General features: G+C 37.2%; 1 protein-coding gene and 4 non-coding genes across 5 annotated transcripts; 3 read left to right on the forward strand and 2 right to left on the reverse strand.

Moving 5' to 3' along the window:
• Positions 1-8,388: 8,388 nt before the first annotated feature.
• Positions 8,389-8,496, reverse strand: LOC148571094 (small nucleolar RNA R71). The gene has a single exon (XR_015908941.1). It is a non-coding gene; the product is annotated as a small nucleolar RNA R71 (small nucleolar RNA).
• A 9,253-nt stretch (positions 8,497-17,749) lies between these two features.
• On the forward strand, positions 17,750-17,857 carry LOC148571095 (small nucleolar RNA R71). The gene has a single exon (XR_015908202.1). It is a non-coding gene; the product is annotated as a small nucleolar RNA R71 (small nucleolar RNA).
• Positions 17,858-26,548: 8,691 nt separating this feature from the next.
• Positions 26,549-26,656, forward strand: LOC148571096 (small nucleolar RNA R71). Its single transcript, XR_015907849.1, has one exon. It is a non-coding gene; the product is annotated as a small nucleolar RNA R71 (small nucleolar RNA).
• An 8,196-nt stretch (positions 26,657-34,852) lies between these two features.
• LOC107633156 (uncharacterized) lies at positions 34,853-38,204 on the reverse strand. The gene is made up of 4 exons (XM_016336792.3): positions 37,972-38,204; positions 36,321-36,899; positions 35,392-35,431; positions 34,853-35,264 (listed from the first exon to the last, which is right to left on the reverse strand). Exons 1-4 carry the CDS (start codon positions 38,027-38,029, stop codon positions 35,006-35,008), a joined length of 936 nt encoding a protein of 311 aa, XP_016192278.1. The 5' UTR covers positions 38,030-38,204; the 3' UTR covers positions 34,853-35,005.
• A 15,001-nt stretch (positions 38,205-53,205) lies between these two features.
• Positions 53,206-53,313, forward strand: LOC148571097 (small nucleolar RNA R71). Its single transcript, XR_015908698.1, has one exon. It is a non-coding gene; the product is annotated as a small nucleolar RNA R71 (small nucleolar RNA).
• The last annotated feature ends 18,776 nt before the right edge of the window (positions 53,314-72,089 follow it).

The following is a 72,089-nucleotide window of genomic DNA, read 5'->3' on the forward strand; positions in this document are numbered from 1 at the left end:
TAATTGTTTTGAAGAGCTTATTTACTTTTGATCAAGTGGACAAGAATCATATAGTTGCATTTACATATATAGGTTGCATTGCATTGCATGAGTTTCACATGTTCCTACTCATTTATTTTATCTCCTTCAACTAAGTATGAGGACATGCTAATGTTTAAGTGTGGGGAGGTTGACGAACCACTATTTTATGGTTTATAATGTGTTTAATTGTGTGGTTTTATCATGATCTTTACCCACTTATTCATATAATTAGCATGCATTTATATTTCCTTCCTAAAATTATTACATGATTGAAAACTTGCTTCCTAGAGACTTTTAATTACGTATTTTAATTCTCCTTTATTCCATTCGATGCCGTGATCTGTGTGTTAAGTGTTTCAGGCTTTATAGGGCACGAATGAGTTGGAGATTGGAAAGGAAGCTTGCAAAAAATGGAAGGAACATAAAAAATTAAGGAGATGACCAGCGAGAAGTGACGCGGCCGCATGGCTCACGTGACCGCGCGGATTGGAATAGCATAAGTGACGCGGAGGCGTGGACGACGCGTCCGCGTGGAGAAGCAAAACGCCAAATGACGCGTCCGCATGAATGACGCGATCGCGTGACATGCGCGATCTGCATAATCTGCAGAATCGCTGGGGACGATTTCGGGCCCTATTTTGACCCAGTTTTTGGCCTAGAAAAGCAGACTAGAGCCAGAGAACATGCAGAGACCAACAACGACATTCATTCCGCATAGTTTTAGTTTTTTTAGATCTAGTTTTCCTCTCCGCTAGGTTTTTCTCTCTACACATTCATAGTTCTTAAGATTCTTATTTTCTATTGCTTTTTGCATTGGGATTTTGAGAAGAGTTATTACCTCATCAAGACTTTGTCATTCTAGTTCGTTTTCTTTACTTGTCTTTACTCTTCCATGTCCTTTAATTTACTTCAATTTTACTATTGGATTATTTTAGAATTTATTAATACAAGAGTTATTTTTATTTTTAATTGATTCCTTTGAGTTTTATTTATCATGTCTTTCTTTAATTCCCTTTCCTATGTTATGAATTCCACATTCACAATGAGTGAGTAGTTCCCTAACTTGATGGGGAGTTGATTGAAAGGAACCCTTGAGTTAGAATGCTCAAAGGAGAAATTATAATTGGGTTTATTGTTGGATTGCTCTCTAGTCACTAACGCCAGTCCTTCCAAGTAAGCGGACTAGGACTTGTGAATAGAAGCAGCATTCCAACTTGTTTGACTTTCCCTTACCTAGTAAGGGATAACTAAACAGAACAACCCCCAATTATCAATTAATCTTGAGAGTACTGCAACAAGAATAGGACTTCCAACTAATCTACTCCCAGTCAAGGCTTTTATTTAAATTACATTAATTCTCTTATTTAATTTCCTATCATTCAACTCAAATCTTTTTGAAAACTATCTGATTAATAAAATAGCATACTTTCCTGCAACTCGTTGAGAGACGACCTGGGATTCATACTCCCAGTATTTTTATTTTAATTTCTGTGACACCCTTTTTAAATTGATAAGCGGATTTCTGGTTGGTTGAGGACTATACTTGCAACGCATATCTTATAACAATTCTTAACTTGCTAATTTCCGCCACGTCACCATGACAGAATTCTGGCACTGCAGTGTCTGTCCCTGAAGGTGGCGTCATCGTCGAAGTAGTGAACTCCTGAGCGGTTGAAGGTGGAAGAGGAGTCCACTCTGGGAAAGCAGCCAGACGACTTCTTGGTGGTGGTGGTGACGCAACAAAAAGACTCACGTAGTTGGGGTTAGGGACCATGATGAACGGCTGATCTTGTGCACTGATTGCTTGTGACGTCCCAAGGGTAGTCGAGCTAGAAGACGATGACTGGGAAGTCCCAGGGGTACCAGTAGACACCCTTCCTCTATCCCAACCATGAGGCTGATTTGTGACACCTCTTCTTGTTGTCATCTTTGCAAGAGAGAAATTTTAAGAATTTATAGATAAAATAAATTAGCTCTTAAGTTTTTTTAGATATATTATTCATTTCATACCTATTAATACAATATTTTGCATTTCATGACTATTATTCATTCAATGCCAAAAAGACTTATTTTTAATTACATCATTTAATTATATTTAGATTTTCTAGAATTTTTGGCTAAATTTTATCTATAATTAGAATCCTCCTCCAAATTTAATTTTTATTTTTTTTTACAAACCAAACAAGGGCTTGAACAAAAATTGACAGAGCTTTTCCTTAATTTAGAGACCTCAACCAAAAAAATTTATCAAATTTTCACATAGGAAATAGTTGCAAGCATTAACTAAAACAAGCATGCATTCAAACAAGTATCAACTCCTAGCCGTTCTAGTGTGCAACCTTTTATAACTCCGCAGTTTTCCAGCAAATAAGGATTTCAAGAAGGCGCCACTAGGCAACCACCCCCCATTTCCGTCCTAAAACTCTATCTTATAAAAAGTAAGTCCGGCATAAAACTTAAACAATTCATTATATTCAAAGATAAAAAACTAACCTGGAATATGACTACACAAACTATGAAAGAAGCGAATTCTAATTTATCTCAGAGAAAATATTGTCCTAATAAAAAGACAACTTATTAGATTCACAAGGTGAAACTAATTCAAAAACTAATTTGGACGGAATAAGTAAAACTCAAAATTGCAATTAATTGAAACCTAATTCTAATTTCACCAAATTAACAACAGACATGACAAAAATAAACAATATAAATTCAACGCAATTAAAAGAAACTTATTCAGTAAACTCAAATAAAATCTTCCAATAGTTCGAACACTTTTGAGTGTGTATATGTGTGTGTGTGTATATATATATATATATATATATATATATAATTCTCCCACCTTATTCTAAGCCCTACATTACACCACCCTACCTAGCCTAACATTATTTAATTTACAATTATATTAAGTTAATATAACGGATACTAATCACACACTTCATTAAAAAATTTAATCAGGAATTTAATAAAATATCTAACAAAATCCTAAATAAACAAAAAAATTGACAAAATACAAAAACTATAGAAAAAATATCTCTGATGGTGGTTGTAGGATGATGGAAGCGTGGTAGTGACTAGAGGTGGAAACAGGTCAGGCTAGGCCAGGCTTTGCTCTTAATAGGCCTGGCCTATCATGTAGTTAATTGGCCTGAGCCTGGCCTGCAACCTACTATAGGCTCTTTATAAAGTACTAGGCTTGGTCTGTTAATCAGCCTGTCCTGGTCTGAAACCTATTAAAAGGCTTGATAATTTATTTTTATAAAAAAAAAACATTATTTAAAAATTATTTTTTAATAAAAATATTTATATGTAATATGTCATATTTAATATTTATAAGAATTTTTAATCTTTTATAGTATTTAAAATACACAAAAATATTTATAATAAAATATAATAAATTTAAAATATCTCATAATTTGGTTAATAATAAAAAAATTTATTTATATATTTAATTATATTTTAGGCTCAAGCAGGCTTGAGAGGCCAACAAGGCTAATTAGTGAGCTTGGGCCGGGCCTATTAACATATTAAGGCTTTTAAAAGAGTCTGAGCTTGTGCCTATTTTATAACAAGACAGGCCAAGCCAGGCTAGGTTGCAGGCCCCTAGCAGGCCGCATGGTCTTTTTCCACCCCTAGTAGGGATAGGAGGCGGCAATGACGGTGATAAAGTGACGACCTCCAACGACAAGGGACACTAATAGTAGCAGTGAAGGCTTTCCATGGAGACTCCATAAGTAATGATGACGATGTGCAGTGGCGGCGATGACAGCAGCCCCAAGTGGTGACATAGTAACCTTATTCAATAGAGCAGTGGCAGAGAGATGAAAGAGAGAGACGAGAGAGAGAAGAAGAGAAGAGATAGAGTTTGCAGAAGTGAGGGAAGGGATTTTGCATTTGAATTTTATCCCAAATTTACCGTCAATTTACCGACAGAAAAATTCAACAGTAAGGTGTTCGTCATTGCCTAAAGCTGTGTTTCACTAAATCCTGTTACTGGTGCACGAAATTGTGATCTCAGACAACGGCGCCAGAAACTCTGTACGCACGTCTTAATAAATCGTTTTTCATTCACAACTTCGATACAACTAACCAGCAAGTGCACTGGGTCGTCCAAGTAATAAACCTTACATGAGTAAGGGTCGATCCCACGGAGATTGTTGGTATGAAGCAAGCTATGGTCACCTTGTAAATCTCAGTCAGGCGGTGATGAGCGGATAATTTATACGCTTTTTGACATTGTTTTTAGTATGTTTTTAGTAGGATCTAGTTACTTTTAGGGATGTTTTTAATAGATTTTGTGTTAAATTCACAGTTCTGGACTTTACTATGAGTTTGTATGTTTTTCTGTGATTTCAGGTATTTTCTGGCTGAAATTGAGGGACTTGAGCAGAAATCAGATTCAGAGGTTGAAAAAGGACTGCTAATGCTGTTGGATTCTGACCTCCCTGCACTCAAAGTGGATTTTCTGGAGCTACAGAACTCGAAATGGCGCGCTTCCAATTGCGTTGGAAAGTAGACATCCAGGGCTTTCCAGAAATATATAATAGTCCATACTTTGGCCAAGAATTGATGACGTAAACTGGCGTTCAACGCCAGCTTTCTACCCAAATCTGGCGTCCAGCGCCAGAAAAGGATCCAAAACCAGAGTTGAACGCCCAAACTGGCACAGAAACTGGCGTTCAACTCCACAAATGGCCTCTGCACGTGCAACACTTAAGCTCAGCCCAAACACACACCAAGTGGGCCCCGAAAGTGGATTTATACATCAAATACTTACTCATGTAAACCCTAGTAGCTAGTTTATTATAAATAGGACCTCTTACTATTGTATTAGGCATCTTTGGATTACCTTATGATCCTTTGATCACGTTTTAAGGGGCTGGCCATCTCGGCCATGCCTGGACCTTCACTTATGTATTTTTAACGGTAGAGTTTCTACACTCCATAGATTAAGGTGTGGAGCTCTGCTGTTCCTCAAAGATTAATGCAAAGTACTACTGTTTTCTATTCAATTCTTCTTATTTCGCTTCTAAGATATCCATTCGCACCCAAGAACGTGATGAAGGTGATGATTATGTGTGACGCTCATCATCCTTCTCCCTTATGAACGCGTGCCTGACAAACACTTCTGTTCTACATGAAATAAGCTAGAATGAATATCTCTTAGATCTCTTAACCGGAATCTTCGTGGCGTAAGCTAGAATGATGGCGGCATTCAAGAGAATCCGGAAGGTCTAAACCTTGTCTGTGGTATTCCGAGTAGGATTCAATGATTGAATGACTGTGACGAGCTCCTAACTCGCGATTGCAGGGCGTTAGTGACAGACGCAAAAGGATAGTAAATCCTATTCCAGCATGATCGAGAACCGACAGATGAATAGCCGTGCCGTGACAGGGTGCGTGAGCATATTATTCACTGAGAGGATAAGATGAAGCCATTGACAAGGGTGATGCCTCCAGACGATTAGCCGTGCCGTGACAGGGCATTGGATCATTTTCCCGAGAGATGACCGAAAGTAGCCATTGACAGTGGTGATGTATCACATAAAGCCAGCCATGGAAAGGAGTAAGACTAACTGGATGAAGATAGCAGGAAAGCAGAGGTTCAGAGGAACGAAAATCATCTCCATTCGCTTATCTGAAATTCCTACCAATGATTTACATAAGTATCTCTATCCCTATTTTATTATATAATATTCGAAAACACCATTATCACTTTATATCTGCCTGACTGAGATTTACAAGGTGACCATAGCTTGCTTCATACCAACAATCTCCGTGGGATTCGACCCTTACTCACGTAAGGTATTACTTGGACGACCCAGTGCACTTGCTGGTTAGTTGTATCGAAGTTGTGACAAATTATGAATGTGTAATCACGATTACGCGTACCAAGTTACTCACGTGCCAGGAATAGTTTGAGCCTGGACATCACAATTTCATGCACCAAGTTTTTGGCGCCGTTGCCGGGGATTGTTCGAGTATGGACAACTGACGGTTCATCTTGTTGCTCAGATTAGGTAATTTTCTTTTTGTTTTGTTTTCAAAAATTTTTCAAAAAGCTTTCAAAAATTTTTCTTTTGTTTTCGAAAAAAAAATAAAATAAAATAAAATAATAAAAATAATGTTTTCAAAAATAAATTATTCTATGGCTTCAAGATTTTTAAGAATGAATTCTAGTGTTTCATAAAACATGTTGAATCCTATCTGGCTGTAAAGCCATACCCAAACTGCTTTGGGATTGGTATTCAACTAATCACTCCAGTCCATGTAATTATATGCTAAAGCTTGGCTGGCTATTAAGCCATGCCTGACCCTTTGATTGGAGCTTTAGAGCATAAGATTCCTGGAATTCATATTAAAAATTTTGGAATCCTTATTTTTCTTTTTCAAAATAATTTTTCAAAAAAATATAAAATAAAAATCCAAAAAAATTTAGAAAATCACAAAAATCAAAAATATTTCATGTTTCTTGTTTGAGTCTTGAGTCATATCATAAGTTTGGTGTCAATTGCATGTGCATTTTGCATTTTTCGAAAATTTCATGCATTCATGGTGTTCTTCATGATCTTCAAGTTGTTCTTGGTAAGTCTTCTTGTTTGATCTTGATGACTTTTTGTTTTGTGTCTTTTCATGTTTATCATATGCATTCTTGAATTCTTAGTGCGTAAGCATTAAAGAATTCTAAGTTTGGTGTCTTGCATGTTTTCTTTGCATTAAAATTTTTTCAAAATTGTGTCTATGATGTTCATCTTGACATTCATGGTGTTCTTGGTGTTCATCTTGACATTCATAGCATTCTTGCATGCATTCATTGTTTTGATCTAAAAATTTCATGCATTGCATAATTTTCATGATTTCATAAAAATTTCAAAAATCAAAAAAAAAATATCTTTCCCTTTTTCTCTCATCAAATTCGAAAATTTGAGTTGACTTTTTCAAAAGTTTTTAAAATCAAATTGTTTCTTATGAGTCAAATCAAATTTTCAATTTGAAAATCTTATCTTTTTCAAAATCTTTTTCAAAAATCAAATCTTTTTCAAAATTCTTAGTTATTTTCGAAAATTTCAAAAATATTTTTCAAAAATCTTTTTCTTATTTTTATATCAAATTTTCGAAAATAACATAATCAATTAATGTTTTGATTCAAAAATTTGAAGTTTGTTACTTGCTTGTTAAGAAAGATTCAAACTTTAAGTTCTAGAATCATACCTTGTGATTTCTTGTGAATCAAGTCATTAATTGAGATTTTAAAAATTAAATCTTTTTCAAAACTAATTTCTATCATATCTTTTCAAAAATATCTTCTCATCTTATCTTTTTCAAAAATTTGATTTTCAAAATATCTTTTCTAACTTCCTAACTTCTTATCTTTTCAAAATTGATTTTCAAAATTTGTTTCAACTAACTAACTAACTTTTTGTTTGTTTCTTAACTTTTTCAAAACTACCTAACTAACTCTCTCTCTCTAATTTTCGAAAATATCTTCCCTCTTTTTCAAAAATTTCTTTTTTATTAACTAATTATTTTTATTTTTTATTTAAAAAAAAATTTTGAAAAAAATACTAACCTTTTTCAAAAACTATTTTCAAAAATCACTAACTCTTTTTCAAAAATTATTTTCTAAAATTCACTTCCCCCTCTCATCTTCTTCTATTTGTTTATTGATATACTAACATCTTTCCTTCAACTCTCCAAAAATCCGAACCCCCTCTCTCTCTGAGTTCAGATTTTCTTCCCTTCTTTTCTTCTACTAACACAAGGATCCCTATACTGTGGAATAAAGGATCCATATTATTATTACTATTTTTTCTGTGCCATCTTCTTTGTCATATGAGCAGGAGCAAGGACAAGAACATTCTTGTTAAAGCCGATCCAGAACCTGAAAGGACTCTGAAGAGAAAATTAAGAGAAGCTAAAATACAACAATCCAGAGATAACCTTTCAGAAATTTTCGAACAGGCAGAGGAGATGGCAGCCGAAAATAATAATAAAGTAAGGAAGATGCTTGGTGACTTTACTGCACCTAATTCCAATTTACATGGAAGAAGCATCTCCATTCCTACCATTGGAGCAAACAACTTTGAGCTGAAACCTCAATTAGTTTCTCTGATGCAGCAGAACTGCAAGTTTCATGGACTTCCATCTGAAGATCCCTTTCAGTTCTTAACTGAATTCTTGCAGATATGTGATACTGTTAAGACTAATGGAGTAGATCTTGAAGTCTACAGGCTCATGCTTTTCCCTTTTGCTGTAAGAGACAGAGCTAGATTATGGTTGGATTCTCAACCCAAAGACAGCCTGAACTCTTGGGATAAGCTAGTCACGACTTTCTTAGCCAAGTACTTTCCTCCTCAAAAGCTGAGCAAGCTTAGAGCTGATGTTCAAACCTTCAGACAGAAAGAAGGTGAATCCCTCTATAAAGCTTGGGAAAGATACAAACAGTTGATCAAAAAGTGTCCTTCTGACATGCTTTTAGAATGGACCATCCTGGATATATTCTATGATGGTTTATCTGAGCTATCAAAGATGTCACTGGACACTTCTGCAGGTGGATCCATTCACCTAAAGAAAACGCCTGCAGAAGCTCAAGAACTCATTGACATGGTTGCTAATAACCAGTTCATGTACACTTCTGAAAGGAATCCTGTGAGTAATGGGACGCCTATGAAGAAGGGAGTTCTTGAAGTTGATACTCTGAATGCCATATTGGCTCAGAATAAAATATTGACTCAGCAAGTCAATATGATTTCTCAGAGTCTGAATGGAATGCAAGCTGCATCCAACAGTACTCAAGAGGCTTCTCCTGAAGAAGAAGCTTATGATCCTGAGAACCCTGCAATAGCAGAGGTGAACTACTTAGGTGAACCTTATGGAAACACCTATAACTCATCATGGAGAAATCATCCAAATTTCTCATGGAAGGATCAAAAGCCTCAACAAGGCTTTAACAATGGTGGAAGAAACAGGTTTAACAACAGCAAGCCTTTTCCATCATCAACTCAGCAACAGACAGAGAACTCTGAACAAAATGCTTCTAATTTAGCAAATCTAGTCTCTGATCTATCTAAAGCCACTGTAAGTTTCATGAATGAAACAAGGTCTTCCATTAGAAATCTGGAAGCACAAGTGGGCCAGCTGAGTAAAAGGATCACTGAAATCCCTCCTAGTACTCTCCCAAGTAATACAGAAGAGAATCCAAAAGGAGAGTGCAAGGCCATTGACATAAGCGCCATGGCCGAACCTGTGAGGAGAGGAGAGGACGTGAATCCCAAGGAGGAAGACCTCCTGGGACGTCCAGTGGTCAATAAGGAGCTTCCCTCTGAGGAACCAAAGGACTCTGGGGCCCATCTAGAGACCATAGAGATCCCATTGAACCTCCTTATGCCCTTCATGAGCTCTGATGAGTATTCCTCTTCTGAAAAGAATGAGGATGTTACTGAAGAGCAAACTGCCAAGTTTCTTGGTGCAATCATGAAGCTAAATGCCAAATTATTTGGCATTGATACTTGGGAAGTTGAACCTCCCTTGTTCATCAATGAACTAAGTGATCTGGATCAACTGACATTGCCTCAGAAGAGACAGGATCCTGGAAAGTTCATAATACCCTGTACCATAGGCACCATGATCTTTAAGGCTCTGTGTGACCTTGGTTCAGGAATAAACCTCATGCCCCTCTCTGTAATAGAGAAACTGGGAATCTATGGGGTGCAAGCTGCTAAAATCTCATTAGAGATGGCAGACAGCTCTAGAAAACAGGCTTATGGACAAGTAGAGGACGTATTAGTAAAGGTTGAAGGCCTTTACATCCCTGCTGATTTCATAGTCCTGGATACTGGAAAGGAAGAGGATGAATCCATCATCCTAGGAAGACCTTTCCTGGCCACAGCAAGAGCTGTGATTAATGTTGACAGAGGTGAAATAATCCTTCAATGGAATGAGGACTCCCTTGTGTTTAAAACTCAAGGATCTCCCTCTGCAACCATGGAGAGGAAGCAGAAAAAGCTTCTCTCAAGGCAGAGTCAACCAGAGCCCCCACAGTCAAACTCTAAGTTTGGTGTTGGGAGGCCACAACCAAACTCTAAGTTTGGTGTTGGAGAGTCTCAACAAAGCTCTGCACATCTGTGAGGCTCTATGACAGCCCACTGTCAAGCTATTGACATTAAAGAAGCGCTTGTTGGGAGGCAACCCAATGTTTATCTAACAGCAGAAGAAAAATCACACCCTGGAGGAGCATCTGTCTGGCGTTCAAACGCCAGAACAGAGCATAGTTCTGGCGCTGAACGCCCAGAATGGGAGCATCCTGGCGCTGAACGCCCAGAACAAGCATGGTTCTGGCGTTCAACGCCAGAAATGGCAGCAAAGGGGCGTTGAACGCCCAAAATGGGCACCAACCTGGCGCTGAACGCCCAGAGTTGTGTGCAAGGGCATTTTGCATGCCTAAATTGGTGCAGGGATGTAAATGCCTTGACACCTCAAGATCTGGGACCTCACAGGATCACCTCAGGATCTGTGGACCCCACAGGATCCCCACCTACCTCCACTCACTCTCTTCTCTCTTCTCAATCATCCTCTATTCCCAATAAACACTCTTCCTTATTAACCCTTTACCACTCACATCCAAACACCACTACCTTCAAAATTCAACATCTCTTTCCCACCCAATCCCACCCATATGGCCGAATACGCACCTCCATCCATCTCCTCCATATCCTCTTCTTCTTCTTCTATTCTTTCTTCTTTTGCTCGAGGGCGAGCAACATTCTAAGTTTGGTGTGGTAAAAGCATAGCTTTTTTGTTTTTTCCATAACCATTGATGGCACCTAAGGCCAGAGAAACCTCTAGAAAGAGGAAAGGGAAGACAAAAGCTTCCATCAAGGGTCTATAGCTCAGTGGTAGAACATTTGACTGCAAATCAAGAGATCCCTGAGATACCTCAGGGGATACATTTTCTTCCACACAATTATTGGAAGCAACTAAGGGTGGAACATCAAGAGCACTCCATCATCCTTCATGAAATCAGAGAAGATCTAAAAGCAATGAAGGAGGAGCAGCCAAGGCAAGGAAGAGACATAGAAGAGCTCAAGGACATCACTAAGGTGGACTCATTCCTTGTTCTTACTTTCTCTGTTTTTCGTTTTCTATGTTATGTGCTTATCTATGTTTGTGTCTTCATTACATGATCATTAGTAGTTAGTAACTTTGTCTTAAAGTTATGAATGTCCTATGAATCCATCACCTCTCTTAAAATAAAAATTGTTTTAATTCAAAAGAACAAGAAGTACATGAGTTTTGAATTTATCCTTGAACTTAGTTTAATTATATTGATGTGGTGATAATGCTTCTTGTTTTCTGAATGTATGCTTGAACAGTGCATATGTCTTTTGAAGTTGTTGTTTAAGAATGTTAAATATGTTGGCTCTTGAAAGAATGATGACTAGGAGACATGTTATTTGATAATCTGAAAAATCATAAAAAAATGATTCTTGAAGCAAGAAAAAGCAGCAAAGAACAAAGCTTGCAGAAAAAAAAAATAGGCGAAAAAAAAATAGAAAGAAAAAGCAAGCAGAAAAAGCCAAAAGCTCTTAAAACCAAGAGGCAAGAGCAAAAAGCCAATAACCCTTAAAACCAAAAGGCAAGGGCAAATAAAAAGGATCCCAAGGCTTTGAGCATCAGTGGATAGGAGGGCCTAAAGGAATAAAATCCTGGTCTAAGCGGCTAAACCAAGCTGTCCCTAACCATGTGCTTGTGGCGTGTAGGTGTCAAGTGAAAACTTGAGACTGAGCGGTTAAAGTCAAGGTCCAAAGCAAAAAAAAAAAGAGTGTGCTTAAGAACCCTGGACACCTCTAATTGGGGACTTTAGCAAAGCTGAGTCACAATCTGAAAAGGTTCACCGAATTATGTGTCTGTGGCATTTATGTATCCGGTGGTAATACTGGAAAACAAAATGCTTAGGGCCACGGCCAAGACTCATAAAGAAGCTGTGTTCAAGAATCATCATACTGAACTAAGAGAGTCAATAACACTATTCGAAATCTGAAGTTCCTATAGATGCCAATCATTCTGAACCTCAATGGATAAAGTGAGATGCCAAAACTATTCAAGAGGCAAAAAGCTATAAGTCCCGCTCATATGATTGAAGCTCTGTTTCATTGATAGTTTGGAATTTATAGTATATTCTATTCTTTTTATCCTATTTTGATTTTCAGTTGCTTGGGGACAAGCAACAATTTAAGTTTGGTGTTGTGATGAGCGGATAATTTATACGCTTTTTGACATTGTTTTTAGTATGTTTTTAGTAGGATCTAGTTACTTTTAGGGATGTTTTTAATAGATTTTGTGTTAAATTCACATTTCTGGACTTTACTATGAGTTTGTGTGTTTTTCTGTGATTTCAGGTATTTTCTGGCTGAAATTGAGGGACTTGAGCAGAAATCAGATTCAGAGGTTGAAAAAGGACTGCTGATGCTGTTGGATTCTGACCTCCCTGCACTCAAAATGGATTTAACAGCATCAGCAGTCCTTCTTCAACCTCTGAATCTGATTTTTGCTCAAGTCCCTCAATTTCAGCCAGAAAATACCTGAAATCATAGAGAAATACACAAACTCATAGTAAAGTCCAGAAATGTAAATTTAACATAAAAACTAATGAAAACAACCCTAAAAGTAACCAGATTCTACTAAAAACATACTAAAAACAGTGCCAAAAAGCATATAAATTATCCGCTCATCACAACACCAAACTTAAATTGTTGCTTGTCCCCAAGTAACTGAAAATCAAATAGGATAAAAAGATGAGAATATACTATAAATTTCAAACTATCAATGAAACATAGCTCCAATTAAATGAGCGGGACTTGTAGCTTTTTGCCTCTTGAATAGTTTTGGCATCTCATTTTATCCATTGAAGTTCAGAATGATTGGCATCTATAGGAACTCAGAGTTCAGATAGTGTTATTGATTCTCCTAGTTTAGTATGATGATTCTTGAACACAGCTATTTTATGAGTCTTGGCTGTGGCCCTAAGCACTTTGTTTTCCAGTATTACCACCGGATACATAAATGCCACAGACACATAATTGGGTGAACCTTTTCAGATTATGACTCAGCTTTGCTAAAGTCCCCAATTAGAGGTGTCCAGGGTTCTTAAGCACACTCTTCTTTTGCTTTGGACCTTGACTTTAACCGCTTAGTCTCAAGTTTTCACTTGACACCTTCACGCCACAAGCACATGGTTAGGGACAGCTTGGTTTAGCCGCTTAGGCCAGGATTTTATTCCTTTAGGCCCTCCTATCCACTGATGCTCAAAGCCTTGGGATCCTTTTTATTTACCCTTGCCTTTTGGTTTTAAGGGTTATTGGCTTTTTGCTCTTGCCTCTTGGTTTTAAGAGCTTTTGGCTTTTTCTGCTTGCTTTTTCTTTTTATTTTTTTTTTTGCCTATATTTTTTTCCTTTTTTTTCTGCAAGCTTTGTTCTTTGCTGCTTTTTCTTGCTTCAAGAATCATTTTTATGATTTTTCAGATTATCAAATAACATGTCTCCTTATCATTATTCTTTCAAGAGCCAACATATTTAACATTCTTAAACAACAACTTCAAAAGACATATGCACTGTTCAAGCATTCATTCAGAAAACAAGAAGCATTGTCACCACATCAATATAATTAAACTAAGTTCAAGGATAAATTCGAAACTCATGTACTTCTTGTTCTTTTGAATTAAAACAGTTTTCATTTAAGAGAGGTGATGGATTCATAGGACATTCATAACTTTAAGACAAAGTTACTAAATACTAATGATCATGTAATGAAGACACAAACATGGATAAGCACTTAACATAGAGAAAACGAAAAACAGAGAATGTAAGAACAAGGAATGAGTCCACCTTAGTGATGGTGGCGTTTCCTTCTTGAGGAACCAATGATGTCCTTGAGCTCTTCTATGTCTCTTCCTTGTCTTTGTTGCTCCTCCCTCATTGCTTTTTGATCTTCTCTTATTTCATGAAGGATGATGGAGTGCTCTTGATGTTCCACCCTTAATTGTCCCATGTTGGAACTTAATTCTCCTAGGGAGGTGTTGATTTGCTCCCAATAGTTTTGTGGAGGAAAATGAATTTGAGGCATCTCCGGGATCTCATGGTGATGAGCTTCATGTGTCTCTTGAGATCCATGAATGGGCTCTCTTGCTTGCTCCATCCTTTTCTTAGTGATGGGCTTCTCTTCCTCAATAGGAATGTCTCATTCTATGGAAGCTCCAGCTGAGTAACATAGATGGCAAATAAGATGAGGAAAAGCTAGCCTTGCCCCAGGAGAGGGCTTTTCGGCTATTTTGTAGAATTCAAGGGAGATGACTTCATGAACTTCTACCTCCTCTCCAATCATGATGCTATGAATCATGATGGCCCGATCCACAGTAACTTCAGATCGGTTGCTAGTGGAGATGATGGAGCGTTGGATGAACTCCAACCATCCTCTAGCCACAGGCTGGAGGTCCAGTCTTCTTAACTGAACCGGCTTGCCTTTGGAGTCAATCTTCCATTGAGCTCCTTCCACACATATGTCCATGAGGACTTGGTCCAACCTTTGATTAAAGTTGACCCTTCTAGTGTAGAGGCGTGCATCTCCTTGCATGATAGGCAAGTTAAACGCCAACCTCATATTTTCTGGACTAAAATCTAAGTATTTCCCCCGAACCATTGTAATATAATTCTTTGGGTTTGGGTTCTTACTTTGATCATGGTTCCTAGTGATCCATGCATTGGCATAGAACTCTTGAACCATTAGGATGCCGACTTGTTGGATGGGGTTTGTTAGAACTTCCCAACCTCTTCTTTGGATTTCATGTCGGATCTCTGGATAATCATTCTTCTTGAGCTTGAAAGGGACCTCAGGGATCACCTTCTTCTTGACCACAACATCATAGAAGTGGTCTTGATGAGCTTTGGAGATGAATCTTTCCATCTCCCATGACTCAGAGGTAGAAGCTTTTGTCTTCCCTTTCCCTTTTCTAGAGGATTCTCCGGTCTTAGGTTCCATCAATAGTAATGGAAAAACAAAAAGCTTATGATTTTACCACACCAAACTTAGAATTTTGCTCGCCCTCGAGCAAGAGAAGAAAGAATAGATGAAGAAGAAGAAGAAATGGAGAAGAGGGAGAGAGAGATGTGTTTCGGCCAAGGAGGGGAAGAGAGGGTTGTTTTGTGTGAAAATGAAGAAGAATGGAGGGCTTTATATAGTGAAGGGATGGGGGTAAGGTTCGGCCATAAGGGTGGGTTTTGGGTGGGAAAGTGATTTTGAATTTTGAAGGTAGGTGGAGTTTATGAGGTAGGTTTATGGGGAAGAGTGGATGGATGTGAGTGGTGAAGTGGTGATTGGGAAGAGAGATTGAGGTGATTGGAGAAGAGTTTTGGGAAAGAGTGTTTATGGGATTGTGTGAAAGAGGGGTGAGAAGAAGTGAGTGGAGGTAGGTAGGGATCCTGTGGGGTCCACAGATCCTGAGGTGATCCTGTGGGGTCCACAGATCCTGAGGTGTTCAAGGATTTACAACCTTGCACCAAATTAGGCATGCAAAATGCCCTTGCACACAATTCTGGGCGTTCAGCGCCAGATTGGTGCTTGTTCTGGGCGTTGAACACCCATTTGTTGCATATTTCTGGCGTTGAACGCCAGAACCATGCTTGTTCTGGGCGTTCAGCGCCAGCTCTTCTCCAGGGTGCAATTCTGGCGTTCAAACGCCCAGATGCTGCCCATTTTGGGCGTTCAGCGCCAGAACCATGCTCTGTTCTGGCGTTGAACGCCAGCCAGATGCTTCTTACTGGCGTTTAAACGCCAGTAAGGTCTTCCTCCAGGGTGTGATTTTTCTTCTGCTGTTTTTGATTCCGTTTTCAATTTTTATATTTATTTTGTGACTCCACATGATCATGAACCTAATAAAACATGAAAGAACAAGAAAAATAAAATTAGATAAATAAAAATTGGGTTGCCTCCTAACAAGCGCTTCTTTAATGTCAATAGCTTGACAGTGGGCTCTCATGGAGCCTCACAGATGTTCAGAGCATTGTTGAGACTTCCCAACACCAAACTTAGAGTTTGGATATGGGAGTTTAACACCAAACTTAGAGTTTGGTTGTGGCCTCCCAACACCAAACTTAGAGTTTGACTGTGGGGGCTCTGGTTGACTCTGTTTTGAGAGAAGCTTACTGTGCCTCTTTTCCATGTTTACATAAGGGTAACCTTGAGTTGTAAACACAAGGGAGTCCTCATTCAATTGAAGGACTAATTCACCTCTGTCAACATTAATCACAGCTCTTGCTGTGGCTAGGAAAGGTCTTCCAAGGATGATGGATTCATCCTCATCCTTCCCAGTATCAAGGATTATGAAATCAGCAGGGATGTAAAGGCCTTCAACCTTTACTAACACATCCTCTACTTGTCCATAAACCTGTTTTCTTGAATTGTTTGCCATCTCTAATGAGATTTTAGCAGCTTGCACCCCATAGATTCCCAGTTTCTCTATTACAGAGAGGGGCATGAGGTTTATCCCTGAACCAAGGTCACACAGAGCCTTTTCAAAGATCATGTTGCCTTTGGTACAAGGTATTACGAACTTTCCAGGATCCTGTTTCTTCTGAGGCAATGTCAGTTGATCTAGATCACTTAGTTCATTGGTGAACAAGGGAGGTTCATCTTTCCAAGTCTAAATACCAAATAGTTTGGCATTCAGCTTCATGATTGCACCAAGGTACTTGGTAACTTGCTCTTCAGTAACATCCTCATTCTCTTCAAAAGAGGAATACTCATCAGAGCTCATGAATGGCATAAGGAGGTTCAATGGAATCTCTATGTTCTCTAGATGAGTCTCAGATTCCTTTGGTTCCTCAAAGGAAAACTCCTTATTGATCACTGGATGTCCCAAGAGGTCTTCCTCACTGGGATTTACGCCCTCCCCTTCCTCTCCAGGTTCGGCCATGGTGGTTATGTCAATGGCCTTGCACTCTCCTTTTGGATTTTCTTCTGTATTGCCTGGGAGAGTACTAGGAGGGATTTCAGTGATCCTTTTACTCAGCTGGCCCACTTGTGCCTCCAAATTTCTAATGGAGGACCTTGTTTCATTCATGAAACTTACAGTGGCCTTAGATAGATCAGAGACTAAGTTTGCTAATTTAGAGGTATTTTGTTCAGAGTTCTCTGTCTGTTGCTGAGTGGATGATGGAAAAGGTTTACTATTGTTGAACCTATTTCTTCCACCATTATTAAAGCCTTGTTGAGGCTTTTGTTGATCCTTCCATGAGAGATTTGGGTGATTTCTCCATGAGGGGTTATAGGTGTTTCCATAAGGTTCACCCATGTAATTCACCTCTGCTATTGCAGGGTTTTCAGGATCATAAGCTTCTTCTTCAGAAGATGCCTCTTGAGTACTGTTGGATGCAGCTTGCATTCCATTCAGACTCTGAGAAATCATATTGACTTGCTGAGTCAATATTTTATTCTGAGCCAATATGGCATTCAGAGTATCAGTTTCGAGAACTCCCTTCTTCATAGGTGTCCCATTACTCACAGGATTCCTCTCAGAAGTGTACATGAACTGGTTATTAGCAACCATGTCAATGAGTTCTTGAGCTTCTGCAGGCGTTTTCTTTAGGTGAATGGATCCACCTGCAGAAGTATCCAATGACATTTTAGCCAATTCAGATAGACCATCATAGAATATATCCAGGATGGTCCATTCTGAAAGCATGTCAGAAGGACACTTTTTGGTCAGTTCTTTGTATCTCTCCCAAGCTTCATAGAGGGATTCACCTTCTTTCTATCTGAAGGTCTGAACATCCACTCTAAGCTTACTCAGCTTTTGAGGAGGAAAGAACTTGGCTAAGAAAGCCTTGACCAGCTTATCCCAAGAGTTCAGGCTATCTTTGGATTGAGAGTCCAACCATATTCTAGCTCTATCTCTCACAGCAAAAGGGAAAAGCATGAGCCTGTAAACTTCAGGATCTACTCCATTAGTCTTAACAGTATCACATATCTGCAAGAATTCAGTTAAGAACTGAAAAGGATCTTCATATGGAAGTCCATGAAACTTGCAGTTCTGCTGCATCAGAGAAACTAATTGAGGTTTAAGCTCAAAATTGTTTGCTCCAATGGCAGGAATGGAGATGCTTCTTCCATGTAAATTGGAATTAGGTGCAGTAAAGTCACCAAGCATCCTCCTTGCATTATTATTATTTTCGGCTGCCATCTCCTCTTCCTGTTCGAAAATTTCTGAGAGGTGCTTGCTGGATTGTTGTAATTTAGCTTCTCTTAGTTTCCTCTTCAGAGTCTTTTCAGGTTCTGGATCTGCTTCAACAAGAATGTTCTTGTCCTTGCTCCTGCTCATATGAAAAAGAGGGACAGAAAAATAATAATAATAGGGATCCTTTTTACCACAGTATAGAGGTCCCTGTGTGAGTAGAAGAAAAGAAGAAGAAAAAAAATTCGAACACAGATGGAAGAGGGGGTTCGAATTTGGGTGAGATGAAGTGTTAGTAGATGAATAAATAAATAGAAGGAGATAAGAGAGGGAGAGAATTTTCGAAAATAATTTTTGAAAAAGAGTTAGTGATTTTCGAAAATAGTTTTTGAAAAAGGTTAGTAATTTTTCGAAAATTAAAATCAAAAAATTAAAATAATTAGTTAATTAAAAAGAAATTTTGAAAAAGAGGGAAGATATTTTCGAAAATTAAAGAGAGAGAGTTAGTTAGGTAGTTTTGAAAAAGATAAGAAACAAACAAAAAGTTAGTTAGTTAGTTGAAACAAATTTGAAAATCAATTTTGAAAAGATAAGAAGATAAGAAGTTAGAAAGGATATTTTAAAATCAAATTTTGAAAAAGATAAGATAAAGAGATATTTTTGAAAAGATATGATTGAAATTAGTTTTGAAAAAGATTTGATTTTTAAAATCACAATTAATGACTTAATTCACAAAAAATCACAAGATATGATTCTAGAACTCAAAGTTTGAATCTTTCTTAACAAGTAAGTAACAAACTTGAAATTTTTGAATCAAAACATTAATTGATGATGTTATTTTCGAAAATTAGGAGATAAAGATAAGAAAAATATTTTTGAAAAATATTTTTAAAATTTTCGAAAATAACTAAGAAAAATGAAAAAAATTTGATTTTTGAAAAAGATTTTGAAAAAGATAAGATTTTTAAATTGAAAATTTGATTTGACTCATAAGAAACAACTAGATCTTAAAAATTTTTGAAAAAGTCCAATCTAATTTTCGAATTTTTAAGAGAGAAAAAGGGGAAGACATTTTTTTGATTTTTGAAATTTTAATGATGAGAGAGAAAAACATGCAAAATGATGCAATGCATGAAAGTTATGGATCAAAGCAAGGAATGCATGCAAGAATGCTATGAATGTCAAGATGAACACCAAGAACACTTTGAAGATCATGATGAACATCAAGAACATATTTTTGAAAATTTTATATGCAAAGAAAACATGCAAGACGCCAAACTTAGAAATCTTTCATGTTTAGACACTATGAATGCAAAAATGCACATGAAAAACAAGAAAAGATGCAAAACAAGAAAACATCAAGATCAAACAAGAAGACTTACCAAGAACAACTTGAAGATCATGAAAAACACCATGAATGCATGAATTTTTCGAAAAATGCAAGATGAACATGCAATTGACACCAAACTTTAAATCTGACTCAAGACTCAAACAAGAAATACAAAATATTTTTTTGTTTTTATGATTTTATGATTTTTTTTGTATTTTTTTTTAATTTTTTTCGAAAATCATTTTGAAAAAGAAAAATAAGGATTCCAAAATTTTTAATATGAATTCCAGGAATCTTATGCTCTTTAGTCTAAAGCTCCAATCAAAGGGTCAGGCATGGCTTAATAGCCAACCAAGCTTTAGTATGTAACTCAGACATGACACGCCTGACATTCCCTATCCAGAAGAATTAGACATGGCTTTACAGCCAGCCAGGCTTCAACATGCTTCATGAAACATGGTGTACGAAATTGTGATGTCCAGGCTCAAACAATCCCTGGCAACGTGAGCAACTTGGTGCGCTGATCTCATACATAATTGTCACAACTTCGATACAACTAACCAGCAAGTGCACTGGGTCGTCCAAGTAATACCTTACGTGAGTAAGGGTCGAATCCCACGGAGATTGTTGGTATGAAGCAAGCTATGGTCACCTTGTAGATCTCAGTCAGGCGGATATAAAGTGATAATGGTGTTTTCGAATATGATATAATAAAAGAGGGATAGAGATACTTATGTAATTCGTTGGAAGGAATTTCAGATAAGCGAATGGAGGTGCTTTCGTTCCTCTGGACCTCTGCTTTCCTGCTATCTTCATCCAATCAGTCTTACTCCTTTCCATGGCTGGCTTTATGCAAGGGCATCACCGTTGTCAGTGGCTACATCCCCTCCTCTCAGTGAAAGATATGCTCACATGCTCTGTCACAGCACGGCCATTCATCTGTCGGTTCTCGATCAGCTGGAATAGGATTCACCCTCCTTTTGCGTCTGTCACTAACGCCCAGCACTCGCGAGTTTGAAGCTCGTCACAGTCATTCAATCATTGAATCCTACTCGGAATACCACAGACAAGGTTTAGACTTTCCGGATTCTCTTGAATGCCGCCATCATTCTAGCTTACGCCACGAAGATTCTGGTTAGGAGATCTAAGAGATACTCATTCTAGCTTAATTCATGTAGAACAGAAGTGTTTGTCAGGCACGCGTTCATAAGGGAGAAGGATGATGAGCGTCACACATAATCATCACCTTCATCACGTTCTTGGGTACGAATGGATATCTTAGAAGCAATATAAGATGAATTGAATAGAAAACAGTAGTACTTTGCATTAATCTTTGAGGAACAGCAGAGCTCCACACCTTAATCTATGGAGTGTAGAAACTCTACCGTTGAAAATACATAAGTGAAAGGTCCAGGCATGGCCGAGATGGCCAGCCCCCTAAATGAGATCAATAGTCTCCTAAGATGAACAATGGAATAAAACTGAGACCAAAGATACCTAATACAATAGTAAGAGGTCCTATTTATAATAAACTAGCTACTAGGGTTTACATGAGTAAGTAATTGATGCATAAATCCACTTCCTGGGCCCACTTGGTGTGTGTTTGGGCTGAGCCTAAGTGTTGCACGTTCAGAGGCCATTTGTGGAGTTGAACGCCAGTTTCTGTGCCAGTTTGGGCGTTCAACTCTGGTTTTGGATCCTTTTCTGGCGCTGGATGCCAGATTTGGGCAGAAGGCTGGCGTTGAAAGCCAGTTTACGTCATCAATTCTTGGCCAAAGTATGGACTATTATATATTGCTGGAAAGCGCTGGATGTCTACTTTCCAACGCAATTGGAAGCGCGCCATTTCGAGTTATGTAGCTCCAGAAAATCCACTTTGAGTGCAGAAAGGTCAGAATCCAACAGCATCAGCAGTCCTTTTTCAACCTCTGAATCTGATTTCTGCTCAAGTCCCTCAATTTCAGCTAGAAAATACCTGAAATCACAGAAAAACACACAAACTCATAGTAAAGTCCAGAAATGTGAATTTAACACAAAATCTATTAAAAACATTCCTAAAAGTAACTAGATCCTACTAAAAACAATGTCAAAAAGCGTATAAATTATCCGCTCATCACAACACCAAACTTAAATTGTTGCTTGTCCCCAAGCAACTGAAAATCAAATAGGATAAAAAGAAGAGAATATACTATAAATTCCAAACTATCAATGAAACATAGCTCCAATCATATGAGCGGGACTTATAGCTTTTTGCCTCTTAAATAGTTTTGGCATCTCACTTTATCCATTGAGGTTCAGAATGATTGGCATCTATAGGAACTCAGAGTTCAGATAGTGTTATTGATTCTCCTAGTTCAGTATGATGATTCTTGAACACAGCTTCCTTATGAGTCTTGGCCGTGGCCCTAAGCACTTTGTTTTCCAGTATTACCACCGGATACATAAATGCCACAGACACATAATTGGGTGAACCTTTTCAGATTGTGACTCAGCTTTGCTAAAGTCCCCAATTAGAGGTGTCCAGGGTTCTTAAGCACACTCTTTTTTTTGCTTTGGACCTTGACTTTAACCGCTCAGTCTCAAGTTTTCACTTGACACCTACACGCCACAAGCACATGGTTAGGGACAGCTTGGTTTAGCCGCTTATACTAGGATTTTATTCCTTTAGGCCCTCCTATCCACTGATGCTCAAAGCCTTGGGATCCTTTTTATTTGCCCTTGCCTTTTGGTTTTAAGGGTTATTGGCTTTTTCTGCTTGCTTTTTCTTTTTCTTTCTATTTTTTTCGCCTATTTTTTTTCTCTTTTTTTTTTTTCTGCAAGCTTTGTTTTTTTGCTGCTTTTTCTTGCTTCAAGAATCATTTTTATGATTTTTCAGATTATCAAATAACATGTCTCCTAGTCATCATTCTTTCAAGAGCCAACATATTTAACATTCTTAAACAACAACTTCAAAAGACATATGCACTGTTCAAGCATACATTCAGAAAACAAGAAGCATTATCACCACATCAATATAATTAAGCTAAGTTCAAGGATAAATTCGAAACTCATGTACTTCTTGTTCTTTTGAATTAAAACATTTTTCATTTAAGAGAGGTGATGGATTCATAGGACATTCATATCTTTAAGACAAAGTTACTAACTACTAATGATCATGTAATGAAGACACAAACATAGATCAGCACATAACATAGAAAACGAAAAACAGAGGAAATAAGAACAAGGAATGAATCCACCTTAGTGATGGTGGCGTTTCCTTCTTGAGGAACCAATGATGTCCTTGAGTTCTTCTATGTCTCTTCCTTGTCTTTGTTGCTCCTCCCTCATTGCTTTTTGATCTTCTCTTATTTCATGGAGCATGATGGAGTGCTCTTGATGTTCCACCCTTAGTTGTCCCATATTGGAACTCAGTTCTTCTAGGGAGGTGTTGATGTGCTCCCAATAGTTTTGTGGAGGAAAGTGCATTTGAGGCATTTCCGGAATCTCATGGTGATGAGCTTCTTGCGCCTCTTGAGCTCCATGACTGGGCTCTCTTGCTTGCTCCATCTTTTTCTTAGTGATGGGCTTTTCCTCTTTAATGAGGATATCTCCCTCTATGTCAATCCCGGCTGAATTGCATAGGTGGCAAATGAGGTGAGGAAAGGCTAACTTTGCCATAGTGGAGGACTTGTCAGCCACCTTGTAGAGTTCTTGAGGTATAATTTCATGAACTTCCACCTCTTCTCCAATCATGATGCTATGGATCATGATGGCCCGGTCTATAGTAACTTCAGACCGGTTGCTAGTGGGAATGATTGAGCATTGAATAAACTCCAACCATCCTCTAGCTATAGGCTTGAGGTCCAATCTTCTTAGTTGAACCGGCTTGCCTTTGGAGTCAATCTTCCGTTGAGCTCCTTCTACACATATGTCCATAAGGACTTGGTCCAACCTTTGATCAAAGTTGACTCTCCTTGTGTAGGGGCGTGCGTTCTCTTCCATGTATGGCAAGTTGAACGCCAACCTCACATTCTCCGGACTAAAATCTAAGTATTTCCCCCGAACCATTGTAACATAGTTCTTTGGATCCGGGTTCATACTTTGATCATGGTTCTTGGTGATCCATGCATTGGCATAGAACTCTTGAACCATTAGGATGCCGACTTGTTGGATGGGATTTGTTAGAACTTCCCAACCTCTTCTTTGAATTTCATGTCGGATCTCCGGATACTCATTTCTTTTGAGTTTAAAAGGGACCTCAGGGATCACCTTCTTCTTGGCCATAACATCATAGAAGTGGTCTTGATGGGCTTTAGAGATGAACCTTTCCATCTCCCATGACTCGGATGTGGAAGCTTTTGTCTTCCCTTTCCCTCTTCTAGAGGATTCTCCGGTCTTAGATGCCATCAATGGTAATGGAAAAACAAAAAAGCTATGCTTTTACCATACCAAACTTAGAATATTGCTCGCCCTCGAGCAATAAACAAAAGAATAAAAGAAGAAGAAGAAGAAATATGGAGAGGGAGAGGGAGATGTGGTTTCGGCCAAGAGGAGTGTAGAGGGGTGTGTTGTGTGAATTTGGTGAAGAATGGAGGTCTTTATATAGGGAATGGAGGGGGGGATAAGGTTCGGCCATATGGGTGGGTTTGGGTGGGAAATTGGTTTTGAATTTTGAAGGTAGGTGGAGTTTATGAGGTAGGTTTATAGGGAAGAGGAGATGGATGTGAGTGGTGAAGGTTTAGTGGGGAAGAGAGATTGAGGTGATTGGTGAGGGGTTTGTAGGGAAGAGTGTTTATGGGGTTGTGTGAAAGAGAGTGGTGAGAAGAAGTGAGTAGAGGTAGGTGGGGATCCTGTGGGGTCCACAGATCCTGAGGTGTTCAAGGAATTACATCCCTGCACCCATTAGGCATGTAAAAATGCCTTTGTACCCAACTCTGGGCGTTCAGCGCCAGGTTGGTGGCCATTTTGGGCGTTCAACGCCCATTTGTATGCCATTTCTGGCGTTGAACGCCAGAACCATGCCTGTTCTGGTGTTCAGCGCCCAGAAGCTGCCCATTTTGGGCGTTCAGCGCCAGAACCATGCTCTGTTCTGGCGCTGAACGCCAGACAGATGCTCCTCCAGGGTGTGATTTTTCTTCTGCTGTTTTTGATTCCGTTTTCAATTTTTATATTTATTTTGTGACTCCACATGATCATGAACCTAAGAAAACATGAAAAATAATAAAACTAAGAATTAGATAAACATTGGGTTGCCTCCCAACAAGCGCTTCTTTAATGTCAATAGCTTGACAGTGGGCTCTCATGGAGCCTCACAGATGTGCAGAGCTTTGTTGAGACTCTCCAACACCAAACTTAGAGTTTGGATATGGGAGTTCAACACCAAACTTAGAGTTTGGTTGTGGCCTCCCAACACCAAACTTAGAGTTTGACTGTGGGGGCTCTGGTTGACTCTGCTTGGAGAGAAGCTTTTCCTGCTTCCTCTCCATGGTTGCAGAGGGAGATCCTTGAGTTTTAAACACAAGGGAGTTTTCATTCCATTGGAGGACTATTTCACCTCTGTCAACATCAATCACAGCTCTTGCTGTGGCCAGGAAAGGTCTTCCTAAGATGATGGATTCATCCTCTTCCTTTCCAGTATCCAGGACTATGAAATCAGCAGGGATGTAAAGGCCTTCAACCTTTACTAACACGTCCTGTACTTGTCCATAAGCCTGTTTTCTTGAGCTGTCTGCCATCTCTAATGAGATTTTAGCAGCTTGCACCCCATAGATTCCCAGTTTCTCTATTACAAAGAGGGGCATGAGGTTTATTCCTGAACCAAGGTCACACAGAGCCTTAAAGATCATGGTGCCTATGGTACAAGGGATTATGAACTTTCCAGGATCCTGTCTCTTCTGAGGCAATTTCAGTTGATCCAGAACACTTAGTTCATTGATGAACAAGGGAGGTTCAACTTCCCAAGCATCAATGCCAAATAATTTGGCATTCAGCTTCATGATTGCACCAAGAAACTTGGCAGTTTGCTCTTCAGTGACATCCTCATTCTCTTCAGAAGAGGAATACTCATCAGAGCTCATGAAGGGCATAAGGAGGTTCAATGGAATCTCTATGGTCTCTAGATGAGCCTCAGAGTCCTTTGGTTTCTCAGAGGGAAGCTCCTTATTGATCATTGGACGTCCCAGGAGGTCTTCCTCCTTGGGATTCACGTCCTCTCCTCTCCTTACAGGTTCGGCCATGGCGCTTATGTCAATGGCCTTGAACTCTCCTTTTGGGTTCTCTTCTGTATTGCTTGGGAGAGTACTAGGAGGGATTTCAGTGATCCTTTTACTCAGCTGGCCCACTTGTGCTTCCAAATTTCTAATGGAAGACCTTGTTTCATTCATGAAACTTACAGTGGCTTTAGATAGATCAGAGACTAGATTTGCTAAATTAGAAGCATTTTGTTCAGAGTTCTCTGTCTGTTGCTGAGTTGATGATGGAAAAGGTTTATTATTGTTAAACCTGTTTCTTCCACCATTATTAAAGCCTTGTTGGGGCTTTTGATCCTTCCATGAGAAATTTGGATGATTTCTCCATGTTGAGTTATAGGTGTTTCCATAAGGTTCACCTAAGTAATTTACCTTTGCTATTGCGGGGTTCTCAGGATCATAGGCTTCTTCTTCAGAAGATGCCTCTTGAGTACTGTTGGATGCAGCTTGCATTCCATGCAGACTCTGAGAGATCATATTGACTTGCTGAGTCAATATTTTGTTCTGAGCCAATATGGCATTCAGAGTGTCAACTTCAAGAACTCCCTTCTTCATAGGCGTCCCATTATTCACAGGATTCCTTTCAGAAGTGTACATGAACTGGTTATTAGCAACCATGTCAATGAGTTCTTGAGCTTCTGCAGGCGTTTTCTTTAGGTGAATGGATCCACCTGCAGAAGTGTCCAGTGACATCTTTGATAGCTCAGATAAACCATCATAGAATATATCCAGGATGGTCCATTCTGAAAGCATGTCAGAAGGACACTTTTTGGTCAACTGTTTGTATCTTTCCCAAGCTTCATAGAGGGATTCACCTTCTTTCTGTCTAAAGGTTTGAACATCAGCTCTAAGCTTGCTCATCTTTTGAGGAGGAAAGTACTTGGCTAAGAAAGCCGTGACCAGCTTATCCCAAGAGTTCAGGCTGTCTTTGGGTTGAGAATCCAACCATAATCTAGCTCTGTCTCTTACAGCAAAAGGAAAAAGCAGGAGCCTGTAGACTTTAGGATCTACTCCATTAGTCTTAACAGTATCACATATCTGCAAGAATTCAGTTAAGAACTGAAAAGGATCTTCAGATGGAAGTCCATGAAACTTGCAGTTCTGCTGCATCAGAGAAACTAACTGAGGTTTCAGCTCAAAGTTGTTTGCTCCAATGGCAGGAATGGAGATGCTTCTTCCATGTAAATTGGAATTAGGTGCAGTAAAGTCACCAAGCATTCTCCTTGCATTGTTGTTGGGTTCGGCTGCCATCTCCTTTACTTGTTGGAAATTTTCAATTAAGTTGTCTCTGGATTGTTGTATTTTAGCTTCTCTTAATTTTCTCTTCAGAGTCCTTTCAGGTTCTGGATCAGCTTCAATAAGAATGCCTTTTTCTCTGTCCCTGCTCATAAGAAAGAGGAGAGAAAAAGAGAAGAAGAGGAATCCTCTATGTCACAGTAAAGAGGATCCTTATTGTTAGTAGAAGAAAAGAGGAAGAAATTCGAACACAGATAGAAGAGGGGGGTTCGAATTTGGTGATGATGTGAGGAAGAGATGTTAGTTAATGAATGAATAAATAGAATAGGATGAGAGAGAGAGAGGGAATTTTCGAAAATTATTTTTGAAAAGGAGTTAGTGATTTTTGAAATTTGGTTTTTGAAAATGTGTTAGTAATTTTCGAAAATTAAGATTTAAAAAAATAAAATAATTAATAAATTAAAAAAGAAATTTTGAAAAAGGGGGAAGATATTTTCGAAAATGAGAGAGAGAGAGTTAGTTAGGTGGTTTTGAAAAAGTTAAGAAACAAACAAAAAGTTAGTTAGTTAGTTGAAACAAATTTTGAAAAGATAGGAAGTTAGGAAGTTAGAGAAGATATTTTGAAATCAAATTTTTGAAAAAGATAAGATAAGAAGATATTTTGGAAATTAATTTTGAAAAAGATTTGATTTTTAAAATCTCAATTAATGACTTGATTCATAAGAAATCACAAGATATGATTCTAGAACTTAAAGTTTGAATCTTTCTTAACAAGCAAGTAACAAACTTCAAATTTTTGAATCAAAACATTAATTGATTATGTTATTTTCGAAAATTTGGTATAAAAATAAGAAAAAGATTTTTGAAAATTATTTTTGGAATTTCCGAAAATAACTAAGAATTTTGAAAAAGATTTGATTTTTGAAAAAGATTTTGAAAAAGATAAGATTTTCAAATTGAAAATTTGATTTGACTCATAAGAAACAACTTGATTTTAAAAATTTTTGATAAAGTCAACTCAAATTTTCGAATTTGATGAGAGAAAAAGGGAAAGATATTTTTTTTATTTTTGAATTTTTATGATGCAAGAGAAAAACACTAAAAGGATGCAATGCATGAAATTTTTAGATCAAAACAATGAATGCATGCAAGAATGCTATGAATGTCAAGATGAACACCAAGAACACTATGAATGTCAAGATGAACATCATAGACACAATTTTGAAAAATTTTTAATGCAAAGAAAACATGCAAGACACCAAACTTAGAATTCTTTAATGCTTAGACACTAAGAATTCAAGAATGCATATGATAAACATGAAAAGACACAAAACAAAAAATCATCAAGATCAAACAAGAAGACTTACCAAGAACAACTTGAAGATCATGAAGAACACTATGAATGCATGATATTTTCGAAAAATGCAAGATGCATATGCAAGTGACACCAAACTTATGATACGACTCAAGACTCAAACAAGAAACAGAAAATATTTTTGATTTTTATGATTTTCTAATTTTTTTGGATTTTTCTTTTATATTTTTTGCATATTAACAGGAAAAATAAGGATTCCAAAAATTTTTAATATGAATTCCTGGAATCTTGCCATGTTAGTCTAAAGCTTCAGTCCAGGAATTAGACATGGCTCACTAGCCAGCCAAGCTTTCAAAGAAAGCTCCAGTCCAAAACACTAGACATGGCCAATGGCCAGCCAAGCTTCAGCAGGTGATCATGGATCAGCAGCAGGTGGATGAGCAACAACTAATTTGCTCTTGATAACAAATTGCAAGCCTCAGTCCAAATGAATTTAGACATGGCTTTACAGCCAGCCAGGCTTCACATGCTTCATGAAACACTAGAATTCATTCTTAAAAATTTTGAATAAATTTTTTTGAAAATATTTTTATTTTTTTCGAAAACAGATGAAAAAATTTTTTTGAAAATATTTTTTTTTGAAAAATTTTTGAAAACAAAACGAAAAGAAAATTACCTAATCTGAGCAACAAGATGAACCGTCAGTTGTCCAAACTCGAACAATCCCCGGCAACGGCGCCAAAAACTTGGTGCACGAAATTGTGATGTCCAGGCTCAAACAATCCCTGACAATGTGAGCAACTTGGTGCGCTGATCTCAATACATAATTGTCACAACTTCGATACAACTAACCAGCAAGTGCACTGGGTCGTCCAAGTAATACCTTACGTGAGTAAGGGTCGAATCCCACGGAGATTGTTGGTATGAAGCAAGCTATGGTCACCTTGTAGATCTCAGTCAGGCGGATATAAAGTGATAATAGTGTTTTCGAATATGATATAATAAAAGAGGGATAGAGATACTTATGTAATTCATTGGTAGGAATTTCAGATAAGCGAATGGAGGTGCTTTCGTTCCTCTGGACCTCTGCTTTCCTGCTATCTTCATCCAATCAGTCTTACTCCTTTCCATGGCTGGCTTTATGAAAGGGCATCACCGTTGTCAGTGGCTACATCCCCTCCTCTCAGTGAAAGATATGCTCACATGCTCTGTCACAGCACGGCCATTCATCTGTCGGTTCTCGATCATGCTGGAATAGGATTCACCCTCCTTTTGCGTCTGTCACTAACGCCAGCACTCGCGAGTTTGAAGCTCGTCACAGTCATTCAATCATTGAATCCTACTCGGAATACCACGGACAAGGTTTAGACTTTCTGGATTCTCTTGAATGCCGCCATCATTCTAGCTTACGCCACGAAGATTCTGGTTAGGAGATCTAAGAGATACTCATTCTAGCTTAATTCATGTAGAACAGAAGTGTTTGTCAGGCACGCGTTCATAAGGGAGAAGGATGATGAGCGTCACACATAATCATCACCTTCATCACGTTCTTGGGTACGAATGGATATCTTAGAAGCGAAATAAGATGAATTGAATAGAAAACAGTAGTACTTTGCATTAATCTTTGAGGAACAGCAGAGCTCCACACCTTAATCTATGGAGTGTAGAAACTCTACCGTTGAAAATACATAAGTGAAAGGTCCAGGCATGGCCGAGATGGCCAGCCCCCTAAACGAGATCAATAGTCTCCTAAGATGAACAATGGAATAAAACTGAGACCAAAGATACCTAATACAATAGTAAGAGGTCCTATTTATAATAAACTAGCTACTAGGATTTACATGAGTAAGTAATTGATGCATAAATCCACTTCCTGGGCCCACTTGGTGTGTGTTTGGGCTGAGCCTGAGTGTTGCACATGCAAAGGCCATTTGTGGAGTTGAACGCCAGTTTCTGTGCCAGTTTGGGCGTTCAACTCTGGTTTTGGATCCTTTTCTGGTGCTGGACGCCAGATTTGGGCAGAAGGCTGGCGTTGAACGCCAGTTTACGTCGTCAATTCTTGGCCAAAGTATGGACTATTATATATTGCTGGAAAGCTCTGGATGTCTACTTTCCAACGCAATTGGAAGCGCGCCATTTCGAGTTCTGTAGCTCCAGAAAATCCACTTTGAGTGCAGGGAGGTCAGAATCCAACAGCATCAGCAGTCCTTTTTCAACCTCTGAATCTGATTTCTGCTCAAGTCCCTCAATTTCAGCCAGAAAATACCTGAGATCACAGAAAAATACACAAACTCATAGTAAAGTCCAGAAATGTGAATTTAACACAAAATCTATTAAAAACATCCCTAAAAGTAACTAGATCCTACTAAAAACATACTAAAAACAATGTCAAAAAGCGTATAAATTATCCGCTCATCAAAACAATAGAATTCATTCTTAAAAATTCAGAAGAAAAATATATTTTTGAAAACATTTTTATTTTAAAATTTTTTTTTCAAAAACAAAGGAGAAATTTTTGAAAGATTTTTGAAATTTTTTTTTTGAAAATAAAACAAAAAGAAAATTACCTAATCTGAGCAACAAGATGAACCGTCAGTTGTTCAAACTCGAACAATCCCCGACAACGGCGCCAAAAACTTGGTGCACGAAATTGTGATCTCAGGCAACGGCGCCAGAAACTCTGTACGCACGTCTTAATAAATCGTTTTTCATTCACAACTTCGATACAACTAACCAGCAAGTGCACTAGGTCGTCCAAGTAATAAACCTTATGTGAGTAAGGATCGATCCCACGGAGATTGTTGGTATGAAGCAAGCTATGGTCACCTTGTAAATCTCAGTCAGGCAGATATCAAAAGGTTATGGAGTTTTCGAAATTAAATAATAAGTAAACATAAAATAAGGATAGAAACACTTATGTATATCATTGGTGAGATTTTCAGATAAGCGAATAGAGATGCTTTCGTTCCTCTGAATCTCTGCTTTCCCGCTGTCTTCATCCAATCAGTCTTACTCCTTTCCATGGCTGGCTTTATATAAGGACATCACCGTTGTCAATGGCTACTTTTAATCCTCTCTGGAAAATGGTCCGATGCGCTGTCACTGCATGGCTAATCGTCTGGAGGCATCACCCTTGCCAATGGCTGCATCCTATCCTCTTGTGAAAATGGTCCAAATGCTCTATCACAGCACGGCTAATCATCTGAGGTTCTCGATCATACTGGAATAGGATTCACCCTCCTTTTGCGTCTGTCACTACGCCCAGCACTCGCGAGTTTGAAGTTCATCATAGTCATTCAATCCTAGAGTCCTACTCGGAATACCACAGACAAGGTTTAGACTTTCCGGACTCTCATGAATGCCGCCATCAATCTAGCTTATACCACAAAGATTCTGATTAAGAGATCCAAGAGATACTCATTCAATCTAAGGTAGAACGGAAGTGGTTGTCAGGCACGCGTTCATAGGGGATGATGATGATTGTCACGTTCATCACATTCAGGTTGAAGTGCGAATAAATATCTTAGAAGCGGAATAAGTTGAATTGAATAGAAAAACAGTAGTACTTTGCATTAATCTTTGAGGAATAGCAGAGCTCCACACCTTAATCTATGGAGTGTAGAAACTCTACCGTTGAAAATACATAAGTTAAAGGTTCAGGCATGGCCGAATGGCCAGCCTCCAAAACGTGATCAAAGATGATCTGAAGATCATAAGATGTCTAATACAATAGTAAAAAGTCTTATTTATACTAAACTAGTTACTAGGGTTTACAGAAGTAAGTAATTGATGCATAAATCCACTTTCGGGGCCCACTTGGTGTGTGCTTGGACTGAGCTTGAATGTTACACGTGTAGAGGTCATTCTTGGAGTTGAACGCCAGTTTGTAACATATTTCTGGCGTTCAACTCTAGCTTGTGACGTGTTTCTGGCGTTTAACTCCAGACAGCAGCGTAGAACTGGCGTTCAACGCCCTTTTATGTCATCTAAACTTGGCCAAAGTATGAACTATTATATATTTCTGGAAAGCCCTAGATGTCTACTTTCCAACGAAATTGGAAGCGCGCCATTTTGAGTTCTATATCTCCAAAAAATCCACTTTGAGTGCAGGGAGATCAGAATCCAACAGCATCAGTAGTCCTTCTTCAACCTCTGAATCTGATTTTTGCTCAAGTCCCTCAATTTTAGCCAGAAAATACCTGAAATCACAGAAAAACACACAAACTCATAGTAAAGTCCAGAAATATGAATTTAACATAAAAACTAATGAAAACAACCCTAAAAGTAACCAGATTCTACTAAAAACATACTAAAAACAGTGCCAAAAAGCGTATAAATTATCCGCTCATCATTTACTGTCGGAATTTTTTGACGAAAAATATGACGCTAATAAAATTAACTTTGACGCCTCTATTTACCGTCGGATTCAGGTGCAGAATTTTAAGTATGATGGTAACTTATTCAAGTTATAAATTTCGACTCGTAATCGTTAGAAAATCCATCGGTAATGTCTGTCGCTAAATTCAATGGTATTTAGCATTTTTGTAGTGGATATTTTTCTCTATTTTGCTTCTGCTTCGTTGGTCTTTGTTGTTCTTCTCTGTTGGGTTGTGTGGATTACTATGGTTATGTTGTGTTAAATCTGCTTTTGCTTGCTACTGTATTGATTATGGTAGAGGGAGATGGTGGCGGCTGAAGAACATGTGGGTAGCAATAGTTGGAGGAGAAGGAGACGATGCTGTCCAGAGAATGGTGGATGGTGGCTTTGGGAGTGGTATAATTGAAATTTAAAAAAGTTGAATAAGGGTGTTTTTAGAAAAAATGTTATTAAAGTTTTAGTCCCATCTCCAAAAACTTCAGTCCTTTGTGTTCTCACTTTTTGGCAGTACTGAAAGGACTGAAATTTTAGAAACAGAGAATAAAATTTTAGTTTCAGTCTCTGGCCACTAAATACAATACTGAGTTCTAATCCCCTAGTCTCAGTCTCAGTACTCATTGCTAAACGCTATTTTAATGGTTATTATTCAATGTGTCAAGCAGATATGTGTTAAGGATGTCAACTTAAAGACATTTAACACTCTCAATATCAATTGGTGCAATTTGACACTATCAACTTAAAGACTCTTGATACTCTTAATGTTAATTAACACTGTCAACTTAAAATCACTTGACACTATCAATTAAAATGTCAATTGACATTCATAATTCAATGTGTCAAAAGTTAAGATAAATATTAATTAACACCCTTAATTTGTCGAAGTTAAGATAAAAGTTAATTAGAGCATTCAATAAATAATTAAATTTTCAGACTTTCAATCTTTATATGTCTTCAAATGAAAAATCTTAGGGGTATCATGTTACACAAAAAATAATATTACTTAAGAAAAAATAGTTGTTTAAGCAAAAGAATATTAGATAATGTTATTTTCAGTTTATGTTGTATTATTTTTAAGAAGTTAGTTTCAATACATTAAGAAAATTTTCAATTGACACTAGCAAAAGAGTCGTTTGAATCAAAATTTGAACTATACTAGAATTATAGGTATGCTATGTTAAAGATGTAACTGTCAATAATAACAATAGAGCACCAAAATAGAAAATACGGGAACATTTATCAATAATAGTAATAGAGTGTCAAGAAGCAACAAGTGCGGGAGCAGTTATTAATTGAAGTTTGAAAACTGACGAAAATATTCTAGGAATAATTATCAATTGACATTAGGTTAGTCTGTAAATAAACTTTTGGGCAAACGGTATAATCAGTTCAGTTTTTCTTGAAAAACAATTAAAAACTCAAAAATATTGTCAACCCCTCTAGCATCACAAAATAAAAATAAAAATCTTAAATAATTTTTCTGAAGTTTGAATTTAAACTTGTACTTTATTTTCTATTCTTCATTAAAGTTCTTTAATTTTATTTATTCTTTCTTTCTCGTTTAATTTCTGCATTTTATTTTACTTTTAGCATCTTGTATTTTTTGACCTTTAAATATTACTTCCGAAACTATAATTGAGATGCTAAAACAGCCACAAAAAGAATCGCTTCTTAAACTAAGATTGTCAAACAAAACTGAAAAATTATTAATTTATTTGTTGTTAATAATGGAATAAAAAATCGAGTAAAAGCGTCTCAATTTGCATTCTTGATAATATTAATTTAAGGGTTTTGTACAGAAGACTCAATAATAATAATAATAATAATAATAATAATAATAATAATAATAATAATAATAATAATAATAATAATAATTTATTTTTCTGTGTGTAAAACCTGTCTACAACAACCTATAAACCTTTCCTATCTCTATCACCTCTCCTAGCCTTTATAATCAAACTATAAGGATGTGCAAAGATGCTAATATTACTAGCAAGTCTTTCAGATATTAGAGCACAGAGGCTGCTGGCTGGAAATGATCTTAAGTGAATTTCCACAGTTTTTTTCTCTTTTTTTTTTTTTTTTTTGGAATGAATTTCCACAGCTTTTTTTTTTTTTTTTTTTTTGGCCTTTAATTTCCACAGCTTATACCGTCATTCGCATGAAGAAGAAGATGATGAGCAATACTAATAGACCCCCTTGGTGTTTCTTTTTTTTTTTTTTGTTTTCTGCTCATTGAGCCTCTTGCTTTGAATCCAGCTAGGTGCATGAATAATCCCTACATGAGGTGAATAGCGCATTGGCTGCCATACACGGTAACAAAGAGAAGCATGAAGGATTGAGAAAGAGGTGTGGCTTTGTTTGGGCTTCCAGTTGGGCCATAAACCGACGCTCCATCAGGAATTGTCATGCTTGGTGTTGATGGGGTCATTGTGGTGCCTCCTGGTGCAGTTGGGGTCATGGTGCTTCCTCCTGCTGTTGTTGGACTCATCATTCCATTTGGTGGGCTTTCATATGTTGATGTTGGTGGACTCATGCTGCATGATTGCATAAGGTGAATTAGATTTAATTGTCGGATTGAATTGGATAAACTGTTTTTATGTTTTATATACCAAAAAAGTGATTGATTTAATAGTTAAATTTTCTGGAGGGAGGTTTTCCCACCTTGATGATTTGGACGACGAATAGTGGCAGTTCCCATTACCTGAAATCGTCTCAAATTTTTAGAGAAGCAAATAATCTAATATGCAAGTACATATTCATCATGGATTAGTACAAAGATCAAAGCCACAAATCTAATAATTTAGTACGTTCACATACTTAATACAGATAGACAGACGTATAAGCATAATATAAGTTTACAATTCTAATAAATAAATAAATAAATATGCACACACTAACACTTAATTGTGCCATTAGAAAATTGAGTCAAGTAAATGAAGTTCACAATCCCAAAAGGATTCATATTTCATAAAACTTGACATTGGTATGATATGGAAGAAAATCTGTGCCACTTTAGTTATTGACTGAGTTTTATTCTTTTGAATTTCATAAATAAATCCAATAAGTTTGTCCGTTTTAAAAATACTTGTTGCATACTGCAATAATATATTTAACGTATGTTGCCAACGTATTTATTATGATACTCCTTATTGCTTTTAACTATTCACTTTTAAAATTCAATTTGATATAAAAACTTTGTATTTAAAAAATTAGGTCATAATTAATTTTTTATTATTTTCTTCCCGTAAAAATTCTATTATATTTTTTTTAGTATTTATATAATAAGGTTTCTATAGGAAGAAAGTAATTAATTGTGACCCAAACAACTCTATTATATAAAAAAGAAAAAATAAGTGGAAATAATTTTGTATATATATATATATATATATATATATATTATCTTAGACCGATAAAATATATTATATAATTTTTAAATTTTATTAATAAAAATAATGCGTTATAAATGTTCCGACTCTCGAAACAATAAAAAGTTGACATTTTCCACCATGGACTCAAACTGAATTGATGATGAGGGAATTAAGGAAGTAGTAATGCATACATAACATATAGTTAGTTAATGAGAGTCTTACTTGGATCCTTGTTTGTAAGTGTTGCTGTTCCTCCAAATGAACAACTAGTAGGTGCTGGATTCTTCTGGTAGTAGTCGTTGAAAGCATAAGAAGCATGATCTTTCAGTGTGTTTGGGTTATAACAACTTGCTCCGGGTTGAATTGCTGAACAATCAGCCCCATACCCACAAGCATAGTCAAGAGCCACTTTCAGAGCCTTGTCCTGTGCTGACGCACTTGCAATGCACCATTGACCTCCTGATATAGCAGGAGACGTTGGGGTTGTAGGATTTGTATTTGTATTTGGGCTTGTTTGCATTGTAGTTGGGGTTGTTGATGGGCTATTGTTTGGGTTTGTGTTTGGGGATGTGGTGGGGTTTGTAGGAGTCATGTAAGTGGGTGGGCTTGTAGTTGTTGGTATTGGTGGGCTTTGTCTTGTTGTGTAGGGTGATTGAGGAGTTGTTGGGTTTAATGTTGGGTATGGGCTTGCTGTGCCTGGTGTTGTAGGGTTAACTATGGGAACTGAATCCAATTGAGTATTAAATTGGTATGAGATTTCTTGGTGTCCTTCATCTCTTAATATTGTTGCCGTAGTTAGACCTGGAAAAGAAATTATAGTAAGGACCGAACTAGTGATCTGAATATACTAACTTATTAACCCAAGTTTAATTTTCTTTGATTTCTTCCAAGTTAGGTGGCAGAGCTTGTTGAAGAAATGTAGTCACAGGTTCGAGAAATTCACTAATGAATGAGTTCAGGTAAAATTGATGTGTAATCAGATTTATTTTCTCTAATGATTATTTAACGCATATTCGTCATAATGTTTTTGTAAATTATAATAGATCGTTTAATATTTTGTAAATATTATTACAGTTTACAAGTATATACAAATTAAATTCCAAATAAAAAGAATCAGGGCAGAAAAGGAGGACGAAAAAAATAAAAAAATAGTGTTTATATATATATATATATATATGCTTTTAGTTACGTATATCCAATTTCTTATATAGTTATTTATTTATAATAAATTCATTCTCATTGAAAATAAAATAAAATATTAAATGTTTATACATCAGTACACCACTTAAATATATTTACATCTAAAAATAAAAGAACAACTTTTAAAGATAGAAACTAATTATAACTTAAATATCAATTATGTTATGTTTAGATTAAAAATAAATTATCAAATTAATTATTCGTATAAAATACATATTTAAAATGAATTAAATAATATATATATTTATATACAAATATATAATGGTTAATTTTTAAAGTATATATAGCATTTTGACGTGCACCCACATATATATAGTTGTGTTGCAATGTGACATACACCCAACAATTTATCTCTGACCACTTTGCAATTGAATCTTGAAGGATGCATGACAAATTGACAATGATGGTGAAAAGAATAAAATATCCTCAATCATCCCTGAAGATTAACTTCCACCATTTGGCCATTGATGAATTCATTTCTAAAACTCATGGCATCAATATTATAAAAATAAAAATCCCACACCGTTAGTGCATTCCTGTCCTTTTGTCATACACGTTTTGCACTCTTAACTATATTAGGGTGTCACACTCAATCATCTATTCATCTATGACTATATCTATTAAATGAAACTTCTTTAAGAGCAAAGATCCAACCATATATATAAAGAATCACCTGAGGTGAAGAGAAGAGACAAGGAAAATAGCCCAAGGCGCCAAATTAGAGCCCCCATATCTGCACGTTTTTTCTAAGCTTGTCTTCTTACTTTTCCTTCTTAGCTATGAGCCTATATGAGAAATGCTTCAGTTGGAAGAGAGAGAAGCATCTCTATTGTGTTGATGTGAAAGAAAACTTTATCTTTCTAAAACCTCTTCTTTATATAATACATTAATACCACAAACCTGAGAATCATAGCTTTCTTGGATCAATGAGAGAAGGAAGAATATAATAAAACTTGAGCAAGGAGGCATCAGAGAAGTCGAAATTAGCAAGCAAGAGAGAAGTTTCTTTTTTAAAAAAAAAAAAAGAAAGAAAAGGAGAAAAAGGTGCATATAACGGTAAAAGGCAATAGGGTGATTCATCTGTTTATTATTCAAATCTGCCACTTAAGAGATGAAATATATAACAAAAAACATAATGAATTAGTCAACCGATATTTGGCATAACAAAAATGTTACGTCCGCACAAATTATGAGTCATATATATTTGTGTATAAATATATATTATTTAATTTATTTTTAATATATATTTTATATTTTAATATATATTCTATAAATAATAAATTTAATTTTTATTTTTTATGTACACCCAAGAAATATTTGTTTGCATCAAGGTTTTGAAAATCGGTGCGGACCGGACGGTCGAATTAGTCGAACCGTGAATCACTGAGGAAAACAACTCGAACCAATGCTAAAATTATAGATTTTAAAAATCGCAATTGAACTGGCAAACCGGTCAGGAATCGGTCGGTCAAATCGAACCGTGATCTAGCCGATTTTTTGAGTGGAGAACGAAATACCGCTGTTTCAGCTGCCAGATATGTACTTAGCCCTAATTCCATCCTCCCGTGTCAGATGCCCATATCCAGATTCCACTCATTCCAGAACGCTCTGCCTCTTTCACACTCAGTCCAGGGCAGGGCTCCTCTCAATCGAGCTCTTGGCTGTCCTTCACCTCCGTCCAGCCAGCGCCTCGTGCCGCCGCCGTCGTTCCTTCGAGCAGCCACTGTTTGCTCGCTCACTTTTCCTCCGTCGCGCAGCAGCCATTGATATCAACCTTCCCTTCCATCCCGCAGCCATCGCAACCTTCCTCCGTCGCGTAGCCACGCCACCGCCGAAGGTGCTCCTCCGCAACCACTGTCCCGTTTGAAGCTCGTTCGAAGGTGCTCCATCACTGTTCCTTGTCTTGGTCACTCGGTGTCTCTGTCTCCCTCTTGCATGCTCTGTTGAAGGATTCTTCTAGGTCAATTTTTTTATTAACTATGAAACTATGATTGAAGCATTGCTTGATTATGTGAAGCTTTGTGAACTGTGAAGTCACTGAAGTGTGAATTGATTTACTGATTTACTGAAGTCAGTGAAATGTAAAGCTCTGTGAATAATTTTTTATTAATTATGATTGAATAATTGTTTGATTCTTCTAGCTTCTAGTTCTAGGTAATTTTTTTATTAACTATGTGATTTACTGTTAGTGTGTGGGCTGTTGGTGTTTAGTATTATTTGTTTAGTCTCTTGTTGAACTGCCAGTGCTGCTACCTCTGTTGCTGTTTCTGTCATGCCTTGCTATCTTGTTACCATTGATTTCATCTTTCCTCATTCTTGTTCTACTTCAAAAGCATGCTAAATTTGTGAGTGTCCATCCTTTTTTAATATGTTTATAAATAATAAGATTAGACATTGATTTTTCTGATTATGGTTTTGGTCTGTATTTGATGATGTTCAAATTTCATAATTTTGTTACTGGCTCCTGAAAGTTGGATTTATTTTTCTAATATGCTTAACATCAGAAGATTTGGAAGAGTTTGTTACTCTTTATTAAGAATGTGCTGAAACTTTGTTAAAATTTGGCTAAAAATTTTGTTACAAGTTAGATAGATACTTAGATAGATGAGATATGCCAAACTGAAACTTGAAGGTGGAGAATGTTTCTTATGTCCAGTTGCTTATAGGCAGTGAAAATGGCATGTTACCTATAATAGGAATGTTGGCAGCCCCAAGAATGGCAAGCCTTAGGAGCTTGATGAGGCTTGTCATCCTTCATTGGCCCTTTTCATGGATGAGATCAAGATTAGATAAAATCAACAACAACAACATTAACAACAAGAGTTCTTTGCCTTCTGATTCAATGATAATTTGGTATCTTGCCCTTGAGATTGGAAATTTCTGGTTACATTATTGGCTGTTGCTGATTTATCATGCTATGATATTGAACTTAGCTTGGAGTAGATGATTGAATATTTGTTATTGATTTGGTTAATTCAATTTTTTTTTTTGGTTTTTTATGACTATCTTAACGATTTCAATGGTGATATATTGAATGATATTATTAATAATTATGAAATTAAATGTTAAATTAGATTTTGGTTGATGTAGTACTATATATTTGGAAGACATTAAAATTTATGTTATATTATAACTATGTTTTAGAGTATTTATTTATAATTTATTTATTATTTTATTATAAAACGATTTTTTTGGTTAGACCATAATTGAACCGGTTAGATCAATAAATCAGTAAATCAATAACTAAAACGATTCGATGACCGGTTCGATTTTCAGAACTTTGGTTGGCATAACTAATAAGGAAACTCGTCATTAAGATAACGGTGTGACAAACCTACTTAAACTTTTATTTATAAAAGAGAACGAATATATAATTAATTAGGTGGCCATATCTGCAGTATTCTCTTGCTCATTTCCGTGTTTACTTTTTCACTGTTTCATGGGACTAAACCAAAAGCTAAAGCACATAGTCGCAGGATACACTGGTTCTGTACTTTAGTTGTTGTTTGCTTTAAAGCTATGTACATGAAGAATGCTGTCCCCTTCTCTATGTTTTCTAGGCGAACACATGTCTCAACGCAGTTCATTTTCTTTTCGTTTGAATAAGTACTTGCTATGGAATACTTAGATATGACGGTTTCTTTTTGGGGAATCAGCTGGGATATCGCCTTTATATTGCTTCCTTATCCAGCAAGAATTTGGTTAAGATATGTCATTGTTAAGGAACTTGAATTCTTTAATATAATTAACCCATCTTTTTGCATAGATTTATCATCAATTTTACGTCTAAAACTTGAGGGGTGTTCCGAACCTGTGCAGCAAATATTTCGAAGTATATTAATCTCGTCTCTTGTGATTCTTCAATTAATCCTCCTTTCAATTAGGAGAGATATAACTCGTATCATCGAAAATATGAAATATGGGTTCTTCTAATTAGGGATGTAATTGATTCGGTTCGGTTTTAGACCAAAAATTTCGAATCGACTTATTCGGTTTTTTTTCACTATCAACTGTTCGGTTTGTTGTTTGTAGGACAACTGAATCGAACCGAACCGAACCAATAACGGTTTGATTCGGTTATTTTTTCGATTTTTTAAAAAGTTAATAATAAAAAATTTAATCACCATAAAATGAAATTTAAAATAATCAATAAACTAAAATAACAACAGTATATCACATCCAAATTTAATACAATTTCAACTTAGCCCAATAATTGAACATAAAAACAAAGACAATTAGAAATGTCTAACAAACAACAAAAATAAAACTTTAAAATTAAATAAAAATCGAAACAACCTCTTTAAAACTAAATAAAAACCAAAACAACCACCATGCTTAATCTGAATTCACACTAGATTCATCATCATCTTCTCCAGTTGGTGCAATTTCTACAAAAACAAAATAAAGAAATCAATATAGATTATAAATTATAAACAAAAACTATAAAAGGAACTTCAAATTTCATTTTTACATACCTAATTCAAGTTTCTCAAACTCCTCAATAAGTTCCTCAAAATCAGTTGTTATTAGAGAAGCACGAAGCCAATTTTGTGTGTAAATCAACGCCTCAACTGTCTTTGGAGTTAGAGAACTTCTGTAGTAGTTAAGCACTCGTCCACCAGTGCTAAAAGCCGATTTTGAAGCAACAGTCAAGACCAGCATTGCTAAAACATCTCTAGCTATTTGGGATAACATCTCTAGCTATTTGGGATAAGATAGGATACTTATTAGAATTCACCTTCCATTAATTCAATATATCAAAAGTATTTTGATCACGAGACTTCTCTAAACCATCCATCAAATACAAATCCACCTCATTCTTGTTGAAAGATAAGGATTATTTGACTAGGGTCACCCGAGTCCCTAGAAAATTTTTTACATTGATTCAACAAATGATATCGCATATTAGTTGTACCATTTCTATGAGAGTCACATGCATATGATGCACCACACCAATTACATTTAGCCCTAGGATGTGATGGCTTAGACTTAGGATCCCTTGTAAAGTATTTCCAAGTCCAAGATCTAGGTATAGAAGGTTTTCTGTTATCTTCATTGGGTTCATCCTTGTCATCCTCTTCATCAGTTTCCATATTGCTTGGAGCTGGATTTGTAGGAGTTGCACTCACATTAGTTAAATCAAACTTCCTCTTCTTTGACTTAGGATAGAGCGGGAGTTTGGTAAGCACACCGCTGTCTGTTGAAGAACGTACTATGGACTCAACATTTTCACCTGTAACTTCAGGCATTGGTTCACTGGGTTGTTCATTGCTTGTTAGCTGCATATATATAAACATAACAATGAACAACAAAATACAGTAATTTTATTAAAAAATATTTTTCAAACTCATCAACCTAATCAAGAACAGACCAGCAACAATAATTAGAGACAGTAATTTTATTCAAAAATTTTATTCAAACTCATCAACCTAATCAAGAACAGACCAGTAACAACAACAAAATTATAGCCATAATGAGTTTGAAGATTCTACCATTATCAACTTATAACATTAAAAAAAATTGAGAAATTTCCAACAGACCAGCAACAACAACAAAATTATAACCATAATAAAGTTGAAGATTCTATCATTATCAACTTATAACATTCAAAAAAATTGAGAGTTTCTAACAGACCAGCAACAACGACAAAATTATAGGGATAATAATGTCAAAGATTCTTCCATTATCAACTTATAACATTCAAAAAGTTGAGAAGTTTCCAACAGACTAGTAACAACAACAAATTTTATGCAAAAAATTGTGAACATACTAAGTTACTAACCACAGAAGAAGACACTGTAAGTTGCAGGAGAGGACTTGAACTGAGGCTGTTGCTCGGTGACGGAGAGGACTACTTGGCGATGAAGAGGAACTGCTCGGTGACAGCGAGTGCTACTTAGTGACGGAGAAGAACTGCTTAGTTTAGGGTTTGCTATGACGGCACGGACTGGATGACCGCACAAACTGGACGACGGCACGACTGGACGACAGTGTAGACTGGACCACGGCGTGAACTGGACAACGATACGAATTGGACGATGCCGCAGGCTAGACGAGGTGCTCTCCAGCTCTCTGCTACGCCTGTGACGGAGATGACGGTGCTGCAGTTGCGATGATGTCCTTGAGAGCGACGATGGATGACTTGCGACTGGAGGACGGCGGAACGACACTCTCTAGCTCTTTGGCTCTCTAGCTCTCTCAGGCTCTCATTCTCTCAAGCATGGAAGATGAAGATAAATGTGAGTTATGGGCTTGTGGGGTGGCTGTTTGAAAGCTGAAAGGGAGTTAGAGTTAGGAATTTGGGAATTTTTCTATTAGGTTAAAGGGTAATTTGGTAAAAAAAAGCATTACTGAACCACTTCTTTGGTTCGATTCGGTTCAATTTAGTTTTTGCCAAGACAACCGAAAACCGAACTGAATCGATCGATTTAATTCAAAAAAACAAAAAAATTGATTTTTTTATTTTTATTTGGTTGTTATAAATTTCGGTTCGGTTTTACGAAAAATTTTGATCCACTTCAATAACTTACACCCTTAAAAAGTATTCTTTAATTAGTGATTCTTTTCTTAACTTTAAAAAAAGTATACCTTCTGCCTTCTTATAATTGTTTTTATAATTGAATAAGACGAATTCAACGTCTATATAGTCAGTTATTGGTGATCATTAAATCGTAATGATGTAAAATAGATGTTATATTTTAATATAATTTTATCTTTACGAATTCGAGTTTCTTGCAAACTAAAGCTGAGTTATAAGGAAAAAATTATAAAAAGTACCCATGAAATTTATGAACGCTAACAAAAGTACCTATAAACTAAGAAAATTAACAGTTCCCATGAAAGAAGGGTTCCATAAGACAAAAGTATCTAAACCCTAATTTTTTGTTGATTTTTTAATAAAATTTCTAAACTATCCCCACCCTCAACTCACTTTTCCAACCTTCCATAACTCAACCTGCACCTTTACAACCCATTGATGCACGCCAGATCGTCGATTAGGAATTTTCACCAATTGATGGAGTGGATCCATTGTGAGTATAGCTTCCAACTGACAAAACAGCGTGAATCAAAGTTTAAAAGAAGAGTGTCACAATTTAAATCAATAAAAACCAGGAGTTTTACTTTCCGGGTCATTTTTCCTTGGACTAGCAATCAAGTGTGCAACTTTGGTTGCGAATTCGGGCAGTTTTTCACGCATAGGACGGAAATTAAAGAAATTAGAAATTAAATGAACTAAAATAATGAAATGGTAAAGAGCTAGAATGAGCAAACAAGCAAGACAATAAACTAAGCAAGCATGAATAGGAACAAATACTAAGCTATTACCAGATTAAAAGACAATTAATGCAAACTAAGGAAGGTTAGAGCAATAAATCAATGAAGATGTAATTCAATTGTATAAAAGAATATTGACTTGGAGTTGATCAGTTGAGAGTTAAGGAATCCTATCCTTGTCATAACTACAACCATGGCAATTACAATGAGTTAATCTCATTTAGTTAACCCCTAAACAATAGAGAAAGTTAAGTAGGCATAATTGGCCTTAATCTACAAATCCTAGCTAACATACTAATTAAGCTTAGTAAAAAGCTAGCGTTAGTGGAAACAAGAGCAACTAACAACCCAAAATTACCACTTAATATTGGACATTAATGACTCTAGGATCCTAGTTACTAAAACCCCAAGCCAAGGAGTGAAAATCTACTCCATATTCATAATGGGCATTTCAACAAACACTTGGTGGGCACAATAATAAAACATAGTAATTTGCAAAAGATACTTGAAACTATAACCAATCAATGTAAACAATCAACAATAGTAACTTAATCAAACATATATAATCCTCAAAACATCAAATTCATTAACAAAAAAGTCAAGAATTCACAAGTAACTAAACCAACAAAGTAACTTTAATTATAAGAAAGTATGAATAAATATAGTGTAAATGAAGAGAAAATTAAGGACAACTTACAGTGGAAAAAGTTAGAATCTAAGATTGAAATGTAAATAGTAAACCCTAATAAAACCTTAATAAGAATTGAGAGTGTTTTCTAAGAGAAACTAACTAAAAACCTATTAAAACTTGCTAATATGATGTATGTATGTATTGCAATGTTGTCCCCTTTTGACAAAGCTTCAAAACTCATATTCGGGCCAAAGAGGCCCCTCAAAAACACGAGCCACGTGACTTTCTAAATGAGGCACACGCTCGTACCTGTGCGTACACACAACCATGTGTGCGTAAGCACGGATACATGTGCGTACGCATGTACCAAAATGCTCCACTTGTGCGTATGTATGGGGTAGGTGTGCGTACGCACGCACCAAACTCTTCTCCTTTATTTCTTCATGAAATCTTCCACTTTGCATACTTTTCTTCCACTTCTCCAAAGCCATCTGATGGAAGGTTTATCGTCGGTCTAGAATTTTTCAATAAAGATCACATTGTATGTATAGTCCTAAACCGACAACTAATCACTCTATCAAAGTTTAATATGGTTGTCACAAGTTCAACCCAATAAAACTAACCGAGAGTATTGCTCCCGGGTCGTCCTCAAGAGAATGGGCAAGTGTGTGAATTAAGGTTAGTTAGAATTTCAGGGTTGAGAGTCATAAACAAGAATTTAAGCTAGCAAACTTAACATATAAGAAACTTAAATTGCAAGAAATTTAAATCAAAACAGTTAAAGCAAGAACTAGGTAAATGGCAATCTAATAAGACACTATATAAATCTAATTATATTCTAGAGCTAACTAAACAACTAAAATTAACTAAGGCAAGAACTAAGTAATTAGAATTTTGGGTTTCCAAATATGAGATGCAAAAGAACTCTTGACTAAGGCATAGGAATTGAGATCACCATCCTTGTCTAACAACCATATATTGACAATTATGAGGAACCAAGCCCATCACGTCTACTTCTACAATTGAAATATGTCAAATAGGCTTGATCAACTTCAACTTATACGTCCCAATCTAACTACTAATTGACTTAGTAATAGACTAATATCCACGGGTATCAATTTGACCAACAAGGGTTCTCTAATCACCAATTTAATTATACCCAATGACTCAAGGTCACTCAATTCCCTTAGCCTAGGCCAAGAGTATAGAAATCTACTCCATAATCAATGAAAATATTTCATCAAACACATGGTAGGCACTAGCTAAAGACATATCTAATTTACAAAATTAACTAGAAATTAAAATTACCCACTAACAATTATCAATAGAAACTAACTTAAGCAACACTATAAATCATAGGAAACATCAATGTACTAATAAAAGTTCAAAATCAACAAGGTTCACGAAATGAGAAGAGAAAGGAAAAATAAAGAGAAGAACATAATTCTAACACAAGATCTATGCAAAATTATACTAGAGAAACTAAAATTAAGTAATTAAAACTAGAATCAACAAGATCCAATTCAGAAATTCAGACAAGAAAATGATCAAAATGCACTAAACCTAGAGAGAAGTTGGTGCACGAAATTGTAAATCACACTTTTTACAACTCGTACCACTAACCAGCAAGTGTACTGGGTCGTCCAAGTAATACCTTACGTGAGTAAGGGTCGAATCCCACGGAGATTGTCGGCTTGAAGCAAGCTATGGTTATCTTGTAACTCTTAGTCAGGATATCAATTATGATTATCAGTTTGAATTGCGAAGAATAAAAGAGCATGAAATAAATACTTGTTATGCAGTAATGGAGAATATGTTGGAGTTTTGGAGATGCTTTGTCTTCTGAATCTCTGCTTTCCTACTGTCATCTTCTTCACGAACGCAAGGCTCCTTCCATGGCAAGTTGTATGTTGGTGGATCACCGTTGTCAATGGCTACCATCCGTCCTCTCAGTGAAAAAGGTCCATGTACATGGCTAATCATCTGTCGGTTCTCACTTGTGATGGAATAGGATCCATTGATCCTTTTGCGTCTGTCACTACGCCCAGCACTCGCGAGTTTGAAGCTCGTTGCAGTCATCCCTTCCCAGATCTTACTCGGAATATCATAGACAAGGTTTAGACTTTCCGGATCTCAAGAATACTGCCAATGCATTCTAGCTTATACCACGAAGACTCTGGTCTCACGGATCTAAAAATTCTGTTGTCAGGAGAGGCGATCAGACTCATGAGCCAGGAACCCAAGAGATACTCATTCAATCTAAGGTAGAATGGAGGTGGTTGTTAGGCACGTGTTCATAGGTTGAGAATGGTGATGAGTGTCACGGATCATCACATTCAAAATATTGAAGTGCGAATGAATATCTTAGATAGAAACAAGCGTGTTTGAATAGAAAATAGAAATAGTTGCATTAATTCATCGAGACACAGCAAAGCTCCTCACCCCCAACGATGGAGTTTAGAGACTCATATCATCAAAGATACAAAGTTCAGATCTAAAAATGTCATGAGCTGCGAAAATAAATCTCTAAAAGTTGTTTAAATACTAAACTAGTAACCTAGGTTTACAGAAAATAAGTAACTAAGTGCAGATAGTGCAGAAATCCACTTTCGGGGCCCACTTGGTGTGTGCTTGGGCTGAGCATTGAGCTTTACACGTGTAGAGACTTCTCTTGGAGTTAAACGCCAGGTTGTAGCCTGTTTCTGGCTTTTAACTCTGGTTTGTAACCTATTTCTAGCGTTTAACGCCAGAATAGGGTAAAGACTTGGCGTTAAACGCCAATTTGCGTCATCAAAACTTAGGCAAAGTATGAACTATTATATATTACTGGAAAGCCCTGGATGTCTACTTTCCAACGCAATTGAGAGCGTGCAAATTGGTCTTCTGTAGCTCCAGAAAATCCATTTCGAGTGCAGGGAGGTCAGAATCCAACAGCATCTGCAGTCCTTTTTCAGCCTCTGAATCAGATTTTTGCTCAGGTCCCTCAATTTCAGCCAGAAAATACCTGAAATCATAGAAAAATACACAAACTCATAGTAAAGTCCAGAAATGTAAATTTTGAATAAAAACTAATAAAAATATACCAAAAATTAATTAAAATATGCTGAAAACTACTTAAAAACAATGCTATAAAAAGCGTATAAATCATCCGCTCATCACAACACCAAACTTAAATTGTTGCTTGTCCCCAAGCAACTGAAAATCAAATAGGATAAAAAGAAGAAAATATACTATAAATTCCAAAATATCAATGAAACTTTGTTCCAATTAAATGAGCGGGACTAGTAACTTTTTGCCTCTGAACAGTTTTGGCATCTCACTTTATCCTTTGAAGCTCAGGATGACTGGCATCTATAGGAACTCAGAATTTAGATAGTGTTATTGATTCTCCTAGTTCAGTATGTTGATTCTTAAACACAGCTACTTTATTGATTGTGACTCAGCTTTGCTAAAGTCCTCAATTAGAGGTGTCCAGAGTTCTTAAGCACACTCTTTTTGCTTTGGACCTCGACTTTAACCGCTCAGTCTCAAGCTTTTCACTTGACACCTTCACGCCACTAGCACATGGTTAGGGATAGCTTGGTTTAGCCGCTTAGGCCAGGATTTTATTCCTTTGGACCCTCCTATCCATTAATGCTCAAAGCCTTGGATCCTTTTTATTTTACCCTTGCCTTTTGGTTTAAAGGGTTACTGGCTTTTTGCTCTTGCCTTTTGGTTTAAAGAGCTCTTGGTTTTTTTCTGCTTACTTTTTCTTTTTCTTTTTTTTTTGCCATTTTTTTCGCAAGCTTTTGCTTTTCGCTGCTTTTTCTTGCTTCAAGAATCAATTTTATGATTTTTCAGATTATCAAATAACATTTCTCTTTTTTCATCATTCTTTCAAGAGCCAACAATTTTAACATTCATAAATAACAAATTCAAAAGACATATGCACTGTTCAATCATTCATTCAGAGAAACAAAAAGTATTGTCACCACATCAAAATAATTAAACTAATTTCAAGGATGAATTCGAAATCATGTACTTCTTGTTCTTTTGTGATTAAAAACATTTTTCATTTAAGAAAGGTGATGGATTCATAGGACATTCATAGCTTTAAGGCATAGACACTAGACACTAATGATCATGTAAGAAAGACACAAACATAAATAAACATAAAGCATAGAGAACGAAAACAGAAAAAATAAACAGACAAGGAGATTAAGGAACGGGTCCACCTTAGTAAGGGTGGCGTCTTCATCGTCTTGAAGAACCAATGGTGCTCTTGAGCTCCTCTATGTCTCTTCCTTGCCTTTGTTGCTCCTCCCTCATACCTCTTTGATCTTCTCTAATCTCATGGAAGGTGCCATATGGTTATGGAAAATTAAAAAGCAGAGTTTTCTCCACACCAAACTTAAAATGTTTGCTCGTCCTCGAGCAAAAGAAGAAAGAAAGGAGGAGATGGAGATGTGTGGTGGGTTCGGCCAAGGGAGGGTGATAGTGTGTATGAGGGGTTTATGATGGATGGATGTGAGTGGTGAAGATGGTATGGAAAAGAGGGTGGGGTAGGTGGGGATCCTGTGGGATCCACAGATCCTGAGGGGTTGATGATTGGATTTTTGTGTGGTTTAGAATTTCACAAATGAAGTCTCGTTGCAATATAGTTTCTAAACCAACAATAATCCTTTCATACAAAAATTTATTTGTCACAAGTACAAACTCCTAAATTTATAAACCGAAGTATTGAACCTCGGATTGTTCTCCCTAGGAATTACAATGAAGAGGCATGAAAAGTAAATGGCAATGAAAATAAACTAACAACTAGAAAGCTCTTGGTAAGGTTGTGAGAATTAGAAGTTCTATCCTAGTTATCCTCCTCAATTGTGACCACAATTACCCATTGCTACCACTTAGTTAACCTCTAACTATGGAGAAAAGTCAAGTGGATGAATCAACTTGATTCCACAAGTCCTAGCCAACTCCCAAGGGAAAGACTAGCTTTAGTGGTATCCAAATCAATTAGCAACTTCTAATTATCAATCAACAAAGGCATTAGATAACTCAAGCATCACTAATTACTCTACCAAAGCTAAGAGGAACAAAATCTACACTAAAGTCCAACCAAGCATTTCATCAAACACTTAGAAGGCACAAAACAAAAGCATAGTAAAATTGCATGGAAAGTAAATCTACACTACTCAATTGCAAAGAATTAAACAACAACAAATCAATAAAGGAACATAAATCATAAATTGCATTAAAGGAAAATAGAAGAACAAAAATGCATCAACATAAAAGTAGAGAATTACATGAATTAAATGCTAAACTAGAGAGAGGAAATGTAGAAGAAGAAGAAATTACAAAGGAAAAGTAAATCAAAGCATGAATTAAACCTATATCTAAGATTTCCTAATCTAGATCTAACCTTCTCCTAATCCTAGAGAGAAGTGAGAGCTTCTCTCTCTAGAAACTAACTAAAGCATGATAAAACTAAAATAAAATTAAACTAATGACTAGATGTCTCATCCCTCTTCAATCCTTGGGTATAGCATCAAATATAAGTTAGATTGGGCCCACAAGGCTTTAGAATTCGCTGGCCACTAATTGCTTTTAATGAATCTCGTCCAAATCGGTGCGTATGCATACATGCCGTGTGCGCGCCCTCTAAACATGATGCAACTATGGTAAATCTTATATAATTTTGAAGCTCCGGATGTTAGCTTTCCAACACAACTGGAACCGCATCATTTGGACCTCTGTAGCTCAAGTTATGGTCGATTAAATGCAAAGAGTTCGGCTTGACAGCTTTTGAGATTCCTTCATTTCTTTATGAGTTCTCTATTTTTACATGCTTTTCCTTCATTCCCTTGATCCAATCTTTGCCTCCTAAATCTGAAATTACTCAACAAACATATCAAGGCATATAATGGAATCAAGGTGAATTATTTTAGCTATTCTAAGTCCTAAAAAGCATGTGTTCACTCTTAAGCACAATTAAAGAAGAAGTTATAAAACCATGCTATTTCATTGGATAAATGTGGGTATAAAGTTATAAAATCCCCTAAATCAAGCACAAGATAAATCCTACAAATGGGGTTTATCAACCTCCCTACACTTAAACCAAGCATGTCCTCATGCTTAAACCAAGAGAAAGCAAAGGGTATCAACATTTACTCAATGAAATCTAATCTAAATGCAAACTACCTATATGCAAACTATCTAAATGAATGCAATTGCTTGGTCAAAATAAATCAATTCCCAAGAATATATATATAAGCACAAGGGCCAAAGGTATTAACAACCATGCCAAACTACAATTGAATTGAGCTATTAAATATTTTTACAAACTTGCATGAAGAATGATGATCATAGGTGAAAATACGTAATTGAGCATCAAACCCTCACCGGATGTGTTTGCACTCTATTTGCTCAAGTGTTTAGGGTTGATCCTCTCAATTCTCCCCTAATCATGCTTTCCAAGATTTGTTTTTCATCTAACAATCAACAATTATTTCATGCATGCATACAATTATCATGAGGTCTTTTCATCGGTTGTAATGGGGCTAGGGTCAAGGTAGGATGCATATTTGGTCAAGTGAGCTTGAAATTTGAATCTTTGATAAGCTTAAACTTCCCACCTAACCTATGACATCCTATACAATTTCAAAGCTAACCTAACTATCCATTTTTCTCACTTTTTCACATGCTCATGCATTCTCTTTTCATTGATCACAACACATATGCATTGATTATTATATTAGGCTTCACTTAGGGCATTTTGTCCCCTTTTTATTACTTTTCTTTTCTTTTTCTTTTCTTTCTTTTTTTTTCTTTTTCTTTTGATTTCTACATATATATATATATATATATATATTTTTTCTTCCTTTTTATTTTCACATATATTTTTTTTCTTTTTGCAATAAAGTATATACAAGAGTATCAATGCATATGGTTTTACATTTGATTAACACATGGTTCATCTCCCCAAGTCTCATTACCAAATAGATTGGCATTCAGCTTCATGATTGCACCAAGAAACTTGGCAACTTGCTCTTCAGTAACATCTTCATTCTCTTCAGAAGAAGAGTACTCTTCAGAGCTCGTGAATGGCATAAGGAGGTTCAATGGAATCTCTATGGTCTCTAGATGAGTCTCAGATTCCTTTGGTTCCTCAGAGGGAAACTCCTTATTGATCACAGTACATCCCAGGAGGTCTTCCTCCTTGGGATTCACGTCATCAACCTCCCTTACAGGTTCGGCCATGGTAATTAATTCAATGGCCTTGCACTCTCCTTTTGGATTCTCTTCTGTATTGCTTGGGAGAGCACTAGAAGGGGTTTCAGTGATTCTTTTACTTAGCTGGCCCACTTGTGCTTCCAAATTTCTAATGGAGGACCTTGTTTTGTTCATGAAACTCACAGTGGCCTTAGATAGATCAGAGACTAAGTTTGCTAAATTAGAGGTATTTTGTTCAGAGTTCTCTGTCTGTTGCTGAGTGGATGATGGAAAAGGCTTGCTATTGCTAAACCTATTTCTTCCACGATTATTAAAGCCTTGTTGAGGCTTTTGTTAATCCTTCCATGAGAGATTTGGGTGATTTCTCCATGAGGGATTATAGGTGTTTCCATATAGTTCACCCATGTAATTCACCTCTGTTATTGTAGGGTTCTCAGGATCATAAGCTTCTTCTTCAGAAGATGCCTCTTGAGTACTGTTGGATGCAGCTTGCATTCCATTCAGACTCTGAGAAATCATATTGACTTGCTGAGTCAATATTTTATTCTGAGCCAATATGGCATTCAGAGTATCAATTTCAAGAACTCCCTTCTTCTGAGGCGTCCCATTACTCACAGGATTCCTCTCAGAAGTGTACATGAACTGGTTATTAGCAACCATGTCAATGAGTTCTTGAGCTTCAGCAGGCATTTTCTTTAGGTGAATGGATCCACCTGCAAAAGTATCCAATGACATCTTAGCTAATTCAGACAGACCATCATAGAATATATCTAGGATGGTCCATTCTGAAAGCATGTCAGAAGGACACTTTTTGGTCAGTTCCTTGTATCTCTCCCAAGCTTCATAGAGGGATTCACCTTCTTTCTGTTTGAAGGTTTGAACATCCACTCTAAGCTTACTCAGCTTTTGAGGAGGAAAGAACTTGGCTAAGAAAGCCTTGACCAGCTTATCCCAAGAGTTCAGGCTATCTTTAGGTTGAGAATCCAACCATATTCTAGCTCTGTCTCTTATAGCAAAAGGGAAAAGCATGAGCCTGTAGACTTCAGGATCTACTCCATTAGTCTTAACAGTATCACATATCTGCAAGAATTCAGTTAAGAACTAAAAAGGATCTTCAGATGGAAGTCCATGAAACTTGCAATTTTGTTGCATTAGAGAAACTAGCTGAGGTTTCAGCTCAAAATTGTTTGCTCCAATGGTAGGGATAGAGATGCTTCTTCCATGTAAATTGGAATTTGGTGCAGTAAAGTCACCAAGCATCCTCCTTGCATTATTATTATTTTCGGCTTCCATCTCCTTTTCCTGTTCGAAAATTTCTGTAAGGTTATCTCTGGATTGTTGTATTTTAGCTTCTCTTAGTTTCCTCTTCAGAGTCCTTTCAGGTTCAAGGTCTGTTTCAACAAGAATGTTCTTGTCCTTGCTCCTGCTCATATGAAAAAGAGGGAACAGAAAAATAATAATAATAGGGATCCTTTTTGCCCAAGTATAGAGGTTCCCCTGTGTGAGTAGAAGAAGAAAAGAATGTAATGTAAAGAAGGGAAGAAGAGAAAATTCGAACACAGATGGAAGAGGGGGTCCGAATTTGGGCGAGATGAAGTGTTAGTAGATGAATAAATAAATAGAAGGAGATGAGAGAGAAGGAGGATTTTCGAAAATAAAATTTTGAAAAGGGGTTAGTAATTTTCGAAAATTAGGAATGAAATCAAATTTAAAATAAAAAATTGAAACAATTAGTTAATTAAAAAGAATTTTTGAAAAAGAGGGAGATATTTTCGAAAATTAGAGAGAGAGAGTTAGTTAGGTAGTTTTGAAAAAGATAAGAAACAAACAAAAAGTCAATTAGTTAGTTGAAAAAGATTTGAAAATCAATTTTGAAAAGATAAGAAGATAAAAAGTTAGGAAAGATATTTTAAAATCAAATTTTTGAAAAAGATAAGATTTTAAAAAAGATATGATAGAAAGATATGATTAGAATTAGTTTTGAAAAAGATTTGATTTTTAAAATCATAATTAATGACTTGATTCACAAGAAATCACAAAATATGATTCTAGAACTTAAAGTTTGAATCTTTCTTGACAAGCAAGTAACAAACTTGAAATTTTTGAATCAAAACATTAATTAATGAGAATATTTTCGAAAATTATAAGATAAAATTAAGAAAAGATTTTTGAAAAATATTTTTAAAATTTTCGAAAATAAATAAGAAAAATGAAAAAGATTTGATTTTTGAAAAAGATTTTGAAAAAGATAAGATTTTTAAATTGAAAATTTGATTTGACTCATAAGAACAACTAGATTTTAAAAATTTTTGAAAAAGTCAATCCAAATTTTTGAAATTTATGAGTGAAAAAGGGAAAGATATTTTTTTGATTTTTTGAATTTTTAATGATGAAAGAGAAAAACATGAAAAAGACTCAATGCATGAAAATTTTGGATCAAAACATGTGATGCATGCAAGAACACTATGAATGTCAAGATGAACACCAAGAACACTTTGAATGTCAAGATGAACACCAAAAACTTATTTTTGAAAAATTTTCAAGAAAAGAAAACATGCAAGACACCAAACTTAGAAATTTTTCATGTATAGACACTATGAATGCAAAAATGCACATGAAAAACAAGAAAAGACACAAAAACAAGAAAACATCAAGATCAAACAAGAAGACTGGCCAGGAACAACTTGAAGATCATGAACACTATGAATGCATGAATTTTCGAAAAATGCATAAATTTTTAAAAAAAATGCAATTGACACCAAACTTAAAATTGACTCAAGACTCAAACAAGAAACACAAAATATTTTTGATTTTTATGATTTTATGATTTTTTTTTGGATTTTTCGAAACTTATTTGAAAAAGAAAAATAAGGATTCCAAAATTTTTAATATGAATTCCAGGAATCTTTCAATATTAGCCCAAAGCTCCAATCAAAGGGTTGGACATGGCTTAATAGCCAGTCAAGCTTTAGCATGTAAATCAGGTGGATCAGGAACAGCAGCAGGTGGATTAGCAACAACTAGCTTGCTCTTGATAATGTTGGGTTGGAAGCCCCAGTCCAAATGAATTTAGACATGGCTTTACAGCCAGTCAGGCTTCAACATGCTTCATGAAACACTAGAATTCATTCTTAAAAAATTTTAGAATAATTTTCGAAAACAGATGAGAAATTTTTGAAATATTTTTTTGAAATTTTTTTTTGAAAATAAAACAAAAAGAAAATTACCTAATATGAGCAACATGATGAACCGTGAGTTGTCCAAACTCGAACAATCCCCGGCAACGGCGCCAAAAACTTGGTATGCGAAATTGTTACTCAGGTTGTAAAATTTGTTGTTCGTTCTCTCCCCGGCAACGGCGCCAAAAACTTGGTGCACGAAATTGTGATCCTAGGATGAAAAATACAATCCAGGATGTCTAATATAATAGTAAAAAGTTCTATTTATAATAAACTAGCTACTAGAGTTTACAGAAATAAGTAATTGATGCATAAATCCACTTCCGGGGCCCACTTGGTGTGTGCTTGGGCTGAGATTTAGCTTTCCACGTGCAGAGGCTTCTTTTGGAGTTGAACGCTAGGTTGTAACGTGTTTCTGGCGTTTAACTCCAGACTGCATCGTAGAACTGGCATTCAACGCCCTTTTGCGTCATCTAAACTCGGCTAAAGTATGGACTATTATATATTGCTGGAAAGCCCTGGATGTCTACTTTCCAACGCAATTGGAAGCGCGCCATTTTGAATTCTGTAGCTCCAGAAAATCTACTTTGAGTGCAGGGAGGTCAGAATCCAACAACATTAGCAGTCCTTCTTCAACCTCTGAATCTGATTTTTGCTCAAGTCCCTCAATTTCAGCCAAAAAATACCTGAAATCACAGAAAAATACACAAACTCATAGTAAAGTCCAGAAATGTGAATTTAACATAAAAACTAATAAAAACATCCCTAAAAGTAACTAGATCTTACTAAAAACATACTAAAAACAATGCCAAAAAGCGTATAAATTATCCGCTCATCAGACTCATAGGCATATGGTGGTGGTTCTTGAAAGTCACAAGGAGATTCACCATAGCCATTGGGTTGGTATGCATCATAGAATGGCTCTTCTTCATATTGCATTGGTGGAGGTTTTTGCCATGAAGATTGATCATATGCATATGGCTCCTCCCACCTTTGGTTATCCCATCCTTGATACACATTCTCATTATAGTCCTCATTTCCTACAACATAGTTAGAACCAAACTCATAGCCAAAGTGAGAATTCATGGTGAAAAAGCAAAATAAAACTAATAAAATCTAGTAAACAAGCAATTGACAAACTTATTCACAATATTCACATATATACAATAACTAATAACATAACACCTTTGCAATTCCCCGGCAACGGCACCATTTTGATGATTGGATTTTTGTGTGGTTTAGAATTTCACAAATGAAGTCTCGTTGCAATATAGTTTCTAAACCAACAATAATCCTTTCATACAAAAATTTGTTTGTCATAAGTACAAACCCCTAAATTTATAAATCGAAGTATTAAACCTCGGGTCGTTCTCCCTAGGAATTACAATGAAGTGTCTTGTTATTGGTTATGGAGTATGTTTTGGGGTTTTTGGGATAAGAGGCATGAAAAGTAAATGGCAATGAAAATAAACTAACAACTAGAAAGCTCTTGGCAAGGTTGTGAGAATTAGAAGTTCTATCCTAGTTATCCTCCTCAATTGTGACCACAATTACCCATTACTACCACTTAGTTAACCTCTAACTATGGAGGAAAGTCAAGTGGATGAATCAACTTGATTCCACAAGTCCTAGCCAACTCCCAAGAAAAAGACTAGCTTTAGTGGTATCCAAATCAATTAGCAATTTCTAATTATCAATCAACAAAGGCATTAGATAACTCAAGCGTCACTAATTACTCTATCAAAGTCAAGAGGAACAAAATCTACACTAAAGTCCAACCAAGCATTTCATGAAACACTTAGAAGGCACAAAAGGAAAGCATAGTAAAATTGCATGGAAAGTAAATCTACACTACTCAATTGCAAGGAATTAAACAACAACAAATCAAATCAACAATAAAGGAACATGAATCATAAATTGCATTAAAGGAAAATGGAAGAACAAAAATGCATCAACATAAAAGTAGAGAATTACATGAATTAAATGCTAAACTAGAGAGAGAAAATGTAGAAGAAGAATAAATTGCAAAGGAAAAGTAAATCAAAGCATGAATTAAACCTAGATCTAAGAATTCCTAATCTAGATCTAACCTACTCCTAATCCTAGAGAGAAGTGAGAGCTTCTCTCTCTAGAAACTAACTAAAGCACGATAAAACTAAAATAAAACTAAACTAATGACTAGATGTCTTATCCTTCTTCAATCCTTGGGTTAAATAGCATCATAAATGAGTTGGATTGGGCCCACAAGGCTTTAGAATTTGCTGGCCACTAATTGCTTTTAATGAATCTCGTCCAAATCGGCGCGTACGCATACATGCCGCGTGCGCGCCCCCTAAACATGATGCAACTATGGCAAATCTTATATCATTTTGAAGCCTCGGATGTTAGCTTTCCAACGCATATAGAACCACATCATTTGGACCTCTGTAGCTCAAGTTATGGTTGATTAAGTGCGAAGAGGTCGGCTTGACAGCTTTTGTGATTCCTTCATTTCTTCATGAGTTCTCCATTTTTACATGCTTTTTCTTCATTCCCTTGATCCAATCTTTGCCTCCTAAATCTGAAATCACTCAACAAATATATCAAGGCATCTAATGGAATCAAGGTGAATTAAATTTAGCTATTCTTAGTCCTAAAAAGTATGTGTTCACTCTTAAGCACAATTAAAGGAGAAGTTATAAAATCATGCTATTTCATTGGATAAATGTGGGTAAAAGGTTATAAAATCCCCTAAATCAAGCACAAGATAAACCCTACAAATGGGGTTTATCAGGGGTCAAGGACTTAGCATCCCTGCTCTATTTAGGCGTGTAAATGCCCTTAGAGTGCAATCCTGGCATTTAAACCCAGACTGCTGCTTGTTTCTGGCGTTAAACGCCAGCTTTTCTCCCTTTATTGGCGTTTAACGCCAAGTTGGTGCTTGTTTTTGGCGTTAAACGCCAGCTTGATGCTTCTTTCTGGCGTTAAACATTAGTCTGATGCTTCTTACTGGAGTTTAAATGCCAGTAAGCTCTTCCTCCAAGGTGAGCTGTTGTTAATGCTGTTTTTGATTTTGCTTTGATTTTTGTGACTCCACATGATTATCATCCTAAAGAAAACATAAAATAAAAAATGGAAAACAAAAAATTAACATAGATAAGTAAAAATTGGGTTGCCTCCCAATAAGCGCTTCTTTATGCTTGACTCTCTGTCCATTAACAATGAACTTCTTATTAGAATCAATGTCTTCAAGCTCCACATAGCCATATGGTGACACACTTGTAATCACATATGGTCCCCTCCACCGGGATTTTAGTTTCCCGAGAAATAATCTGAGCCTAGAGTTAAACAGCAGAACCTTCTATCCTGGTTCAAAGACTCTAGATGACAGCTTTTTGTCATGCCACCTTTTTGCTTTCTCTTTGTAAAGCTTGGCATTTTCGAAAGCAGTGAGTCTGAATTCCTCTAGCTCATTTAGCTGGAGCAATCTTTTTTCTCCAGCTAATTTGGCATCAAAGTTTAGGAATCTGGTTGCCTAGTAGGCCTTATGCTCCAGTTCCACGGGCAGATGATAGGCCTTACAATACACAAGCTGGTATGGAGAGGTCCCTATAGGAGTCTTGAATGCTGTTCTGTATGCCCACAGAGCGTCATCCAAGCTTCTTGCCCAATCCTTTCTACGGGTACTTACAGTCCGTTCCAGGATTATTTTTAGTTCTCTATTAGAGACTTCAGCTTACCCATTTGTCTGTGGATGATATGGAGTTGCCACCTGATGAGCGGATATTTTATACGCTTTTGGGGTTAATTTCATATAGTTTTTAGTGTGTTTTAGTTAGTTTTTAGTTTATTTTCAGTAGCTTTTAGGCAAAATTCATATTTCTGGACTTTACTATGAGTTTGTGTATTTTTCTGTGATTTCAGGTATTTTCTGGCTGAAATCGAGGGAGCTGAGCAAAAATCTGATTCAGGCTGAAAAAGGACTGCTGATGCTGCTGGATTCTGACCTCCCTGCACTCAAAGTAGATTTTCTGGAGCTACAAAACTCTAAATGGCACGCTTCCAATTGCGTTAGAAAGTAGACATCCAGGGCCTTCCAGCAATATATAATAGTCCATACTTTGCTCAAGGATAGACGACGTAAACTGGCGTTCAATGCCAGTTCCATGCTGCTGTCTGGCGTCCAGCGCCAGAAACAAGTTAGGAGTTGGAGTTCAACGCCAGAATTGGATCCAAAGCTGGCGTTGAACGCCCAAAACAGCCCTATGCACGTGATTAGCTTAAGTCTCAGCCCCAGCACACACCAAGTGGGCCCCAGAAGTAGATTTCTGCACCATCCATCTCAGTTTACTCATTTTCTGTAAACCTAGTTTACTAGTCTAGTATTTAAACAACTTTTAGAGACTTTGTTTTGTACCTCATGACATTTTAGATCTGAACTTTGTATCTTTGGATGGCATGAGTCTCTAAACTCCATTGTTGGGGGTGAGGAGCTCTGCTGTGTCTCAATGAATTAATGCAAGTAATTCTGTTTTCCATTCAAACATGCGTGTTCCTATCTAAGATATCCATTCGCACTTCAATGTGAATATGATGAACGTGACAATCATCATCATCACCCCACGGACGCGTGCCTGACAACCACTTCTGTTCCACTATAGAATGAATGAATATCTCTTGGATCTCTTAATCAGAATCCTCGTGGTATAAGCTAGATTGATGGCAGCATTCAAGAGAATCTGGAAAGTCTAAACCTTGTCTGTGGTATTCTGAGTAGGATTCAAGGATTGAATGACTGTGACGAGCTTCAAACTCGAGAGTGCTGGGCGTAGTGACAGACGCAAAAGGATAGCAAATCCTATTCCGGTACGATTGAGAACCTGCAGATGATTAGCCGTGCGGTGACAGCGCATTTGGACCCTTTTCACTGGAAGGATGGATGGTAGCCATTGACAACGGTGATCCACCAACACACAGTTTGCCATAGGAGGACCTGCGTGCGTGAATCAGAAAACAGAGGAAAGCAGAATTCCAGAAGACAAAGCATCTCTAAAACTCCAACATATTCTCCATCAGTGCATACAAGTATAATTTGTGTTCTGCCCCTTTTATTCCTTGCAATCAAAATTGATAAGTGAATTATTTTATTGTTTTTCTGACTAAGAGTTACAAGATAACCATAGATTGCCTCAAGCCAACCATCTCCGTGGGATCGACCCTTACTCACGTAAGGTATTACTTGGACGACCCAGTGCACTTGCTGGTTAGTGGTTTGAGTTGTAAAAAGTGTGATTTACAATTCGTGCACCAAGTTTTTGGCGCCGTTACCGGGGATTGTTTGAGTTTGAACAACTGACGGTGAATCTTGTTGCTTAGATTAGGAAATTTTTGTCTTTTGGGTCAGAGTCTTTTATTTTCTTTTCAAAAATTTTTCAAAAATAATTTTTCTATTAAATCTCGTGCCAAACTTTAAGTTTGGTGTTTTCTTGTTGGTTTTCCTTGGTTTTTCAAAAATTTTATTTTGGTTTTCTAAAAAATTTTAAGTTTGGTGTTCTTTCTTCATGTTCTTGTGTTCTTGTGAGTCTTCAAAGTGTTCTTGAGTTTTCCTTGCGTCTTGATCTTAAAATTTTTAAGTTTGTTGTTCCTTGGTGTTTTCCCTCCAAAATTTTCGAAAACAAGGAGCATTAGATCTAAAAATTTTAAATCTTGGGCTATCTTACTGTTTCTCTCTTTCCTCTTTAAATTCAAAAATATCTTTTCTCTCTATTTTTAAAAAACAAATTTTCGAAAATTATTTTCAAAATTCAGATTTTTTTTAAAAATTTAAAATCTTTTTCAAATCATATCTTTTTCAAAACTTCCTGATCACTTTCTCTCTCCTCATTGTTTCGAAAAATCTTCACCTATTTTTATTTATTTTATTTTAATTTATTTTATTTTCGAAATAATTAAATAAATAAATAAATAAATAAAAATAAAATTTTTATTTTACATCATCTCCCTTTCTCCATCATGGATCTAAGTGGAAATGAACAGTCTAGGAGGACTCTGGGGTCATATGCTAACCCCTCTACTGCTTCATATGGGAGTAGTATCTGCATACCCTCCATTGGAGTCAGTAGCTTTGAGTTGAATCCTTAGCTCATTATCATGGTGCAGCAAAGCTGCCAGTATTCCGGTCTTCCACAGGAAGAACCTACAGAGTTTCTGGCACAGTTTTTACAAATTACTGACACAGTACATGATAAGGAGGTAGATCAGGATGTCTACAGATTATTACTGTTTCCATTTGCTGTAAAAGATCAAGCCAAGAGGTGGTTAAATAACCAACCTAAGGCTAGCATAAGGACATGGAAACAGCTGACAGAAAAATTCCTGAATCAATACTTTCCTCCAAAACGGATGACACAGCTAAGGCTGGACATCCAAGGCTTTAAACAAGGAGATAATGAATCTCTTTATGATGCCTGGGAGAGATACAGAGAGATGCTACGAAAATGCCCCTCTGAAATGTTTTCAGAGTGGGTTCAGTTAGACATCTTCTATTATGGGCTTACAGAAAGAGCTCAGATCTCTTTAGATTGCTCAGCTGGTGGATCTATCCACATGAGAAAGACAATTGAAGAAGCTCAAGAGCTCATTGATACAGTTGCTAGAAATCAGCATCTGTACTTAAGTAGTGACCCTTCCATGAAAGAAGAGGCTAAAACAGTAACTGCTGAACTCAGTCCTGCAGAGCAAGCTACTGAATTCAATCAGCAATTGGATTTTCTAACAAAGTAGTTAGCTGAATTCAAAGATAAACTACAAGAGACAAGGATGGCTAATATAAACATGGAAGTACAATTAAAGCAAACAAGGCAGCAGCTGTCAAAACAAATAACAGAAGAATGCCAAGCAGTTCAACTAAGAAGTGGGAAAGCACTAAATACCCCACTTCAAAGCAGCAGGAAATCAAGAAATGAGCAAACCACCCAAAATCCATCTAAGGACAGTAAGAGCCCATGGAAAAATAATTTTGGCGCTAAAACGCTAGAAGTTGGGTGGAAGGCTGGCGCTGAACGCCCAGACCATGCTCAGGACTGGCGTTCAACGCCAGAAACAAGCAAGGATCTAACGTTGAATGCCCAAGAGAAGCACAGTTCTGGCGTTCAAACGCCAGGAACAGATGAGGAGCTGGCGTCTAACGTCACTCCAGCTTCTAACTCTGGCACTCAATTGCCAGTGAGGGATCAGACACACACAAGTGCTGATAACAACCCATCTAAAAAGGCTTCTTCAACCACTTTTGTAGGAAATAAACTTACAGCAACTAAGGTTGAGGGATATAAAGCCAAGATACCTTATCCTCAAAAACTCCGCCAAGAGGAGCAGGATAAGCAATTTGCTCGCTTTGCAGATTATCTCAGGACTCTTGAAATAAAGATTCCATTTGCAGAGGCACTTGAGCAAATACCTTCTTATGCCAAGTTCATGAAAGAGATCTTGAGTCATAAGAAGGATTGGAGAGAAACTGAAAGAGTTCTCCTCACTGAAGAATGCAGTGCAGTCATTCTGAAAAGCATTCCTGAAAAGCTTAAAGACCCTGGGAGTTTTCTGATACCATGCACATTAGAAGGTAATTGCACCAAGACAGCTTTATGTGATCTTGGGGCAAGCATCAACTTAATACCTGCATCCACTATCAGAAAGCTTGGTTTAACTGAAGAAGTTAAACCAACCCGGATATGTCTCTAACTTGCTGATGGCTCCATTAAATACCCATCAGGCGTGATTGAAGACATGATTGTCAGAGTTGGGCCATTCGCCTTTCCCACTGACTTTGTAGTGCTGGAAATGGAAGAGCACAAGAGTGTCACTCTCATTCTAGGAAGACCCTTCCTAGCAACTGGACGAACTCTCATTGATGTCCAACAGGGGAAAATAACCCTGAGAGTCAATGATGATGAGTTTAAGTTGAACGCTATCAAAGCCATGCAGCATCCAGACACATCAAAAGACTGCATGAAAGTTGATCTTATTGACTCCTTGGTAGAAGAGATCAACATGGCTGAGAGTCTCGAATCAGAGTTGGAAAACATCTTTAAAGATGTTCAGCCTGATTTGGAGGATTCAGAGGAAATGAAAGAGCCTCTGAGATTTCCTCAGACAGAGGAAAAACCTCCTAAACCCGAGCTCAAACCATTACCACCATCCCTGAAATATGCATTTCTAGGAGAAGGTGACACTTTTCCGGTGATCATAAGCTCTGCTTTAAATCCACAGGAAGAGGAAGCACTTATTCAAGTGCTAAGGACACACAAGACAGCTCTTGGGTGGTCCATAGGTGACCTTAAGGGCATAAGCCCAGCTAGATGCATGCACAAAATCTTATTGGAGGATAATGCTAAACCAGTGGTTCAACCACAGAGGCGGCTAAATCCAGCCATGAAGGAAGTGGTGCAGAAAGAGGTCACCAAATTACTGGAGGCTGGGATTATTTATCCTATTTCTGATAGCCCCTGGGTGAGCCCTGTTCAAGTTGTCCCCAAAAAGGAAGGCATGATAGTGGTTCATAATGAAAAGAATGAACTGGTTCCTACAAGAACAGTTACAGGGTGGCGCATGTGTATTGACTACAGAATGCTCAATACAGCCACCAGAAAGGATCATTTTCCTTTACCATTCATAGACCAGATGCTAGAAAGACTGGCAGGTCATGATTATTACTGCTTTTTGGATGGCTACTCAGGCTATAACCAGATTGCAGTAGATCCCCAGGATCAAGAGAAAACAGCATTCACATGTCCATCTGGAGTGTTTGCTTATAGAAGGATGCCATTTGGGCTGTGTAATGCGCCTGCAACCTTCCAGAGATGCATGCTCTCTATCTTCTCTGATATGGTGGAAAAATTCCTGGAAGTCTTCATGGATGACTTCTCAGTATATGGAGACTCATTCAGCTCCTGTCTTGATCACCTAAAACTAGTTCTGAAAAGATGCCAAGAGACCAACCTGGTTTTAAACTGGGAAAAATGTCACTTTATGGTGACTGAAGGGATTATCCTTGGGCATAAAATTTAAAACAAGGGAATAGAGGTGGATCGAGCAAAAATAGAGGTAATTGAAAAATTACCACCACCTGCCAATGTTAAGGCAATCAGAAGCTTTCTGGGGCATGCAGGATTCTATAGGAGGTTTATAAAGGATTTTTCAAAAATTGCAAAACCTCTGAGCAATCTGCTAGCCGCTGACACGTCATTTGTGTTTGACACAGAGTGTCTGCAGGCGTTTGAGATGCTGAAAGCCAAGCTGGTCACAGCACCAGTTATTTCTGCACCAGACTGGACATTACCATTTGAGCTAATGTGTGATGCCAGTGCTCACGCCATTGGTGCAGTACTGGGACAGAGGCATGACAAGCTTCTGCACGTCATTTATTATGCTAGCCGCGTTTTAAATGATGCCCAGAAAAATTACACAACCACAGAAAAAGAATTGCTTGCAGTGGTTTATGCCATTGACAAGTTTAGATCATACTTAGTAGGATCAAAGGTGATTGTGTATACTGACCATGCTACTCTTAAATATCTACTCACAAAGCAGGATTCAAAACCCAGGCTCATAAGATGGGTGTTGCTTCTTCAAGAGTTTGATATAGAAATAAGAGACAGAAAAGGGATAGAAAACCAAGTGGCTGATCATCTGTCCCGGATAGAGCCAGTAGAAGGGACGTCCCTCCCCTTTCTTGAGATCTCTGAGACTTTTCCGGATGAGCATTTATTTGCCATTCAGGAAGCACCATGGTTTGCAGACATTGCAAACTATGAAGCCGCAAGGTTCATACCCAAAGAGTATAACAGGCAACAAAAGAAAAAACTAATTACTGATGCAAAGTACTACTTGTGGGATGAACCCTATCTCTTTAAGAGATGTGCAGACGGAATAATCTGGAGATGTGTGCCTAGAGAAGAAGCACAGAGGATCCTATGGCATTGCCATGGATCACAATATGGAGGCCATTTCGGAGGTGAGCGGACAACCACCAAGGTCCTCCAATGTGGTTTCTATTGACCAACACTCTATAGAGATTCCCGAGAGTTTGTACGTAACTGTGACAGTTGCCAAAGAGCTGGTAATCTGCCCCATGGTTACGCCATGCCTCAACAAGGAATCTTGGAGATTGAGTTGTTTGACGTATGGGGAATTGACTTCATGGGACCTTTCCCACCATCATACTCAAACACTTACATTCTGGTGGCAGTTGACTATGTATCAAAATGGGTAGAGGTCGTTGCCACACCCACCAATGATACTAAAACAGTGCTGAAGTTCCTCCAGAAATATATCTTCAGCAGGTTTGGGGTCCCTAGAGTACTAATCAGTGATGGGGGCACTCACTTCTGCAACAAACAGCTTTACTCTGCCATGGTCCGGTATGGGATTCGCCACAAGGTGGCGACTCCATATCATCCACAGACTAATGGGCAAGCTGAAGTCTCTAACAGAGAGCTAAAAAGAATCCTAGAACGGACTGTAAGTACCCGTAGAAAGGATTGGGCAAGAAGCTTGGATGATGCTCTGTGGGCATACAGAACAGCATTCAAGACTCCTATAGGGACCTCTCCATACCAACTTGTGTATGGTAAGGCATGTCACCTGCCCGTGGAATTGGAACATAAAGCCTACTGGGCAACCAGATTCCTAAACTTTGATGCCAAATTAGCTAGAGAAAAAAGATTGCTCCAGCTAAATGAGCTAGAGGAATTCAGATTCACTGCTTTCGAAAATGCCATGCTTTATAAGGAAAAATAGAAAAAGTGGCATGACAGAAAGCTGTCATCTAGAATCTTTGAACCAGGACAAAAGGTTCTGTTGTTTAACTCTAGGCTCAGGCTATTCCCCGGGAAACTGAAGTCCCAGTGGAGGGGACCATATGTGATTACAGGTGTATCACCATATGGTTATGTGGAGCTTCAAGATATTGATTCTGATAAGAAGTTCATTGTTAATGGACAGAGAATCAAGCACTATCTTGAAGGCAATGTTGAGCAAGAGTGCTCAAGGCTGAAGCTAGATTAAAAGCTCAGCAAGGTCCAGCTAAAGACAATAAAGAAGCACTTGCTGGGAGGGAACCCAGCCATGGGGCATCACTTCCTCTAAACATTTTGCCCTATTCTTTATTTTTTGTTTATATAAAGTTCACTGATACTAAGGTAAAGAGTCAATTGTATAAATTTACAGGGTTACAGAAGGATCCTGTACACAAAACAGAGAAAAAGAGCTCACTGGCAAGAAAACGCCAGTAAGGATAGCCATCTGGGCGTTAAACGCCAGAAAGAAGCATCTTCTGGGCGTTGAACGCCAGAAAGAAGCTCCTTCTAGGCGTTTAACGCAAGATTTACAGCGTCCTGGGCGTTCAGAAAAACGCCCAGTGATAAAGGGGTTCCTGGCATTCAACGTCAGAAAGAAGCAACAGCTGGGCGTTGAATGCCCAGAAGAGGCAGCATTTGGGCGTTGAACGCCCAAAACATGCAGCGTTTGGGCGTTCAAACGCCAGGATGGTGGGGAGGAGGTAAATTCGTTTTTTCTTCATATTTTTCATTTTAATCCTAATTTTCATGTTTCAATTCATGATTTCTTGCATAAACATGTTAAGAACCCTGATTTCTAAAATCCCTAATTTCTAAAAACCCTTTTTTAAAAATATTAAATGTATCTTAATCCATAAGCACAAATCCTTTTTTTCAATCCAACTCAACTCTTTTTCAAAATTTTCAAAACAAATCTCTCTCTTTTCATTCAAAAATCTTTTCAACTAAGCAATATCTTTTTCAAATCTCCATACTATCTTTTTCAAAAATCCAAATCTATCTTTTTCAAATATCTTTCATATCTTTTCAATTTTAAATCATATCTTTTCTTATCATATTTTTTTCTAAAAATCATATCTTCTATCTTATCTTTCTCCCTATTTTCGAAAACCCACCCCCTCTCCCTTTAAATATGGGTTCGGCCTCCCTCCCTTCCCATCCACCATTGCACCTAGCTCTCCTTCTCTCCCTCTCCTTTCTTTTCTTTTTGCTTGAGGACAAGCAAATCTCTAAGTTTGGTGTCCTTATCCGTGATCACTAAGATCATGGCTCCTAAAGGAAAACAACCCACTCCAAGAGGCAAGAAAGAAAGCGTTGCAAAACCACTTTGGAATCAAGGGAAGTTCTTAACTAAAGAACATTCAGACCATTATTACAAAATAATGGGTCTAAGATCAGTGATCCCAAAAGTTAGATTCGATCTGAAAGAAGACGAATATCCGGAGATCCAGGAGCAAATTCGAATCAGGAACTGGGAGATCCTAGCTAATCCTGAAACGAAAGTGGGAAGGAATATGGTCCAGGAGTTCTATGCTAATATGTGGCATACAGACAGGCAAAGACTATCTGGATCTGCTATCTATGACTATCGGACCTTGGTCAGAGGAAAGATTGTTCATACCCATCCTGACAAGATCAGGGAGATCTTAAAGCTGCCTCAGCTGAAAGACGACCCAGACTCCTTCAATAGGAGAATGACGAGAACAGACAAGGGCCTGGATAAGATTCTAGAGGATATATGTATCCCTGGAGCCAGGTGGACCACCAGCACGAAGGGTGTCCCAATTCAACTCAAAAGAGAAGATCTCAAACCAGTCGCCAGAGGATGGCTGGACTTCATTGGGCATTCTCTGCTGCCCACTAGCAACCGTTCTGAAGTCACTATTAGAAGAGCAGTGATGATCCATTGCATCATGATGGGAAAGGAAGTGGAAGTTCATCAACTGATTTCAACTGAATTCTACAAAATTGCAAACAAAAATTCCAAAGATGCCAGGTTGGCTTATCCAAGTGTGATCTCTATGCTCTGCAAAGACGCTGGAGTAAGGATGGGAATAACTGAGTATATCTCAGTTGAGCGGCCAATCACCAAAGCATCAATGGAAAAACAACAAGCACAGGATGACCCCATCAAGAAGAGAACACAGGAAATTCTCCCAGAAATCCCTCAATCTGAATACTGGGAGTATCTGGAAACATCTATTACCAAGATGCAAGAAGTTATGGAACAAATACAGAAAGAACAGAAGGAACAAAGTTGCATTCTTTGCTATTTGCTTAAAGAACAGGAGGAGCAAGGGCGTGATCTAAGGGAATTGAAGCGCCAGAAATTATCTCTTGAAGGACCAAGCACCCCGCAGATTAGAGGAACATCCACCTCCGAGAACAAAGGTTGTTAAATTCCAATCTTAGCCTTAACTCTGTGATAACTGTTTTTATTAGTTTTACCTTAGGAGTTATATAGTAGTAATTAGTATCTATATTTTTGATTTTATCCCCAATTAAGCTATAATTTAATTTTATCATCATCATTAAACATGAATAAAATAGAAGAATTTCTTTAGAATAAGAGGCAATATTTTTCGAGTTTTTAAGATAAATTCTAATTATTTACATGTGGTGGCAATGCTTTCTGTCTTCTGAATGAATGCTTGAACAGTGCATATGTCTTTTGAATTTGATGTTTAAGACTGTTAAATATGTTGGCTCTTGAAAGAATGATGAACATGAGACATGTTATTGATAATCTGAAAAATCATAAAAATGATTCTTGAAGCAAGAAAAAGAAGCAAAGAACAAAGCTTGCAGAAAAAAAAAAGAAAAAAAAAGCAAGCAGAAAAATCCAATAACCCTTAAAACCAAAAGGCAAGGGTAAATAAAAAGGATCCCAAGGCTTTGAGCATCAGAGGATAGGAGGGCCTAAAGGAATAAAATCCTGACCTAAGCGGCTAAACCAAGCTATCCCTAACCATGTGCTTGTGGCGTGAAGGTGTCAAGTGAAAACTTGAGACTGAGCGGTTAAAGTCAAGGTCCAAAGCAAAAAGAAGAGTGTGCTTAAGAACCCTGGACACCTCTAATTGGGGACTTTAGCAAAGCTGAGTCACAATCTGAAAAGGTTCACCCAATTATGTGTCGGTCGCATTTATGTATCCGGTGGTAATACTGGAAAACAAAGTGCTTAGAGCCACGGCAAAGACTCATAAAGTAGCTGTGTTCAAGAATCAACATACTGAACTAGGAGAATCAACATCACTATCTGAATTCTGAGTTCCTATAGATGCCAATCACTCTGAGCTTCAATGGATAAAGCGAGGTGCCAAAACTGTTCAGAAGCAAAAAGCTACTAGTCCCGCTCATCTAATTAGAATCTGAGCTTCACTCCAAAAAAAAAAAATTCTGAGATATTGTTGCTTCTTAAAATTATTTGTATTCGATTTTATTTATCTAGTTGCTTGAGGACAAGCAACAGTTTAAGTTTGGTGTTGTGATGAGCGAATATTTTATACGCTTTTTGGGGTTAATTTCATATAGTTTTTAGTGTGTTTTAGTTAGTTTTTAGTTTATTTTCAGTAGATTTTAGGCAAAATTCATATTTCTGGACTTTACTATGAGTTTGTGTGTTTTTCTGTGATTTCAGGTATTTTTTGGCTGAAATCGAGGGAGCTGAGCAAAAATCTGATTCAGGCTGAAAAAGGACTGCTGATGTTGTTGGATTCTGACCTCCTTGCACTCAAAGTGGATTTTATGGAGCTACAAAACTCCAAATGGCGCGCTTCCAATTGCGTTGGAACGTAGACATCCAGGGCTTTTTAGCAATATATAATAGTCCATACTTTGCTCAAGGATAGACGACGTAAACGGTCATTCAACGCCAGTTCCATGCTGCTCTCTGGCGTCCAGCGCCAGAAACAAGTTAGGAGTTGGAGTTCAACGCCAGAATTGGATCCAAAGCTGGCGTTGAACGCCCAAAACAGCCCTATGCACGTGATTAGCTTAAGTCTCAGCCCCAGCACACACCAAGTGGGCCCCAGAAGTGGATTTCTGCACCATCCATCTCAGTTTACTCATTTTCTGTAAACCTAGTTTACTAGTCTAGTATTTAAACAACTTTTAGAGACTTGTTTTGTACCTCATGACATTTTAGATCTGAACTTTGTACCTTTGGACAGCATGAGTCTCTAAACTCCATTGTTGGGGGTGAGGAGCTCTGATGTGTCTCAATGAATTAATGCAAGTAATTCTGTTTTCCATTCAAACATGCGTGTTCCTATCTAAGATATCCATTCGCACTTCAATGTGAATATGATGAACGTGACAATCATCATCATTCCCCCACGAACGCGTGCCTGACAACCACTTCTGTTCCACTATAGAATGAATGAATATCTCTTGGATCTCTTAATCAGAATCCTCGTGGTATAAGCTAGATTGATGGCAGCATTCAAGAGAATCTGGAAAGTCTAAACCTTGTCTGTGGTATTCCGAGTAGGATTCAGGGATTGAATGACTGTGACGAGCTTCAAACTCGAGAGTGCTGGGCGTAGTGACAGACGCAAAAGGATAGTAAATCCTATTCCGGTACGATTGAGAACCTGCAGATGATTAGCCGTGCGGTGACAGCGCATTTGGACCCTTTTCACTGGAAGGATGGATGGTAGCCATTGACAACGGTGATCCACCAACACACAGTTTGCCATAGGAGGACCTGCGTGCGTGAATCAGAAAACAGAGAAAAGCAGAATTCTAGAAGACAAAGCATCTCTAAAACTCCAACATATTCTCCATCAGTGCATACAAGTATAATTTGTGTTCTGCCCCTTTTATTCCTTGCAATCAAAATTGATAAGTAAATTATTTTATTGTTTTCCTGACTAAGAGTTACAAGATAAAAATAGATTGCTTCAAGCCAACAATCTCCGTGGGATCGACCCTTACTCACGTAAGGTATTACTTGGACGACCCAGTGCACTTGCTGGTTAGTGGTACGAGTTGTAAAAAGTGTGATTTACAATTCGTGCACCACCACCTTGTGGCTAATTCCATATCGGACCATAGCAGAGTAAAGCTGTTTTTTGCAGAAGTGAGTGCCCCCATCACTGATTAGTGCTCTAGGGACACCAAATCTGCTGAAGATATGTTTCTGGAGGAACTTCAGCACTGTCTTAGTATCATTGGTGGGTGTTGCAATGGCCTCTACCCATTTGGATACATAGTCGACTGCCACCAGAATATAAGTGTTTGAGTATGATGGTGGGAAAGGCCCTATGAAATCAATACCCCATACGTCAAACAACTCAATCTCTAAGATCCCTTGCTGAGGCATGGCATAACTATGAGGCAGATTACTAGCTCTCTGGCAGCTGTCACAGTTATGCACAAACTCTCGGGAGTCTTTATAGAGAGTGGGCCAGTAGAAGCCACATTGGAGGACTTTTGTGGCTGTTCGCTCACCTCCGAAATGTCCACCATATTGTAATCCATGACAATGCTATAGGATCTTCTGTGCTTCTTCTCTAGGCACACACCTACGGATTATTCCATCTGCACATCTCTTAAAAAGATATGGTTCATCCCACAGGTAGTACTTTGCATCATTAATTAATTTTTTTCTTTGTTGCCTGCTGTACTCCTTGGGTATGAATCTTGCAGCTTTATAGTTTGT

Source organism: Arachis ipaensis, chromosome B3 (genome assembly GCF_059453495.1).
Source record: "Arachis ipaensis isolate K30076 ecotype BB chromosome B3, ASM5945349v1, whole genome shotgun sequence".
NCBI lineage: Eukaryota > Viridiplantae > Streptophyta > Magnoliopsida > Fabales > Fabaceae > Arachis > Arachis ipaensis.

Excerpts from the sequence above, each read along its gene's own strand:
- LOC107633156 (XM_016336792.3), bottom strand. The coding sequence starts at position 38,029 with ATGGGGGCTCTAATTTGGCGCCTTGGGCTATTTTCCTTGTCTCTTCTC. Across the intron at positions 35,432-36,320 it reads ACTTACAAACAAGGATCCAA|GTAATGGGAACTGCCACTAT; the intron begins GTAAGACTCTCA and ends AGACGATTTCAG. Across the intron at positions 35,265-35,391 it reads TCGTCGTCCAAATCATCAAG|CATGAGTCCACCAACATCAA; the intron begins GTGGGAAAACCT and ends GCAATCATGCAG.